The 61,501-nt window shown below is 34.2% G+C and overlaps 4 protein-coding genes across 4 annotated transcripts; 3 read left to right on the forward strand and 1 right to left on the reverse strand.

Moving 5' to 3' along the window:
• Positions 1-18,199: 18,199 nt before the first annotated feature.
• LOC145730321 (polygalacturonase-like) lies at positions 18,200-19,619 on the forward strand. Its single transcript, XM_081981484.1, has 4 exons — positions 18,200-18,534; positions 18,588-18,778; positions 18,838-19,165; positions 19,223-19,619. Exons 1-4 carry the CDS (start codon positions 18,222-18,224, stop codon positions 19,480-19,482), a joined length of 1,092 nt encoding a protein of 363 aa, XP_081837610.1. The 5' UTR covers positions 18,200-18,221; the 3' UTR covers positions 19,483-19,619.
• A 1,856-nt stretch (positions 19,620-21,475) lies between these two features.
• LOC145730456 (uncharacterized) lies at positions 21,476-34,299 on the forward strand. The gene is made up of 9 exons (XM_081981672.1): positions 21,476-21,816; positions 21,977-22,167; positions 22,846-23,173; positions 23,227-23,484; positions 27,281-27,551; positions 32,351-32,700; positions 33,290-33,480; positions 33,533-33,860; positions 33,921-34,299. The coding sequence occupies exons 1-9, from the start codon at positions 21,507-21,509 to the stop codon at positions 34,175-34,177; spliced, it is 2,484 nt and encodes an 827-aa protein (XP_081837798.1). The 5' UTR covers positions 21,476-21,506; the 3' UTR covers positions 34,178-34,299.
• LOC145730136 (polygalacturonase-like) lies at positions 28,618-30,135 on the forward strand. Its single transcript, XM_081981154.1, has 4 exons — positions 28,618-28,949; positions 29,007-29,197; positions 29,250-29,577; positions 29,634-30,135. The coding sequence occupies exons 1-4, from the start codon at positions 28,643-28,645 to the stop codon at positions 29,888-29,890; spliced, it is 1,083 nt and encodes a 360-aa protein (XP_081837280.1). The 5' UTR covers positions 28,618-28,642; the 3' UTR covers positions 29,891-30,135.
• A 4,803-nt stretch (positions 34,300-39,102) lies between the features above and the next one.
• LOC145731207 (odorant receptor 30a-like) lies at positions 39,103-40,822 on the reverse strand. Its single transcript, XM_081982874.1, has 6 exons — positions 40,334-40,822; positions 39,937-40,282; positions 39,785-39,884; positions 39,639-39,734; positions 39,430-39,585; positions 39,103-39,348 (listed from the first exon to the last, which is right to left on the reverse strand). The coding sequence occupies exons 1-6, from the start codon at positions 40,785-40,787 to the stop codon at positions 39,304-39,306; spliced, it is 1,197 nt and encodes a 398-aa protein (XP_081839000.1). The 5' UTR covers positions 40,788-40,822; the 3' UTR covers positions 39,103-39,303.
• Between the last annotated feature and the right edge of the window lie 20,679 nt (positions 40,823-61,501).

Raw genomic sequence — 61,501 nt, forward strand, 5'->3', positions numbered from 1 at the left:
AAGGTCCTCTACATAATTCGCTAAAGGATTGAGATATTTGCATTGCAACGATATGTACTATATAACGTCTTTGTTTGGAGTTTAGATTTTCCAGCCCCAGTCTTGGGTTATGTTGGTTTAACATTCCCTGGCGGTTGTAATTGGAATTAGGGCTGTTATGAGAGATATTCAGGTAATAACAGTTTCCTTAAGGATGTTTATACACGGAAGGAAGGAATAATAGAGCCCCAATCTTAGGAGATTATTTCAAAACAGTTCGGTGTTGTTCTTCCTAGCTTGTGCTACGCATTTATAACACTGATTATTTTCCGCTCTACGATTAGCATTACGTACTATCTTACACCTTACCGAAAACTTTAATTAAAACGATTATTTGAAAGTTATATAAATGACAGAAGACTCCTTATTTATTTATGTACCCTACGGACGTAAATCTCCTTAAATTATTCTGAAAGAAACTTTTCATATCTCCCATAAGCGGTTGATTCTCTGAAAGTTGGAAATTTCTAGACGGTTATCCCATTCGGTGCATAATTCATGTAGTTTCGGTTATCTGCCACAGATAAGCAGTTGCCGCTACAACTTTAAGTCTTTCCGCTATACTCAAGAGAATGATTGTGGAAAACGTGATTTGGACCCAACTAACTTTGGCGGGCTATTATTTAAGAAAGTTTTAAACCCGGCGTTTTATCCATGGATTTTTGAACCATTAGATCGGGGCTATTTTTTTGTTATTCCTCCTAAATGTTCCACGCGTTTCTACTAATGGAGTAAATTTTGAAAAACTGATCGAAAATCATTTATTGTCGCTTATGTTACGGTTTGAAAATATTGGTTTATGTATCAGCGTGAAGAATAATTTATTCTTAACAATAATTTTGTTAAGTTTTATTGGCTGTTGAAAATTTTATTTTATCTTTTGGCAAAGCTTGTATACGTGTAGGTATCCGTACGTAGAAAATTACAGGTAACAGGTAAAATCTGCAGGTAAGGTATATAATGTCACTTCATTGTGATCAAAAATGAAATATTGAGTAGCTCTGGCATTTTTTCAACTCTTATAAAACGTTTTAAAGATCCACAGCCTTTCTTCCAAAAAATATTTTGTTTTTGATGACAACGGAAAATTGCAATGCAAACTATATGGGGCTGTAAAGGATTTGCACATCACGGCGATTGTCAGAGCGTTTTTTCAAAACTGCCTTTTTTTGGTCATAGTAGATAATAGTAATTCCTTTACTGCGGCTGCAGAGGAACGGGCTTTCGCAGGGCAGAGTACTGGCGACGGTACTGTACATACACCAACGATCGACCCATTCGCTGATGCTGATGACATAGCACCAGCAGCCCAGAAAAAAAATAGCTTCCATGAAATACAGATAAAACTACTACGAGTACAATTTCCTCCGACTCAATCCAGTAAAAACTTAAGTATGTGCCTTCCACCTTTGCAATGATGAGGCAAAGAGACAGATGAATGGGGCCAGCAGTTAGAACACTGCCCAAGTCCAAAGTAACTTGGGGTAACACTAGTTTTCAGCTCTCACATATAAACGCCACTGCCTTAACACCAGTAAAAAGGTATCAGCAAGAAACAACCTTTTCCAGAAACTGACTGGTAGGTCATGGGAAGCACAGCCAGCAACATTGAGAACCTCAGCCCTTGCATTAAGCTTCACTGCAGTCAAACCACTATGGTATGCATTCACTCACGCAAAACAAGTCGATGCTCCTCTGAATCAAGCAGTTTGCCTAATAACATACCAATTCGCCTAATCAGGTATACTCTCTCCCTGGGCCTCACACCAGGAGATAGATAGCTGCTGAGCAGGAAAGAGGGCCGCAAGAGACCGACCCAATAAAGCTCTATTGCATAGTAGTACAAGAGAAGGTGGAAGGTAAACGACCGAGAGGCAGATCTAGATTAGACGAAATATTAAATATCTGAAAGACGAGTATCTAAACCATCTGCGAAACAATGTTTTTAGTTACAGAGTGTGTTTGATTTGAATATCAAAACCCTAACTTAATAACAATTAAAGAGACAACAAGAAGAAAATAAAAGGCCACAAGCTGATAACTTTTGTACTGTGTACTTTTTAACAGAGCATCCCATATTATTCGTAAAGATTACTGTTCCAGACATTAATACAGATATACCCTACAGGCGGACACAGTTGAAAAGTTGCTGCTGCCCGACAGTGATATATGCCTGAGTCATGATAACATCTTCATCTGCCTCGAGGTTTATTTTTTCCAGCTTAGATATGCCACGTATTAAATCAAATAGAGAAGGAAAATTCCATTTGTACAGTTTATCCAACGGACGTTAATAAATTCAGGCTATTCTGCGGCAGTTGATAAAAACCAAAATTAATGGTCTTTTTCTTTTCCATCATTCGTCGGAGCACCTTTCGATTACCAACCACCGCAACAATACAAAAAGCGCAGCTCTAAAGCTCTTATTGCATAAATTTTGATCCCCGACATTAAAAGTTAAGCGTCGCGATTAAAATTCGAATCAGACCATAAACGGGTTTTCGTTTATATAACCGTGAAGAAGGCATAAAAGAAATTAAAGCCAACCCTTTGGCAAATAAATCGTAAAATGCATTGGGAAGCGCAAAGGGATTTATGTAATAATTAAAATTTAAATTGAGATTTGGCGGTGATAAATGACAGGAGGAAAGGGGTTAACACTGCGAATACTTTAATATGTTGAATTAAACCTAATGAATATTGCGACCTCGGGCTTAATTTTGATTAAATACGAGGTATGCCCTAGAAATTTATCAAAAGATATCCCTTTAAGCATAACAATTTATATTATGTTTTATTTGGAATACTTTACTAAATAAATGAGTGGATAAAGGATAAAAGGGGTGTTTTAATTAGCCTACGTAGGGTTAAAACCACGTGGATCAATATGCAGTTCAGCTTCTAAATAGTTTAAAACGTGGTATATGAAGACAACATCGCTATTTGGCGACAATCCATTCCACCCTTACCCATTCTGATACGGTTATTGTTAAAGATTGGAAATCGTTTAGTGGAAAAGTTGGATATCTGGCAAATGGTGTTTTCCAAAAAGCGCATAAAATTCTCATTGTTGTGGCTGAACTCAAAGGAATCGTCGGAAACTACGGTGATAAAACTAACAGAGATGGAAATTGCAAAACCGCTGATATAGGGGAAAGCTATAATAGATAAAAGTCCAGAACGTATATCTGAATTTATTTCAATAGAACATACAAAAGAAATACAATTCTGTTTTTTTAGGAACTTATCAATATAACAGATTTGTAGTTTAGTTGATTTATTGTAATCTGATCAAATACTTCATCACTATCACTAGTATAGTTACTAAACTACATGAAAAATGGTTTAATAGTATTTTGGAATGATTCTGGTAAGTATAAGATTTTTCAAAAAGTATTTTTTTATCATGGAAATTGATTCTTTGGAGTTATTACAGTGATCAGACTTACGAACAGACACTGATTGTATTGGTTTTAACAATTTTTTTATTTTTATAGCTTCATGGTTGTAGGTTGGCAGTTTTCCAGTTTATGACAGATTGTGACTATAGTCACTAGTACTTAAGTATTTTGAAGTTCTTCAAACTGCAGTAGTTCAAAAACAGTTATTCATATGACCGTAGGAAAAAAATCGGAGATATAGTAGTTGTATTCCTAAAATGCAGTGAAAATTGCAAGTTTATCAAACCTAATTTTACTTATATCGATTAAAATTGAGAAGTGGTCTTGAACAAAATTGAGTAATTTCTGCTTTTATAGGTAGTACTAATGTAATAATTCTTTAAGTTGATTTTATAAAATTATTTATACATAATGTGGAGTGTATTTTTTTTTGGATACGAATTTCCGCTCACGAGGCATCATTAAGTCCAGCCTCTGTAAAACATTTGCTAAATGGCTCGCTTTAATCGAAAGAAGATCGAATTTACCGGACAGATTAATCTGACTCCCTCTCTCTTCGGTATTAACTAGGGAGTGTAAGTGAATTATGGCCACTTGTCTGATTTTAAGTGACCACATCCGTAGTTTCCTAAATCTAACAGTGTTCATGATTACCGGAGATAAATGTTTCAATTTCTTTTTTACAGTTCTTGAAGAACTTCGACAACAAGTACGGTAATGTCGTATATCTTGTATGGAAACTGCTGCATAAATATAATAATTCATGGACAATCTGAATATACAGCAAAACATTGAAATCGCCTCGGAATAGCCATTTGTCACTGGTAAAATCATGGCCTTTTAAACAGGCTAGCGACACGTGTAAAATATGCACGAGCACACGTATCACGCTTATGTGAGTAATGTGTTTAATATTTACTGAAATATCTCTCCTGTCGTTGGCTAAACATTGCGAGCTATTAAAATATTACTCGTCAAAATCCACAGCCCGGACACGGTCCTGAATCACTAAAGATAACGTGCAAAATGAATAGGTGTGCCCTGAGCGCTAATAATGTCAGGTTTGAACATAAATTTATTAAAGGTTTTGCTTCCGACGTTAATAGCAAATTATTCATAACTTGCAAGGATGGATTGAGGTTTAAATTTTCATTAGGTGGTTGAAAATGTCTTGACAGTGAGACTAAAATTGGCACGACTAGAGTTTCAACCCTTTATATTTAGAATACAAACATCTTTTTCATCTAACACTCTTTCATTATTGAAATTTAATACTTAAATCAGTGATAAATCAAAAAGAGTTCGGTTATAATGATGATTAATTTGTCAGAATTAAGATCCTTCATATTAGGATGGTTTCTCCCAGATTATCCTCTTTTAACGTTTATTTGTGTTTAAACTCATGTTGAAAAATCTAACTGACTTTAATTTTTTTTCTTCTTTGTTTTCCAATATATTGAATGTGAATTCTTAAAGATTTTGCAAATATACCTACTGAAAATTTTGGTAGTGTAAACATAAATGAGCAATTTTCTCCAGTTTTTTCTTATTGAAGTTTCTACCTATTAATGTTTTTGAGTTGTATGCTACTACTACTAACTTTTAGTAACAAATATATAATTTTTTTAAAAATATTATATTTCTAGCAATACCTACTGCTGCATTACTCAAATGCAAACTTTTTAACAAAAGCAGGCAAGTTTGTGTTATGTGAAAATCTAGACCAATAAATATCCCAAACCAAACTCATTACACTAGAATGGGACCTTAACAAACCTCGTTTATTTTTTTCCCCTCAATCCCGTTCGGTAAAAACTCGAAACAATACATCAAATAGCCGCAAATTTCGGATAACGACACCTTTGAAAATAAGATATTTGTTCCGAACAGACGAAATTTATAACTTAGCCGCTCTAACTGCTCCCTCGACGATACCTGCGGCTCTGTCCACGTGTCCCAAATGACTCTCTGATCTTGATACATGCCGGGATGTGCCTTTAATGGAATGCTTACGCCACGGTCAGCGATTGTCCGACAAAAACTCGCCAGATAAATCTAAAAAGACTGGCGACGGTGATTTATCGAATGCGAAAAAATTTGACGTTTACGATCGGTCAGAGTTTCCGGGACTTGTCTTTCTAATATTATAAATGATTGGAAAATACTGCAATGTGACTTGCCTTTTGTTACAGCAATTATTATAGTACTTTTCCTAACAAGTGCGAAAAGCAATACTTTTCCGCACACAATTGCTGATTGCTCTGCTACGCGTCGGCCAAGCAGTTGAGCGTGGAAAAGATGCTTTTCGCAAGTGTGTGCTAATAACAATATTTTTTTCTCTCTCTAAATTCTTAAAAAAAAACAATTAATATATATCATTGAGTACAACGATAAATTGTACCAATTAAAAAAAAAATTACATTTTATAGCTTCATGGTTAAGATTTTTACTCTCGACTATCTAATTTCTACTCATGGACCTATAAACAAGAATTTAAAATGATTTACAACACTGTATTAAATAAAACAGTGTTTCACAACCGCCAAAAAACAACTCAGAAAATTATAATTATAAATATTAATATGATTTACACTGATTGCTTTTTTAAGCAAATTTTGTAGTTTTATAGCTTTATGGAGTGGTATGTGACAGTTTACAAACTTATGACAGATTTAACTATGATTAAATAAACAAATATTTTTGTTGCTTTAATGAGTAAGTTGAATTAGCATTTATCCATGTTTAGAAAAAAATAAAGTTTTTCCCAGATATCCAAGAGGGTAGGGAATTTTTCTCAGACCTGGCAACATTGGTTCAGCGGTTCAGCGTCTCTTTGAATAATAAACTAAAAAATTTCTTGTCATTTTGTTATACCGGGTAGATCCGAAAAGATCGTGAACAGCCTATACTTCTTTGTTTTTAGTTTTAACTTGGACAACAACTTTGCTTGGGTTTTTCTCTATCGAGTGAAAAAAGGGGAAAATTTATGGCGGGGAGATATAAGTAGCTGGAAGTCTATCTTGATTACTTTATTATAGTAGCCACCACAAAACTAAGCCTTCAAGCTATCATTTTCATCACCCTTAACCCTGTCATATAAGTTTCCGTTATCTCCGAATGCCTCCCACTTTAGCCCTGTTCCCTTCGTCCCCTTCTAAATCTCAGCTCTAACCGTGAACCTAACTTCGGAGTCACAATAATACCACTCGAAGGGCTGCCTTTGTTTGACTAAATGCTACAATTTAGAAGTTGCCAACTTGTTTGCTTGTCGAGGTTTCCATTATTGTCCCTATTAAGTTCAAAGTTGCCATTTGCGCCCTCATTGTCTGCGAAATCTTATAAACTATTGAATAATGGCTTATTTCATTGTGGAAAATTTGTTCGATCGCTGCTAAAACGTGCGGCTTCTAAACAAAGAAATTGTATTAACGTTGAATAACAGTCAAGTTTTGTTTGAATTTGATTAAATTGTTTTGAACGGAAACGTGAATAAAGGACGCTAATGAGCATGAAGGGGTCCTTTTCCACGTTTAACCGAAATTTGGCAAAGATTTTCCAGTTTTCCACACTTTTGGGTTTTGTTTTCAAGTGGAATATTTAAAGTGTTTTATTTTAAACTAATTCTGTAGGCTTTTAAGCTGTTTCACAGGAACTTCGTTTTCCTCTTACACATCTGACTAATTAATTCGAGGCCGTAAGACCCTGAAAGCTGTTAGACGGGCACACATATATTATGTAGGAAGGAGGCAGTGAAAGGATTAGTGTGGCCGTCCTGAAGTGGATATGCTTGTTTGACTAATGCAGACATAGAAGTTCGATAAGTTGGGAACCTGTAAGACTTTGCAATTAGCCTTTAGGAAGACTTATTGATTTAAGCGCCGAGACTTTCCACGAAATTATCTATTAAGCTAGGTAAATCGGTGAACGGCACTTTCAATCATGTATAGACGTTTCTGATTATTATGTGATAGGCGAATTAAGGAAATAATGACTTATGGAGTAGATATCCTGGCAGATTTTAGCCATTCAGCTATTGTCATTCTATTAATGGGTTTGAGGTAACAAAACCGTACATAATTGAGATGTTACATTGTGGTTTGAATTTGAGACGTGCAGTTTTTACAGTACATTCCAAAATGTTATTACTTTATTATCATTAAATGAAAAGCGATTATTTTAAGATAAATTAGGGCTGGCACTGGAAGCCACATATTATATATGCCCAAACTACTGGTACTACTATACAGATCGTCAAATAAAGTGACTTCAAATTGCGGGCTACATCCGTTGGAACTTCGAGGCAAGAGGCTAGTGATTTTCGTACTCCACGATTTTCTGCTGTCGTGAAACATGGATCAAAAATGTGCATCAAATTTTGTGTGAAAAATGGAATCAAGTGTTTCAAAACACTTTAGTTTAGAAGTGATACAAACTCTTCCAAGAAAGCCTAGAAGACACCACTGTCAACCCTCTCTCTGCAGGTCAACAAATGATGAGAACGTTGAACAAGTGAAGAATATAGTGTTTGACAAATCGTCGAATTACCATCAGAGAAGTAGCTGATAATATCGGCTCTCATTTGGTGCGTTTCAAGCAATTTTAACGGATGTCTTGGGCAATTTTGATCAAAAGACTCGTCGCCTAAGCTTCGTTCTAGAGCTATTGAATAACGACCCAGATTTACTCAAAAGAGGCATAACAGGGGACGAAACATAAACAACTAAAGCTGAATCGTCCCAGTGGAAGCATTCGGGATCACCCAGACCAAAAAAATCAAGTTGTTGCCACATGGAAAAACTGTATTTTTCTTCTTCAGCCTCTCTTGGTCCACTGCTGAACGAAGGCCTTTCCCAGAACCCTCTATGAATTTCTGTCCTGTGCTGCCTGAAACCATTGTCTTCCTGCGCATTTTTTTACATCGTCTAACCATTTTTCTGCAGTCTTCCTCTTCCTACACTCTGTCTATATTCTGCCTTGCCAACGTGTCCAACACATTGCAATTTTATTATCTGATTATTTATGTTTATAGTCGACATTATCAATAAGTTACGCTCTGGATACTCTCCACAACGTGTTATCAATTGTCATTTGACAGAAAAATTAATTTTAAAGTTAAGCAATATTTTAGGTGGTGAGTGAATTTCTTGGAGCAATGCATTTTGTAATCAGTCAGATGTTCGAAAATCTATAGTAAATACAATTTATCTTATTCTAGGTTATTCGTTGTGATGTCGTAAAACGTTATTATCTGATAAGAACAAACTATCTGACAGCACAGAAATCGTGAACCGGAAAAAAATATTATCTAAACACTCCATCAGTATTTGTATTGTTATGTTGTTGGTTACTGTATTATGATAAGGTTTTTGAAGTTTTTTGTACTAAAATCAGAATTAAACACAATGCTATTCTGGACCAGATGAGAAATGTGTTGAATGCGGGAGTAATGTCAATTAACTTGGCTAAATCGGCCGGGTGATTTTTCTTCTTTGGGAGAAAAAGGCAGGGCAGGGCGCCCGCAGACCCTGCTGCAAGTCCGGCACGGTCGTCAATATTCCGAGAAAGTAATGGCTCCCGAACTTAATCCGCAAATCCCTTAGGAATCCCCAGGATGACCGGCGGCCTCTCACAATAGCGGTCCGTTTGAGCCCGCTACATTATTTAACTAACGCTAACTACTAAATCGTACGTGCCCAAGAGACTTGGACCGGAACCAGACCATTTAAGATGGATTTAGTTGATTTTAGAGTACCTGCATTAAATGAGGATTCACGATAAGTAAAAAATAGCTGGCTACCTGAATGTGGTGGGGCTATAAAGGTACTTATGGGAACGGATACTAAATCAAGGATCTACAAAACCGTCTTGAAGCGTGTGGTGAGATTATGTACTTCAGAAACCAGAACATCCAAAACCTAAAGACTCTTAGAGACAGCTAAGATGAAGATACACAAGCAACAATATCAGAACAGCCTGTAACGTCAAGAACATCAATGACTGGGTAGCAAACAGGAAGGGGAGTGGAATGAACACTTAAGCAGGATGGACAACCGGAAACTTGTGAGAAAAGAGTAATACGCAGAGACGTTGGGCGTGCCAGGATACGATGGAGCGACATCAGCCTCACGTAGGTGGATGATAGTTGAACAGGCGACAGTCGCCTGAGATCAAGAATGAAGAAGAAGAAGACATAAGTGACATTTTTCATATTATCTACCTTATCCACGTGTGTAAGTAGCATAGTATAGTAATGCAGTATTGAACCCGGATTGGAAGCTTTTAGTATGTTAGGGTATAACTCATTGTGGTATTTAATTACTATTGATTGTGAAAATTATGCTCGATCAAGCTCAAAATATGTCACTGATAATGAACATTTTGCTGTTGTAAGGATTCCAACTTTAGTAAATGCTATAAGTCGTTGGGGCTTTTTGAATGTTCACACGTGTAAACTGGGAGCTAGTTGACTGAATCAAAGTCTTGTCTTTTTTGTCCATAATCTCAATGCTCAAATGAACTTTTACGTGTAGCAGTAGAACAGAAGTTATTCGATATTCTTTATACAAGTTTCTTTTATTGGCAAAATGAAAACATATGGTCAAAAAGCCGATGTAGCCGTCTTCCATATTTTTTCGTAACCATAAAAAGGATTTTACGAAACACAGACAGATCGTTCGTTATATTTATGTTTATCGTGTGCTGCCGCAATTTGTAACTCCTACCAGCAAATTGGCCATAAAATTTATACATCCTTTTTAATAACGTTTACTTGATAAAGTTTCCTTATTTATTGCCGATATAAATTATATTTATAAAATAGCAATGTACGACTTCCTTATTTTAGTTTTAATTTCGAGCAATCACCGTTAGCCCAAAATAATACCTACGCGTTGATAATAATTAATATGACGATATTTGAGTGAAACTTATTAATAACTGCCCGTACCGTGTAGCCAACATGTAGGGGACGAAGCATCTGTTCAAAGGGCCGCAGAGGATTCAGAATTTAACCAATTGTTTATGACATAATTCTAATTGCTGTTGTCCGTGGTGTGTAAAATCAAATCTGATTTAATTACACTGTCTGTCATTTTAACGTTGCTAATTGAATTTCAACCTCGACGGTTCTTTTGCATCTGGGAACGTGATATGCATAATATAGATTTACACACACGTTTAACTTTCAATTGGCATTAATAATGCTTACCTCTAATTAAACTAATTTTATGTCAATTATTTTTATTCACAAGCTTGGTTAATCTAGTCAAAGTCAATATCTTTCTATCTCTAAGACTAATCCTAGTAAGTTACATACATACACAACCATTTAACTGAATACAAATTCTGGATTTCAATAACATTTTTGTTTTCCATTTTAAACAATTAATTATTATACGAATGATAACTTATCATTCTCAAATAACATAAATATATATTACATGTGGTGAAAAATGTAATTCCCACAAGCAGCATCACAATGCATAGTTATGTGAAAACTTTCGGTGAGGTTTAAATATTTAATGACGTTTTTATTCACAAAAAGGGCGTTTATTTTGGCCGGGTCGCTTTTTCATATTGGCGAATATATGAAATGCAGAAAGCAAAGCTGGGGCGGAATAATGGTATTCAACGTGCGCTTCCGATGTAACTTTTTATGATTTATGCCCGCAGTTCCGCAGGAAGTTTCTCTTATCAAAACCAGCTAGTTTCAACTACAATGACCATTTGATGCTTTTTCTTTTCAATTCGTCTTTTTGTCCCTGGATAAAATGCTTTCGTATATTTCTGCATCCAGAATGATAGCGCCTGATTTATGGGAAAGAATTATTTCGGACAAAAGGTCCGCTTTTTTCCCGAAAGATAAGCGGTTTGTGTTTGGGAGAACTTTGAGCTGATAGAGTGTCTGGATATGAAATTATATTACGCGTTTTTAGCTTTAAGTAAATTGTCAATTTTTTAACCCACTGATATCAACAGGAGCAAGAAAAAATATACTGGTAACTTTATGAGAAAAAATTTAATAATAATTTTTCTATAGTATTACCAAAGAGCAGCAATAACAAGAAGAGACAGTTGAAAAGAGAAAGCGAATTAGAGAGAGATGGACTCTTCCTACCAAAGTTAATTATACAATCGATTGACATCGGATTTGGTCGTTGAATATCAGGAGTTTCATTGGTTGGCCATTCAGGTTGTTCTGCCATATCTCAGACCATATCAAATATTTGTTTTAAAACATCAGTTTAAAATTAATAATAATTAATAAGGATTGATATCTTCCAATGATTAAAAGGCAAACTTAAAAAAGTTTGACTCAAAAGGAGTAAACAATGATTATAAGAAATTAGTTTATATTTGACTCTCTGACTTTGAAGAGACAACTGGCAACATGTTTCCTACCAAAGGCAAACCGAGGTCAGTCAAAAACATCACCCCAACATCAAAGGAATTATGCCGGCTGTCTATTCTTTGGTATTACTGTTATTTATAAAGTGAATTAATGTCAATATTACGTTGGAATTCACATACATTGTAATAATAATACAGATTCTTTGTCATTTATTAATTATTATACTTGGAACATTAAATTTAGAAGACATTTAATGATAGAGAACTAACACAACACAGTCTATAACACACTGAATATAATTTGCAATCTCAAGGTAAAGTCAAATTTTAATAATTCCTGCACAGAGTAAAGAAAAATGAATTAGAAAAGTTCAGTTACTCAGAAATTGTTAATTGCAAATCAGAAACTTTCGATTCAGTTTAATTTTTAACCTAAATTGTGTTATTATCCGCAGATAATGTATTTTATCTACAACAGTTACATAATATCGTAATTTCGCACTATTTTCAGTGTCATAATGACGTTTATTACCGCACTAGTGCTTTTTTGAATCTATTACCGCACTAGTGCGTTAATAATCGGTGAACAATTTGTTTGTACATCTGGAGTTCTGTTGCCTCCACTATCTTGCTTCTTGTTAATATTAATATTAAAAGTAACTTTTAGTTAGATATTTTTTAATTAAAAAACATGACATACAATTACATGAAAACTCAATTATTATTAGGATAAATATTAATGGTAAACTCTTTACAATTGGATAAATTAATGCCATATGTTGACATGCCTAACAAGTTGCTGAAAATATTTTTATTTATTTTTTTAATTTTTATTTTTTTTATTTTTTTTTTCAATTAATTATTAAAATAATAATCGTTGTAGATAAAATGTTGTACGTAACACGTAGGATATGTTATTAACGCACTGTGTGATTACACAGTACTGTGTGATTACACGACTTGGCCTGCGGCCTCGTCGTGCAAATTTTCACATGCGTGCGTTAATAACATTCATATCCTACTTGTTACGTAAATAACTATTATGGAATTGCCTTTCAATGTTCTGAATTTTATTTGATGGTTTATGAATTACAGTTGCCTATTCTGAATTACACTTCATGGTTTCTGAATTGCAGTTCCTTATTCTGAATTACGCTTGACCTTTTCTGAATCTCACTTGGCTTTTTCTGAACCACATTTGGAAATGGTGTAGAACGTTTTCAATGACACACTGTAATTAACGGACTGGGAATGCATACGTGTTTTGTCAGCTTAGATGCAATTGAGTCAGTTTAGGCATTTCACTGCAGTCGACGATCCAGGATATCCTCATAAAACTTCACCCACTTAAGGCAGTTGAAAATACTTAAATTTTTTGTCTGTAGCGGTAAAACCATTATTCTATGGTCTCTCAAAGCACCCAGAAACCCATAAGCCCCATCCCCAGCTTTCAAAGCAGTAACAGTTGTGTTATTGATGGTAAAGGGCGTATATTTAGACTCTATTAGCCTCAACTGGAGGCAAGCAGCAAGGCGGCCTAGATTTGAGGAGTAAGTGACTTCTCCCAATAAAATTAACATTAGTTTTATCATCTTGTAGGGGATATTGCAGGCAGTATACACAATTTCTGTTAGATCCTAAATTCTAAACCGTGTACACTCATATTTTCCAAACTAAGAATTCCTAAAATATTTCGAACCCTGGGGTCCAATCTAATGGTTACTGCTTCCTTTGCCAATGTCACCATCAAGTACTTTACAGTCAGTTTCCTGTCTTTCAAATCTTATTTTAAGAGACTGTGGTTCTTCCTTCCTAATAAATAATTGATTTAAAAATTATTAATAATTTGTAATGCACTTTGCAATGATTTACAAAACAATTGGGAGAAGTGATATAAGATGATAATTGTTGGTCAAATCCGAGTTGCTCTACTTGATATCTTGAATATGAGTATCACAAGGGCATATTCTGGAACCGCCTATTAGTTCCTTGAAAAATTGAATTCCTGACAGATTTTATTATTATAGTCAAAAACGCATCTCTTCTGTATACTTCTTCTGCTTGTAATCCCGTATGCTTGAGGTTACATATTTCGTCTGGGAGAGACTGGGGTTTAAGCGTCTAGGATCGCCTCTGGCTGTTTCGGTGTTATAGGGTATTAAGAAAAGAGCTAGTCGCCTCCATTGCAAGAAACGTTTAATAAAGTTATATATTTTCTATATTATAATAATAATAATACGAATTTATTATACGTCTACTGTCTACTAATACTTTGTCCACGAGGTACGTACGGATAATCCAAAAGCCTTTTTCCTGTCAATAATATAGATTTTTAATTAGTAATTATTCTCATCACATTATACCACCAAGTACCAAGTACACTGTTAGCCAATTAAGTATCCTTGTAATAAACCTTATGTAAAGTGTGGTTTATTATTTGGCCTCTCTTATAAATCACTGATGTGAAATATTGTGGTAATACTCTATTTAGGTGCAAACAGTTCATGGCGTCATTATTGAGTGATACTGGAGGAAATAACATAACAACTCAACATATAACGACACATTTCAAAGTGGCAGAACAATCTAATCACTAAAACAACATCAAATGACGTTTCAAGTAGAATCTAAAAATAACCCAATAACAACAAATTTTGTTTCAATTAGTACAGTCAGGATTTTTTTCAAATCACCCACGCTTTTCGGAGATAATTTTCGGTAATGTGAACACGTCTATTACAGAAAAAAAGTGTAAAAAACGTGTTGGAGAGCGAGGACGAGTTAATTTTAGAGCAACGGAAGCGGATGATGTGTCACGTTATTAATGTAGTGGAAACCATATAAGCCCTTTGGGCTGAACTAAGTCAACCACTGTGCTTTAATCGAATAAAGAACCGCATTAAATTTGAACAAAACTGAGGGCCAGCGGATTTTTAAGGACTAAATAGGATTCACCCATAATAGATGGCACTAATTAAAATTTGTATGTAAAGTGTATTTTATATTGGCAATCATAAAATTCGAAATTTTCGCGGTTGTTATAGAGTTTTTTGTCTTGAAAACCACCACAATTAACCAATAAAATGCAGTTGATTATTTCTGTCCAAAAACAAGTCTCCCAAGTATGTACTTGATAAGTTTGTTTGCTTAGATTGCATTGAACACTCAAGAGCATTCTATTTAAAAGTGTTTGACAAAGACTTAAAAAATGTTTAATGTGCAATACAAATTCGAAAATAGAAACAAACGTAAGTATTATGATCTTCAGATTACTCATTCTATCAGGTGATATTTCAGGAAAATGACTTCTTTGCATGGGATTATCTGAAAGCTGTTTTGAAGAATTTTTAAAAGGCAATTGAAGTACTGTCTTAAAATTAATATTTTACTAAAAAATCTCACAAGATTGTTTATTTTCGCATAACAGTTTAACTGGTTTAAAATAATAGATGTGCTGTTTAGTTGGTTAGAGCAACATTTTTTTGAGGTAATGCATGCAATTTCACATCATGATCTATCGAATATTTGCCTAATCTAACCTTTTTCCCTTCCCATAAATATTAACGCCAAGATAAGCTGGTTTTCCGCAATATAGCGATCCAAAGCGTATTATAAACTTCCCGCGTAACCGAACGGTGAAATATCAGACCACATAAATGCTGATAGTCATTATGAAAACGTTCAAGCATCATTTATAAAGATAAGCGCTGAATGTCGACCCGACAGCCACTATTGGTGATCGATTAGGAATCAATCCAACACACAGAGCAGTCAATGGGCGTGTGACGTCATTTCCTTTGTGCCCTTATCGCACTTCTGGTTCATAACGCCTGAATAATGGCCAAAATGGAGCGGAGCAAATACACATATACATCTACTGTGTGGATATAAGGGACGAGGGATGATGTTGTAAAATCGTTTGCTGGTTTCGGCATTATCGTCACATTAGCTTGAGGCTGTTTAAGTTGATGCATCCATGTAAACTGATAGATGCATGAAAATTAATGTTGTAATTTAATGTGTCACTATATTACGTATAAAGCATGGTCCATGATATGATCCATATCATTTTTTAAGCTTTTTCCAACTACGACGTGACACTTTAAAAGTGATTTTGTATATTGTAGCTTTGCTGAATAGCTTAACCACTTGTTGAATCAAGAACTAATAACTAGAGTGTAGCAGTGAAATCAGCTACAATCTGCAATCTATTTGTTGAATAGTCTGGACACCTTTTGGTTGCTAGTAAAATTGAGAAATTGACTGAAAATAGTGTTTAAATGAAAACAAAACTAGATTAGTGTTTTTTCGGTTATGGATAGTCTCTTAAGGGTCGGGATAGAACATAGTTTCTGTCTTAGGAAAGCCATATTAACTTTGTGGAGAGGAAACTGACCAAATCAGTTTTCCTATTTAGATACTATTAGAGAAATGAGTTGCCAAAAAACGCTATGCCCTCTGGCTATAGGCCCTCTTATTTATAAATAAGATAAGCAGCTTCTGAGTTATATAATAAATCAAAAGTGAGTATTCTATTGTAAATAAATAAAGCTGGTAATAAGCTTTATGTAGGGCATTAAAATTATTTGTTTCTGGAGGTCGATTGGAATAATCATTTTGAAAGGCCACAACCAGGTATGTCAAGCTGAAGAAGAATTATTGAAGATAAAAGACAACGTATTTAGGTCCCAAGGCAGAACGCTGGGGCATTCTGTTTATTAGATAAACCACTTCTCAAACACAAACTTGACATGATTTGAGAGAAAAGACCGAACTTACTGAGAAGCCACACTGCAAACGTCTTGAGCTCAACTGTATATAAATCGTGCTGCAGAAAACTACCAAATTCAGAAGCTGAATGTTGTTCCACTATAAACCAGTTTTTAGAACAATATAAATAACATCTTCATTTGGATTGATCAAACCACTTTAATGATGGGCACAGTATTAAACAAATATTATTCTATTACAAAACAATCAAAAATTTATTATATCAACTTAATTAAATAACCAGATAACTGCAGTTACGACAAATCTAAAGTGCTTACGTAGCTACACCAACAAAGCGAGAATATTCTAATCTCTGTTCAATAGCATGTTATTCATAGACTTTTGTTTCCATTGTGAAGTAAGGAATTTCAGTAAGAGGATGTTAATAACCAAAAATCAATTTGATAAACGCCATCCAGCCAAAGCTACTTTCGTCTACTTAAAAAAACTGCGCAAAATGAGGAATATTTTGGTAGGTCTACAAATATTTCTCTGATAGGTACGGAATTGATTGAAGTATTGTCATTCAGATTACCTTGGACATTGGTGCTATTTACAGTGGAAAACGCGTAAATCGTATTTAAAGCAGTTATCTTGTGCCAACAATTTTAAGCTATGACGACTACAGATTTGGTATAAATAATCAAAATATTAAAAATTAATCAGTTACTTAATCATGTAGCCAATTCACATGAGTGGACGTTTAAATATTTTGAATTTATTGTAAATCCTTTTTCTGTAATCTTCAATATATTTATTCTTGTCATTCCAGAACTTTAACTGTTAATAAAACCTTGTAATTTCAGTGAAAAACTGTTACAAGTTCACAAATACCATATCAAGCTGATATGGATATAAAAATCTGATTTGTTGGTAATACTGGATAGAGGACGAATAGCAGCTAGTAAGACTAATTAGTGATCAGTTGATTTTAGACTGTTTAAGTTCCTAAACAACTCTCTGAAAAATGCACTTTCCACGAGCAAACAGAAATTGAGCACATTGTCCATCTTTATTACTATTCTACTACGATTCATCCCATAAAAAAAATTTAAATGGCTTTTTTGATCTCATTATGTTAAACAACTTAGTAAAAAAAATAGGATGAGAATTCAAAGGACAACGTTACAACTAAGTTTTGCAGAAAATGCTTGCCGGATGACCAATACTTTCTGAATCCTATATTACAAAGGAACTGATGACGTGAAATGATAGAGCTTTTGAAAGTAGGATAAAATTGCAGTGGAAAAGAGTGTGGAGAATATGAGAGAGAACTCTTAGAGTCACGTTTGCACATTGCTATTATTCAATAGGAGTTTCTTTAGGCGCTTTTTTTGCTTGTAACACCACTTTAGATTATACCTATATTATTACCAACATTAGTTCCTAGTGGTGATATTGTTTGACAATGAAGTTTGAACAGGACATACTTACTGATCTAATAAACAAGTTCGAAGTTCTTGACGTAAACCTAATTAAAGTGAAAAACAAAATATTATCTTTCATGGCAACGTCAACGATATAGGTTTTCTCACGTCTATATTAGTTTCGACAAAAATCTTTAAAGTACTTAAACACTCTAAAATAATCTACATTTTAAGTGATCATTTTAGATAGATATATAAACCCAAATTAAATGCTAAATAAAAAGTATTCGTCACCATGAACGGATTCGTGACAGTTGTTGCCCTTATTGCGGTTGTGGCTGGTGCATCTGCCACACCACTGAACGCTACTTGTTCAGTTTCAAGCTATGATGACATTGCCACCGCAGTAAAATCCTGCACTACCTTGACTCTTACTGACATAACGGTTCCTGCTTCAACCACATTGGAACTTAGTCTGCAAACTGGTACTACCTTGACCATTGCCGGAACCTGGAAATGGGAATACGCTGAGTGGGCTGGTCCTCTTCTGGAAATCAAAGGAAGCAAAGTCACTGTTAAGGGAAGCAGTGCTGTACTTGACGGAAGGGGTAAGACAAAGGTAAATTTGCTATGATTTGTGTTTCTAACAGTATTGGTTTAGGTGCTAAATGGTGGGATGGACTTGGAGACAAAGGAGTCAAAAAACCTAAATTCCTCAGGATTAAAACAACTGGTGGATCCGTTTTTGAAGACATCAAGATTTTGAACTGTCCTCATCAATGTGTTTCTATCAACTCTGCCAGTGACACCACCATCAAAAACTTTGACATTGAAGTAACTGCTGGAGATACTGTAAGTTCCCAACATCAATTCAATTATTTTTGCTTATTGATACAGTGGTGATGTTACAGGAAGGAGGGCACAACACTGATGGATTTGACATCTCCAGTTCTACTGGCATTACTGTCAAGAACAGCGTTGTCAAAAACCAAGATGACTGCGTCGCTATCAACCAAGGATCAAACATGCTTTTCGAGAACTTGACCTGCAGTGGTGGTCACGGATTGAGTTTGTCCGTTGGTCAAAGTAGCGAAAACGGATCTCCTAACACCGTTTCTAACGTTACTTTCAAAGACAGCACCGTCACCAAATCTGACAATGGTATCCACATCAAAACTCACGCCGATGCTGGTACTGGCTCTATCAGTGATGTTACCTACGAAAACATCAAACTGTCCAGTAAGTCTTTGCTTGTTTTACTATTTTCAAGATAATGTATATAAACAATATTTGCAGGCATCAAGAAGTACGGAATCAACGTTCAAGAAGACTACGAAAATGGTTCATCCACTGGAACTGCTAAAGGAAACATCCCAATCACCAACTTGAAACTCAGCAGCATCACTGGAAGTATGACCGGAGACTCTAGCAGTATGGCCGTGTATATTCTTTGTGGTACTGGTGGATGCAGCAGTTGGACCTGGTCTAGCATTTCCATCACAAACTCAGTGAAATCTAACTCTTGTAACTACGAACCTTCTGGTTTCACCTGTTAATTTCACGAAGGACCCGCTTATTAGAAATACATTTGCGTCCAATATCAAGTGTATTGTTTTCTTGGTTTTGTAATTCTCTGCTCATATTGTAAAAGCAATATTTTTTGAGTCAGTATTAAAAGTTTTTTCTTGAGTCATTGAGTCATTTTATTTTGATTTATAATGGCAGTACCACTTCTGCAAGATATCTAATTAGTTATAAAGGTTTCAGCGGTGATGACAATGATGGTTAACTTGTCAAGAAAGTGGCAAACTATCTTTAGAAAGTGTGACTTTTACTGGTGGCACTTTCACTCCCTAGGTAGTAAAAGTAATACTTTCATCTCTCAAATTAGGGAAGAAAGTTTTATTTTCTATAGGGGTCGTAGAAAAAGACATTACAGTTTAAGCATTAGAGTTTTGATATTCATCATTTGAAACTAGAAGATAAGTTTTGACTGGAAGATAAGTACCAAGGAAGGTTAAAGATATTCATTAGTTTACGTGCATCTAGGAATCTGAAAATGGGAATCCACAGTATCAAATAGGTGATCAATGTGCAGGAACCGGAACCTTGTTTGAATGTCCGAAATATGTATCCCTTACTACGTTTTTCGTATTAATATCAGTCGATTGTCTCTTAACTTCGGTAGAAAGAGTCCATATCTCTCTGTAATTTGCTTTCTCTTTTTAACTGTTTATTCTTGTTAAATAGCTATTCTTTGATGCAGCTGTGTTGTTCTACAGTTCAATTTCTTTCTTAGTAACCAACCAGATGTTGCCATAATTTAGTAGTATTAGTATTGTTTTGGTTTCATATATTTACGTTAGTTCGTTTATTACTGAAGTTTGAGGTTATGGCTTTCTTCATTTTGAATTTTTATTAGCATTACCTATCTAGATAAACTTTCCTAAAGCTGTTCCAATTCTAATATAAACAAGTAAGGCAGACTACAAAAAGTATGGTTTAACAGTTTAATTATTATTAAGTATACTTGATGATGAGAATTGCACTTATTTCATGAATTTAGCATTATAATGTCATTTTAGAATTTCATTCATTTTCTTTCTGAGTTTTCATCAATGTTTAAAATCAAAATAAATGTAAATTTAATAAAACCATTGACATGGACGTTTCTTTGTCAAGATGTTGACTTTGTATGATCGAAATGAACTATAATGGTTAACAATTATGTATAAAGTGACTTGGCAAATGACCCAATATTCTGACGTGTTTTGCCATATTAATGACTCATCAGCTATGTAGTAGATGCTTCAAAGATGGACGAAAATAGCCAAGTACTTATATCAATCCAGTAAACAGGCTTGAAAATATGACGCACACATTGTATGAATAACAAATAGTAATCTTTTATATTTTCTTCAAAAAAACTGTAAAAATTAATTTAATATATCAAGCTACTAAATGTCAAGTGCATCTTGACTTAAAACACCATTTTTTCCACAGTTTGATATGCTGTACTTGTCAAATGCTTTGACCACAATATTAGTTGTAAAATGTAAAGAAATACAGTTTTCTTATCGAAATACATTTAATGGTTAAAAAACTTCACATAGTCAGAAAATTTTAAAAGTATAGTGAATTGGAAAAGTACTGTTATAGTACACTAAAAAAAATCTTGCAGGTAGTAAATTACTAAAAATTAAAAAATCAATTTAAAAAAAATTAACATTCATTTCAATAGAATTTTTTCTAGATTTTAAATTAGTAGTAAGCTATTGCTACCACTCGTACACGTTGTGTTCTTTTTACATAGAAGCGACTTTTTGTATAATCAAGTTTAAAACAACATGAAAATAACATTGTTGACCGCATTTACGTCAAACCGTATTCAAGTATGCTGAAAAAAAAAAAAAAAAATGCGATTCAAATACTTAGTAACATAATCCATCAAAAAAACTCTAGAGAAGTAGGTACTCCCAACTTTTGATTTATCTGTGCACTTATACTTATATTATCTCAACTACCATACCCAAGAGTCTATATAAACACCTTATTGAGTAACCAACACAAATCAGTCATAATGAAAACGTTTACAATTTTTGCCTTTGCAGTAGCTGTCGCTCTTAACACTGCTATTGCAGAAGCAGCTGAATGCACCGTGAGCTCTTACGATAAAATCGAAGAAGCTGTAAACAGTTGTACTACTCTAACCCTTAAGGACATTAATGTTCCTGCTGAAACTACTTTGGAACTCAAACTTCAAGCAGGAACTAAGCTGACTCTTGCAGGTACCTGGACGTGGGAGTATGCTGAGTGGAAGGGACCACTTTTCCAGATAAGTGGTAGTGGAGTAACTGTTCAAGGAGATAATGTGGTTCTGGATGGACAAGGTAGGATATTGTAGATAATGCTAATATCATTTATATTCTTTCTTTATATTTCCGCATTAGATAAGTCTAGTGATAAGGGTAATGTTTGTAGTAGTGGCAACAAAAAGCAACCCGAAATTTTATTTTTGAGTTGAGTAATTATTTCTATACTGATTTGCAGGAGCTTTATGGTGGGACAGCAAAGGAACCAGTGGCGTCTCCAAGCCAAAATTCTTCAGAATTAAAACTACTGATGGATCTACTGTTAAGGATATCAATATTCTAAATTGTCCTGTTCAGTGTGTTTCCATTAATACCGCTAGTGACACAGTCATTGACAACTTCTACATTGACGTCTCTGACGGAGATTCTGTAAGTTATTTTGAATTTTTTTGTAGCACAAACTAAGTCCTGTGTGTTAGATCATTCCAAAACTTCCTTAATAATATGACTGTAAATAAAATTGATATTTTTAAACCAACAGCTTTGCTGTTCCACTTAAATAAAAAATATAATTTGAGGAAAAACATTTATTAAAAATATGCTTTTTTCACTGCTTGTTGTTGAGCAAAATACAGTAATCGGTATCGTCAGCATGGTTACTGATTAATTATTTTATGAGAAAGCCGACAAGTATAAAAGTAGAATCAAAGCTAGACTAGCTCATTTAGTGTCGTTTAACTACTCTTAATCATTTTCTATACATGACAATATCTTCAGGGGTTAATGTCTGGATTTTATTGTATCATCTTTGCCTTGTTCTCTAATATACATAACGTTATCATAAACGTTTGCCTAGAATGAAAAATAAATGATTCCATCTAAGGTTTCTCTTATTTTCTTAATTGGATCAAGTTGCATGGCAACAAGCTTTTACTGGAAATTTATGAATCCATTAACTTGAAAGTTGCACTTTGTTGTAGTTACTTTTTAATTCCACTCTATTATTCCACCCCTCATAACTTTACGACATCAAAGCATATTAGCTTGTTTGAAATAACTGAATTACCTTCTACTTTCCACATACTAATAAACATATTACTATTACAGCATGGAGGCCACAACACTGATGGATTTGATGTATCCAGCTGTACTGGCATTACAGTTCAAAATAGCGTTGTCAAGAACCAAGATGATTGCGTAGCTGTAAACCAAGGTTCTGACATGACATTTAAGAATTTGACTTGCATTGGTGGTCACGGTTTGAGTTTGTCCGTTGGTCAAAGCACAGAGGATGGTTCTCCTAACGAGGTTTCCAACATTCATTTCCTTGATAGTAGTGTAATTGATTCCGCTAATGGTATTCACATCAAAACCCACACCGACGCTGGTACTGGTTCAGTCAATGATGTATCTTATAAAAACATTATTCTGACTAGTAAGTAGTACTTCAACTGGTAACATAGTAATTAAACTACATACATTTTACAGACATAACAAAATATGGAATCAACGTTCAGGAAGATTACAAAAAAGGAAAATCTTCTGGCTCTCCCAAGAACAATATTCCTATCACCAATCTGAATCTGATTGACGTAGTTGGAACCATGAGTGGACATTCTAAGACTACGCCTGTTTATATTTTGTGCGCAGACGATGGATGTTTTGATTGGACTTGGTCTGGTATATCAATTACTGATGGCAAGAAGGATAACTCCTGCAACTATGAACCATCAGGTTTTACTTGTTAATTTAATCGAGAACTATTATTAAAATGTGACCAATTTGTAAATCGTTTGATTGTCTACTACTGTGTAGTGTTTTTGATCATTTGAGTTTGAAATAACTTCTGCATATCTTAACTTTGGTATTGCCTTTCTGTTTCGTGGTTTTTTTGATTGATTCGTTTTCGAGGTATTTAGGAAAACAATTTTACTCTTTCATTACCTTTTGATTAAAACACAAATACCAATATTTTACAATCAAATTCACTTAATAACTGCTCAAAATGTTCTCCATTGGTATAACTGTTGTTGACCTATTTGAATTTCTTGGCACTTTTTAATATATAATTCTTTAACGAAGTACTACTCAATTTTTAGGTGGTTCTAACCGGAAGAACGTAATGGGAAGGAGTTTCTTTTTGTTGAAAATTTAAATCATTATTTCATTTCCATTTTAAGTAGGGTATTTGCTTTTCTGTTTAGTCGCAACTATTTTGGTAATTAGGGAATTAATTGTATTTTCTGGCATATATTCAAGTTTACTTAGCCAATTAAATTTTTACTGATAAACAATGTAGGTACAAATAACTAGATATTTTGTAAAATAACACCCCATACTTTTTTTTCGAATCTTGGGTATGCTTTTTGACAAATACATAAGAATTTCTATTGTTTCAATATCTACAGTTGTCTATCGAAAAATCCGTTTATTTAAATTTGAAAAGAAGCATTTATCATCGAACCAAATATTTTTCAAAAGTGCCTTATTATTGTTAATATTCGTAGTCATTTGTTCATAAAACTCAACTCTTCTTAGAGCAAGTTCTATCAATCTACGTCTCTTTCATTATCTTCTTTAAATACAGGGTGTCAAAAAAGTCAATATTGCAAATATCTCAAAAAGTACTGATTTTTTTTCTCAAAGTTTGTACTGTACAAAGCATTTGTTATTTTGAGATCATCAAGTATAAGGTTTGTCATTTTTTAAATTCTAATTATTGCGAATATTCAAACTGTCAAATATTCAGTATAGTTTTCATCGTAGTTGGATACTGCAGCTAGTGCTATATGCTTAGGTGGTACAAACATCAGGTAGTAAAACGTGGTAAAAAAGGAAGGAATAGGCCAAAGAACCGCAGAAAAACCACCAACATAAAGTTTTTGAGAAATTGCTCAGGTTTCTTTAAGAAAATGATGTTACGGTGCAATTTCTTCATTAGTAACTCACCTGATTTTGGCTTAATTAGTTACATAGTTTTTATTTTGATTTTACTTTAACTTGTTTACATTCATAAGTTAGATTTTATACCTCTTTTCTTGGTGAGTTTTTCTTTTCTTCCATAGGAGTTTTCTCTTTTCTTCGTTAGTGAAACGACTGTCACCCTCAGTTCAGCTGGTCAGTTTGGGTTTGTTTTGATTTAAATTTTTAATATTATATTTCCTGTTTTTTTGCTCTTTTCTGAATTAGAAAAGGCTCTCTCCCACAGGTTTTCGGTGGTTTTCTGACTATTTAAACTCGGGGAAGCCATTTTGACCTCTTGGCCAGCGAATATAGTTTTAGTTGGAAGCCATCACTTAAATCACTCTTTTTTTAACTTATAATGTGCAGATTTATTGAGTGTTTTAACATAGTCGCTTTTGGCGTATTTTTAGAGCTTCCTTTTGCAACTTGAGTTATAGCCTCCTGCTAAGAGATTGATAACTGGGAGAGACTGCCCTTTTCGAATACCCAACTAAAGACTCATAGGAGAGGACTGAAACTACTGTACTCCTGCGAAGGGCACTGATTTACTTGTGGATTCTGTGCACCTACGAGCAACTGTATCTCCATTAGGTATTGTACCTGCTCCTATGAAGAGACCGATTCACCTCTAGACTTAAGACAAGATAAGATTGATTCACCTTTTACTAACACCAGACACTTAGTGTCAATCTCAATCATTCTGAATTTCGTAGCCATTCAAATTAATGGAAATTTTAGAGCTGAATGATTTAATTGAATTTAATTTTACCTTAACTCCGAGCTTAACTCACCTTTAACTTTTCAACCTGCTTTTAATTGGGAGCTTCAGGTTTAGCTTATTGTGATAGTATTTAATTTGTTATTGATTGTGATTTTGGTGGGCAATCAAGCCAAATACATTTTTTTTTTATTTGAACATTTTGCTGTTATAATGTCCAGGTCACAAGTTCTCAAAACTCAATAATAGCCATAAAATTAGCACATTTTACATTCCTTGCTGTATGGTTTGACTGTAAGTATCACTTTTTTTGTGAGTGACCTTTGTTAATTATATTTTGGATCAGAAAACTATCAGAACATCAGAACTTTTCCGACTTGGAAGACGGTGGCGCAAACTTCTGAGCTACTAAACTTGGAGCTAATTGACTTAACCAATTGTACTGTTGCTTAGTAATTTGATTTTTTTATTTACTTTACTTTTTGTCTATAATCTCATGCTCAAAACAACTTAAGTGTAGCAATAACACAGAACAATGTTTCAAATACACCCGAATGGCTCCTGCAATTTTAATAACTTCTTGTAGGTATTGTTAAACCTTTCCTGTTGAACTATAAAACCAAAACTCCTCTATGTCCTAAATAGTCTCTTATTTTTACCCTGCAGAAATGGGAATCTAGACCACAAGAACTGGCTTAGAACCATTTTTTTGGAAGAAGCACAGCCCACGGGAACATGAGCTTACAGGAACAAACCTGCCAAAAGTGTTCTACTAGAGATGTCTAGACATACTTCTTAGTAGTCCAAGTAACAAGACGATCGTTTCCTGCAAGTTGTAGACGCAAACTTTTCAGCTGTATTACACAAAAAACACACAATCTGTTATCAGTGCCATCTGTCATCAAAGAAGCAAACTATTTTTAACATAAATTAGTAAAATAAGGATTGTTGTTTGTAAAAAAATAGTTTCGCCATTCAATAAAAGAGTAAGTAACTTGTAAGCTTTTTGACTTGCCGCTATACAAGTTATACAAGTTTCTTTGACCGCTTAAGTCTAATTGAGTTTAGACTATGTTTTCAAATAATAGAAACCACCAAACTGAAAGTCCAGGTCCAAACTTGTCTTAAACTTCAACATTCAAAATGGCTTGCAGTGTATAACTATAATTGCACGATTGAATCATTCATCAGTTTTATCATCTCAATTGTAACTTGAACGTAAGCCACACAGCAATTTCTGAATCTGGTTTATCCTAAAAATAACTTTCTTAGCATTCTTGCTGGTCTACACCAAGGATAACCAGTTCCTTAATGATGTTATCTCTCCATATGAGCCTGGGTCTTTCCAGAGGTCTTTTTCCTATTGGTGCCTTCTCCCATACTCGTTTTATTAGGTGATCGTTTTGGCTTCTTTGCAGGTGTCCTGCCCATCTTAGTCTGCCGGATTTTATCTCCTGAATGATGTCGGGGCTTTGGTATATTTGGGCAAGCTAAGCATTGATAATATATACGAAAATGCCACTTTTCATGTCAAAATAAATGAAGATTTAAAAACAGATAAAGTCAAAGTGAATAGGGGAGTACGTCAGGGTGACACCATATCTCCGAAATTATTTACCCTGTCGCTAGAGAACATCTTCAAATCATTACAGTGGGAAACAAAAGGCATTAACATCGACGGGTCCTACCTAAATCATCTCCGATTTGCCGACGACATCGTCCTGATAAGTAATAACATACATGAATTGAGTGACATGGTAAAACAACTGAATGATGCTTCAAAAAAGGTGGGCTTAAAAATGAACATCTCAAAAACCAAAATAATAAGTAACAACGAAGACACACAACACATACTTATAGATGGGATAGAATTGGAAAACGTGGAAGAGTATATATATTTGGGACACACAATAAAAATAGGCAAAGAAAACCAGTCGGCGGAGATAAGACGAAGAATAAGACTAACTTGGGCAGCGTTCGGAAAAATGAAGCATATACTTAGAAATAGTACCATCCCTATTAACCTTAAAAGAAAAGTTTTCGACACCTGTATAAGAGACGATGGCAATGACCAAAAAAACCGCAAATCGGCTCAGAATAATGCAAAGAGCGATGGAGCGGGCGATGCTGGGTATTAGTCTCAGGGACAGAAAGAGAAACGAAGAAATCCGAGAAAGAACTAAGGTCGTAGATATAATAGAACGTATTGCAGAACTGAAATGGCAATGGGTAGGACATGTGGCCCGACAAGACCAAATTAAATGGTCAAATAGATTAACACACTGGCGACCAAGGGAAACAAAGCGCAGCACAGGAAGACCACAGACAAGATGGCTTGATGACATCAAAAAGCAAGCGGGAAATAGGTGGTTCCAGATGGCACAGGACAGGACGGCATGGAAAAACATGAAAGAGGCCTACGTCCAGGAGTGGACAGGAAGTGGCTGAAGAAGAAGAAGCATTGATTCTCATCTTATAATGGCCTGTTTCAGGGTCTCGAACGGGATCATATATCATGCGCAGGATCTTTCTCTCAAACCTTCTTAAGAGCTCTGTGTCGCAAACTGTCAGTGTCCATGTTTCACTGGCGTATGTTGTTACTGGTCGTATCATTGTTTGATAGATACCGGTTTTGGCTTTTCTTGTGATACATTTTGATTTTAGCAGGGTTTGTACTGCAAATGTACATTTGTTTGCCTGTGTGATTCAGTGTTTAATCTCTTCCAGCATATTATTGTCCAAACCATAAAATATTATAATACTGTAAACATAATCTGGCATTAATTAAATAAAGTCATCATTATTGCAATTTAAATTTATGTAGACAGAGATAATGAATCTTAAAATAAATTTAAAAAAAATGAATGAACTAAAAAATGATAAACTGAATGAATTCTATTTATATCTTCTTATTGATTTAACCCTAAATTGATAAAAAGGCTTTAAGTACCAATTGTATTATAAAAGGAAATCTACATTTCCATATAATAAGAGTTTTATTTTTCTGGTTATTACATCACACCACCTTTAAGAGTACTTGAAATCTAATAAAAAGTGTTTAGATTAGTGGAAAATTTAGGAAAAAAACTGGATATTACAGTATTTTGTCTGAAGTAACAATAGTTTATCTATGCAACATGGCCACTTGTACCAAGGTTATCTTGGGGACCAGTGTGTATAAAAAGAACTGAATCCGTATACAGTTTACCAGTAAAAATAGAAATGTATCTAAAGGCGTTTTTGACGTTTACTTTGGCTGTGGCTGTTACTGCCACTCCTTTAGAATCATCGTGCAGTGTGAGCTCTTACGATGATATTTCGGATGCTGTAAGCAGCTGTACTACCTTGACCATTTCGGACATCACTGTTCCAGCTGAAACCACATTGAAGCTAAGTCTTAAATCAGGCACTGTATTGACGCTTGCAGGTACTTGGCAATGGAAATACGCTGAATGGAAAGGTCCTCTTCTACAAATTTCTGGAAGCGGAGTAACTGTAAAAGGAGATGATGTGGTTCTTGATGGACAAGGTTTGCTACTGTCTTTAACAAATTAAGTTTTCTTCATAAGATTTAATTTACACACAGGCGCTTTATGGTGGGACGGTAAAGGTGACAGTGGAGTTAGCAAACCAAAATTCCTTAAAATTCAAACTACAGACGGATCTGTTTTGGAAGATATCACACTGCTTAACTGTCCGGTGCAGTGCGTTTCTATTAGTTCTGCTAGTGACACAACTATAAACAATTTCCTCATTGATGTTTCTGACGGAGATGATGTAAGTTAAAACAGATTTTTTGAGATCAATGTTTTTATTCAAATATCTGCAGAATGGGGGACATAACACAGATGGTTTTGATCTTTCTGGATCTACCGGCATTACCGTTAAAAACAGTGTGATTAAGAACCAAGATGACTGCGTAGCTGTAAACCAAGGATCCGATTTGTATTTCAAGAACTTGACTTGCAGTGGTGGACACGGTCTTAGCTTGTCTGTTGGTCAAAGCTCAGAAGATGGTTCTCCTAACGAGTTGTCCAACGTCACTTTTATTGATAGCTCTGTATCAAGTTCTGCCAATGGCATTCATGTCAAGACCCATTCAGATGCCGGAACTGGTTACATTAAAGATGTGACTTATGAAAACATTGAGCTTTCCAGTAAGTCTAATCATACTCAACATAACTAATAAACTTCAATACTATGTTTATAATAGAAATTACCAAATATGGAATTAACGTCCAAGAAGATTATGAAGATGGTTCACCTACTGGCGACCCATTGGGCAACATCCCCATCACTAACTTGGCACTGAAAAGTGTAAGTGGAACCATGACTGGTTCTAACGGTGTGCCCGTTTACATTTTGTGCGGAGATGATGGATGTAGCGACTGGACTTGGTCTGACGTATCAATTACCGGTGGTGAAAAGGATAGTTCTTGCAGCTATACCCCCTCCGGTTATAGTTGTTAAGTCACTTTTGCATAAATCACAATCCTGTTTAGTTATCAGAAAAGTATGATTAATTTTTAAATGCTCCAAAGTTCACATTAATTATCTAACCATAGAAAAAAATCGATTACATGATTAGTGATATATTTAGGAAAACCACCACTTGATCTGTCTGAATTCCTATTGTCTGATTTGGGTAGAGAGCAAAGTAAACTATAGCACGTAACAATCCTTGAAAAATAAAAATAAATTGTTATCAGAACTTTTTTAAGTGTATTCTTGTTTGTACTAGAATAAATCGACTACAGACATTGTGTGATATAAAGAGTTTTTACTAAATCTTAAATACAACTGCGTCACAACAAACTTTTATGGCAATAATGTCCATGATTTTAAGCAATTTTTTTATAAAGTAGTAATTTTTCTAGATTACCCCAAATTGATCAATTCCGTTATTTCCTAGAAATTATTCTAAGAATTAATTTATCCGGAGGTGAAAGTACCGGTTGGGATTAGAATTTGTATAGTATATTCTTCTCGGACTATAAGAACACGAAAGGCCAATCCCATTTTTAACAATTTTATCGATTCTGATATTCATAAGAACTAATTTTGAAGCATTTTGTAGCAAAATGTATTAGTGCTCATGAATTTTCGAAAAGACTTCTATTGCTAAAATAGTTTAAAAAAACAACGACATTTTGGACAGAATTATGAAAAAAAAAACATTTCACAATAATTTTTGCCAACAAAAGCGATTTGGATGAAGAATGCACTAGCTCTGCAAGATAAGTGGAACAAACTATAATAAAAGTAAAACAACTAAGATCGGTTGAATAGACTACATACTATTAAGAACAAAAAAAATATTTTTTTCCAATTACATGAACTTCAAGCTGCAAGAGACGTAAATAAAGTAAAATACTGAAACTAACAAATTTTCTCAAAAATGTGGTGTTTTATGCCAGCTTTATCCACAAAATTGAAGCTAAGTATAAAACCACTGACCTAAATACTGCTCAAGCCTGGTGGAATCCGAAAAGTGTACGGGAATCATGTCCCAGTAGTGTTTTTCCTTATTTTTATCAGAAGATGTGATAGTGTCGCGTTGTTGCGTTTCTTGGGAAATCTTCTTCTTCTTCTTCTTTTATCATCTTTTCGTGGACCACTCCTGGACATAGGTCTCCCCTTCCGTGTTCCAAGCTTCTTTGTTTTGTGCCATCTGATTCCAGTCTGTACCAGCTCCTTCATTCTGATATCATCCAGCCAACGTTTTTACGTAGACGCGGTCTCCAATGTACTGGACTCGTCTCGATGTGCGACATGCCCATCTCAGCTCTACTTTATCTCAGCTATTCTTACTATAACATCCTCGACTAGTGTTCTTCTCCTGATTTCTGCGTTTTCAACATAGTCTTTAAGACATTTCTAACATTATTCGTTCAATGGTTCTTTGCGATATTCTGAGTTTTTGATTTTCCTTACCCAATTTAATAACGTGTCCCAAAAAAACATACTCTTCACACTTTCAATTTCAAATTTAGTCATAATTTTAATCTTGCGCTGTTTCAGAGTTAATCCAGTTTTCTCTGATTTCATCTTGATATCTTCTATCATGTCTTGCAATTCTCCAACATCTTGACTTATAAGAACTAAGAACCACATCGTCTGCAATGCGAAAATGGTTTAGATATTTGCCATAAACTTTTAAGCTTTTTCTGTTCCATTTTAGTGTCTTGATAACATGTTCCAATGCAAGACTGAATAGCTTTGAGGGATATCGAAGGTAATTCTAATAGTATTGGGTTTCTCTGGATTGCCCTTAACTCAAGATTGCTCTAGGATGGACACGTGATAAGAAACAATGGGAAACAGAAGAGAAATTGCAAATGCAAACTTCTAGAACATTTTCCGGGACCATTTTAAGTCTCTTGTGTAATGACCTACTTAAAGACCAGATTCAGATCCTATTAAATGTGACGTTCTTGAAACAGCAGAAATTTCAGCAAGTCGGTTAAACATTATAAGATACAGTTTTACTTGATTTTACCAATGTGCTTCCAAATTAGATCCATTAAACTTAACTCAATAAAGATACATTTGATAGACGATGTAAAATGTATATAACTTTTTGTAGGTATACTGATTTACTGATTATAATATTTTAATTATGAATAATAATCAAATCAATCACGCATTATTCACTTAACTCAAGAATGTACCTATTGAATTAGGGTAAGAAGCAGACAATGACGTAAAGCGCTTTAATATTTTTATTTGCTATTTTATATCTTTTATTTGCGTAATAGATTCTTTAAGAGCACTTGAACACTAAAGATTAATACAACTAAAAAGTAGTTGAATGGCCGAAAAATACACAAAAATTCCTTTTTCAAAAACTTTTATTTATCTAATAATCCGATCCACTTATATAAAAATTGTTGAGAGGATTTCCGTTTCTTATAAAAAGAACTGAATCCGTTACTCCTTTACCAGTCTCCCACTAACCATGAAGACGTTTACTAAAGTATTTGCTGCGTTTGTTTTGGCTGTGGCTGCTCGTGCCACTCCATTAGAATCACCATTACAATCATGCACTGTCACCTCTTACGATGACATTGCTGCCGCAGTTAGCAGCTGTACTACCTTAACGATTTCGGACATCACTGTTCCTGCCAAAACCACATTGACACTGAGCCTTAAAACGGGAGCTAAGGTGACTCTAGCAGGAACATGGAAGTGGAAGTACGCTGCATGGGCAGGTCCTCTTCTCCAGATTTCTGGTAGTGGAGTAACAGTTGAAGGAAGTGACCTCGTACTTAATGGACAAGGTATGATTTTGTGATTATCTATGAAAAATCCAACACATCAATTGCTAGTTTTAATGAGATTTCCCACTCATTTCAAAAGTGTTACAGTCGATTGTAGAGAGTTTTTTCTTCTACTGATTTGTAGTTATAGTTTCTTCTTCATTATCAGCTTATATCGTTGAAGCATCTTGCGGGAATGCTATACTCTCTGAATAGTTCCGGATTAATACGCAGACCTAAGTAATATTTATTTCCAAATGCATTTTTTTTCAAAATACAACAATTGTTCCTATTTAGCAGAAGATTATAATATTTACAGTTTCAATAACATATTCGATTTATTGTATCGATGATGAGAAAAAGTGCTTCTTTATAAGTGATTTTTCCAGAATTTACTGAAATTCGTTCTTTCATTTATTTGCGTTAAAGATATCAACTGGTGATAACCGTTTTAAGCAAAGCACATTAAATCCTAATTTCATTCCCCAAGGAAAAATTAATTCAACCATTTTTGTTTGATTGCTCCTCAATTGCTCTCCTGATTACCTGTAAATTGTTTGCGAGATCATAGCATTACAGTTTGCAAAAACTATATACTATATAATTTCAGGTGCTTTATGGTGGGACGGCAAAGGAGACAGTGGAGTCACCAAACCAAAGTTCCTCAGAATTAAAACTACCGGTGGATCAACTTTCAAGGACATCACCCTTCTTAATTGCCCTAAGCAGTGTGTTTCCATCAGTTCTGCTAGTAACACAGTTCTTGAAAACTTCCTTATTGATGTTTCTGACGGAGATGATGTAAGTAAAGGCAATAGTCTTGAAACCAATATTTTTACTGAAATGTTTACAGAATGGAGGACACAACACCGACGGTTTTGATCTTTCTGGATCTACTGGCATTACAGTTCTAAACAGTGTGGTCAAAAATCAAGATGATTGCGTAGCTGTCAACCAAGGTTCTGATTACTATTTCAAGAACTTGACTTGCAGTGGTGGTCACGGTCTCAGTTTGTCAGTTGGTCAAAGCACATCAGACGGTTCTGCCAACCAAGTCTATAACGTTACTTTCATTGACTCTTCTGTGTCCAATTCAGCCAATGGAATTCACGTTAAAACTCATTCGGACGCTGGAACTGGTTACATCAAAGATGTGACCTACGACAACATCGAGCTTTCTAGTAAGTTCATTCCAACACAAGGTGACAAATAACAAGCTACTAAAACTATATTAATTATAGAAATCACCAAATATGGAATCAACGTCCAAGAAGATTATGAAGATGGTTCATCTAGTGGCACTGCAAAGGGCAACATTCCCATCACTAACTTGGTTCTGAAAAATGTAAAAGGAACCATGACTGGTTCTAACAGTATGCCCGTTTACATTTTGTGCGGAGATGATGGATGTAGCGACTGGACTTGGTCTAGTGTATCGATTACCGGTGGAAAGAAAAGTAGTTCTTGCAACTATTCACCCTCTGGTTATTCCTGTTAGATAAATATACTTTTGTAACAATATTAACAAGCAATACCAACATGTAATGTTATTTTTTCATCACGTGGTGTAAAAATTTGCCTATTGCAAATATTGTTATATTAAAACTAGAAATTACTAATTCTGCGAGTTTTTCTATTTCACTTGGATATATTAAGGCAGTTTAGATAATCTTCATCTATGAACTAAATTACCGACTTGACGGTAAGAGATATGAGACAAATAAGCTGAAAAGAGAATCTTGATTTGACAAAAGCGTATGACATTCTGAATCATGACATATTAATTCAAAAACTAAGAAGAACGTCTTGGCATAATTGACAACTTGTTAAGTTGGCTGAAATCATACTTATGAAATAGAAGTGTTGCGGGAAAAGGTCTTAAGAAAGCTACATCAAGGCCTTTCATTATCAATCAAGTAGTTCTTCAAGGTAGCATATTAGGCCCACTTTTATTTATAATATATATTTATGACATTGAAGACCTGCTTTTGCCTATTCTGCCGTGTTGTTCCATTGCTAGCCATGCTGGTGATACCTGTTTTCTCCTGCCACGAAACAATGAAACTCTTCTTTTAAATGATGCTGTAGACGTAATAGATGTCACAAAAAACAGGTTTCTGGAAAATGGACGCATAATTAATAGTCAAAAAACAAGTGCTATGTTGTTTCGAAACAGCAAGTCCAGCGTTAGAAATGCATTACATGACAATATAACAAATCTTACATTAGATATCAAAAATCTACATTACTTCTTTGGTATTAAACTCAATGACAGTCTTTGCTGGCAAGAACAAGTTGATTGTGTGGTAGCAAAACTAAACAAAACATGCTACAGCTTCCGCATACTTAGAAACTATGGGTATACTTACAAAAATGGGCTATTAGAATAATATTAAGGCAAAACATTAGAAGAAGTTGTAGAGGTCATTTTAAAAAGCTTAATTTGTTGACATCCCATGCCGTATATATTCAAGAGTGATGATTCTTCTTTAAGAACTATGCAGCAAGTTTGGTCCAGCGCGCCAACAGGTGGTTTGCTAAGAACAAGCTGGCAGTTAATACCAAAAAACCAATGCACTGATCTTTGGTAAAATTCAAATCTGGTGTGCAAAGCGGATAAAAACCTAGAAGTAAGAAATGCTGTTAAGTTCTTGGGCGTTCCGTTGCATAGTAATCTGAGTTGGCTACCTCATATTGAAAATGTCTCAGCAAAGCTTAAACAAAATATGTCATAATTTTAGAAATCTCAGCAAATATGTCAGCATGCATACCAAAAAAATGATATACCATTCTAACTGTGAGTAATTCTTTTCGGACATAGTGCTAGTTATGCTAAAATCTCCGTTCAAAAAAGCTGCGATTTACGTACAGGAGTGTTTGTTGTATTTTTTCAAACATATAGATCGGCGGTTAGTGATTATGCACCTTCTACTGTCTGGTACAAGAACATTAGACTATAGTACGTCAAAACACAGACTTTCGCTCTATGAACAAGGTCCTCTTTATACATTCATAAAATTGCACAATTGTCCAACCTTAACCAGGTAAAGAAATCTATTTACAAGCTACTTGTGGAGATAGAGCCTGATGATTTAGAGGAATACTATATTAGCCTTAAGTAATATCTTAGACATTTGCCCGCCTTTGGGCTACATTGATGTTATTTCATTATATGTCTATCACTATATCACTATTGCTGTACAACATTTTCTGTTATGACATTCTAAATACATATAAACTGAGGACATTCAACTCCCTGCATATATGCAATATGCAGATGATATACTAATATGCCACCAGAAAGTACTGATCTAAGTTAAATAGCGACAATTAGTGGCATTCCTAACATTAAAAAATAAGAACTTCTTCCCAAACTACATATAGTTAAAATAAAAGTAGTAATTGAATACAGTAATGCACATTTTATAGGTAACTAAATTGTTGAGTCAAAATTACTCAAAAGCTACTATAGGTAATTCAACACAAAAACAATCCCATGCAAATTATCCAAGCTAAATGGGCAGAATTCCGTAATTAGTTTATTGCTTTTAAAGCCGGGCAAAAATACAAACCGTATCACGTGCTTTGATAAAAATCAGTAATTAGCAACAGTAATTATAGCAACTAACGAGCTTTTTTGGGGCCCTCCGCAGATTTTAAGCCCCCAGGATGAGGGAAACGGGCCGAAAGCGGTTCGCCTCATTTGTTCCGGCTGATTTGTGTTTTTTTCCGCACAAATCCGTTTATAAATTGGTCCTGAGTTGGTTTTTATTTTAATGCGGCGCGCTATCATATCAGAAAAGCTGAGATTTTAATGCGTTGGATGTGAAATACAAAGCTTCTGACTGCGAGGTTTTAATCCGAGGGCCAGTTGACGTGAATTTATTGTCCGGTTTTATTCGTGTCCGGGAATTATAATTTGGAATGCCTCCTTTAGGATTTTGTTAAATTGCTTTTTTAACACGATCCTCGGATAAACAATAATTATATGCAAATTCCATTGCATTTCAACCATATAAAAATACGGTTTTTATTCTCCGTATTAACAAATCTATCTAGATTTAATTGCTCCTAAATTAATGGTTTGTTAAGGGGCAGCTGTCTGACCTGTCAATGTCCTTCTTTAGGTAATGAAATATCAACGAGAGCAAACTAAATTGCACAACACATTAATCAATTGTTAATAAGACGGAATGAGAATACCGCTTAAATGTTTAACTTTAGCTTGGGTGCATAAGCCCCGCTATAAATTCGATAAAATATGTAGACGGACCTAAGTGGTTTGCAAGATATGACCGAGTAGTAAGTTTCACCAAGTTGGATACATGAATTACCAATAAGTTTAGTTTCGGCAAGTGGACTCAGAAACGATGTCAGAAACACAAATATTCATTTCGGCTTTGTAATTATACAGACTTTAATTAATTCGCAGTAAAAATAAAAAGATAACAAAAGTGACGGTTGATTCCGTTCTCATTTCCACCAGACTGAATTATAAATGCAGCTCGAAAGAAAAACAACGCAAAAAAATTGATAAAAGTACTTAAGAGCCTAAAAACTCTGTCACAAAGAGGAAATGAGAAGTCACTATTGCCACTGTCTATAGCATAACACCTCCTAAATTATTAACTCTGCCGACTTCTTTTACTTGGCGTCAATCAGACGCTCATTTCCTGTTTTTTATTTAAGATGGAGATTAAGAAAATAATTTTGAGTGAAAAGTAATTTGGTTTTTTGATGGAATGGAGGGGTTGAAGTGATCCAATAAAAAGCCAGAAAAAAAAAAGTAACTACAAGACAGATACAATATGCGTTACTTTTAGCATTAAAAACAGGCAGATGATATTACTAATTATTGTTTTTATCCAACACCTCATCATTATAACAGCATAACTATAGCAATTTTAATTGAATTAGATAGCTCATTACTCACTAGTGACTTATAATTTATAACTCACCAGTGGGTTATAGGTACAAGTCACTAACAAGAGATTTTCCAAGAAAACCAGTTTCTGATATTTTATTTTAGTTGTAACAGTAAAATTTATCTAAAGGTATACATCGGGTTAAAACGTTCTTCGACGTCTTTCGATCTCCAGTCGCCATTGGTCCCTGTTCATCCACAGGTCTTCTTCCAATTCTCTTTCTCGAACTTGTGTAATGATGCCCTCTCTCCAGCTTTTTCTGGGTCGCCCTCTTTTTCTTCTCCCCTGTGATGTCTAGTTAACGATTTGCTTGGGTAGTCTTTCTGCTCCCATCCTCTGGACGTGTCCATAACATTTGAGTTGCGCCACGTGTATGTCCTCTACCTCTACTATTGTATGTCTGACATTCATAATTTCTTGAATCCGTCCATTTCGGATCCTCCAAAAGTCCTACTCGGTTACCTTTAACGAGTTCTCTGAGCGTTGTTTTAATTGCCACACCTCACTGCCGTATGCTTTTGATGATGCTATTGTCTATTCGGTGTTTATTGGCTTTCGATATGCTTTTGCCCCATAGTATACTTTTTAGAAGGTTGATGGCTCTACGTCCCTGGATGTTTCGGTCTCGTTGCTTCATCCGTGGTACCGTCGTTCGTAATGTACATTCCCAGGTATTTATATTTGTTGCAGGGTTTTATTCTCTGTTGTAGATAAGGTCTTGTTGTAGTCCTCCTATGCACATATATTCGGTTTTATTTACGTTCACTTCAAGGCCCCATTTGGTGTTTCTTCAACTAATTTCCGGGTCATATACTCCAGGTCTTCGTAGTCCTGGGCCAAAATTTCTTGATCGTCTGCAAAGCTCAAAGTACATCAAGTTGTGTTATTTAGTGGGATACCCATATCTTCACACTTTCGTTTCCATGCTTTCAAAGCTTGTTCCAAATATATTGTAAACAACGTCGGTGAGAGGCAGCATCCTTGCTTCAGGCTCTTATCCACTCTAAAACCTTTTGATATCCTTTTTGCTATTTTTATTCTAGTTGTATTGTCCTTATAAAGATTCTTTATGGCTTTAATTGAGTTGACGTTGATGTTAGTCCTCTCTTTGCTTTGTGGGATGTTATCGTATGCGTTTTTTAGGCCCACATGTAGGTGTATTTCCTGCTGAAATGCTGTTTTTTTTTCTATCGCCTGGGTGAGACAGGTGGTCCATCTCAAAGAATAGCGCTAAAGGGACTGTTCCCATGTTCAAATTGGAAGAATTAGCAAAATGTTAACTAAGAAGTTCGCTGCTTTGGATTATTAATCAAAGCAACTTCTTTATCAAATAAACACAGAATAATAGTTTTTTAAACAAATGAAATAAGAAGTTTGAGTCATATTATTAAGGGGTTCTTAAGTATGACAGTTAATACAGTTAGTTTATTTAAATATGTGATGTGTTGGCTAGTAGATAAATGAAGGATAGGATTTGGACTAATAATTCATTTGCTTAAATTAATTTTTATTCAGATTTACTTATAAGTACTACTTTTGTGTAAATACGTTAAATGTATTTAAAATTTCAGGGCTTGAATAATGGTTATGTTAGAAATCAACTATTAAAGTTGCACCAAAGCAAGTAGTGCGTATAGCATTTAACTAAGAATACAAATTCAATTATGTTAATTTTTTTTTGTAAAACCTAGAAGCATTTTCATCCCTTCATTAGTGTCATGTACGAATATGCTGCTTTAAAGACCTGAAACACCATAAACGATATAAAAATACCCCAAAGAAAATTGAGTTTGTAATTAAAACTAGATTTTGTGGTTCAATTTACCGTAAGTGCTGATCCAGTTGTCATAGTGCCGAAAGGTCCAATTGTGATTGACAAAGGTATTTGAGAGCGAGCGATTACAAACCCCACTAAAAACTTAGCTTCTTTATTAAGTAAATACCATTGGCTTTCGTATAAAGCATCTCCAATTGCCACACTCTAAAGTTACAAATAATATCTTAATATTAGAGAGCGTATAACATTTCACGCACCTGAACTCTAATTTCATTGCAAGTCCAGGATATAAGAGAAATCTGGAGTACAAGTAGTGACAGGAAAACCACCAGCCATAACCTTTCCGATTTTGACTGGAAATAAACTAATTACCACCAAATTTACTAAAAAACTGTTAACATACCTTGAGTAGATTGACAGTGACGAGAGCAATGTCGAATGAGGTCAAGAGGTATTCCAGCAATATGGGATACTTAGTAGCACGATTAATATACATAACAAACCTACAAGCTTTAAATTACTACTGCATCAAAAATATACAAAATAATTACTCACTCTATAATATGTATATGATCCTGAATTAACTCTTTCAAAATCACAATCTTCTCGTTTATCTCTTCAGGTTCAAGTATTTCAGTTTGAACGTTTCCTACAAAATTTCTCATACGAATTTGTAGCATTTCTAACTGAGATGCAGAATAAATAAGTAAAGTCACAAACACCCCTTGAGTCATTATGTTGAAAGTAACACCGGACCAAGACCAAAATGCTTGGGAAGCGAAAAAAAGTGGTACATGATCTAACTTATTTAGAGGAAGCAAAGTCTGATACATGAAATGCGATTCTAGTGTGTCATTATGAAGCTGGTTGTACTCAATGAGCTTTAATGTGGCAACTGCCCCTAAAATACGAATTAATTTGCTTGTTAAGTGTCACTGGTTGGTGTAATTACCTGATATCTCTAGTAAAGCAACAGACATGAAAGTACTGCCTGCTAGAGCTAAAAGGTACATTGCGCAAATTCGTATCTTTCCCTTGTACATGCTAATAACTTCCTGGTTTTCAGACTGCCAAACCTCCTTCTCTTTTTCGATAATCTCCTGGAAAAGTTGGAATATATCGAAACTACTGTAAATCAGGATTTTTATGGCTATTTTAGTTGCATTAAACACTACGCCAATAGATGCAATAATAACGGCCAGTTCATAATCACAGAAGATCAAACGTAAACTTTCACCGACTAGAGAAGCAAAGAAAACTGCATAACCGCACTTCATCATAACTGCATAAATCTCATAAACTTTTTGCAAAAAGTTGTTTTCGTAAAGAGGAAATTTCCAAACCCCAGCTAAAATCATGGACAACCGAGTCCATTTGATTAGTTGATAATTTGTTGGATTAAACATCTCTTCTGAAAACTGACTACTGCCAGGCGAGTGTGATGAAAACTAAAAGAAACCGCCCGAGGAGTTTGTTTAGTGATTCACTGATTAATAATTCAAAAGTGTATGATGGGAAAAAGTTTGTTTTTTATTTCGAGGATGTGTAAATAAATATTTGATAATGGAATGATTCGGCCGAGTAAAGAAACTTTCAATTATTCAGCTGAAAATTGCCAATTTTGTAATTATTTTTGCAGCTTTGAGCCCAACCTTTAATTTTGCAATTTTTAATGTTTCAAATTGCTGTTGCAAAAAAAAGTACAATAATTTGCATTTAGCGGCCTGTAATTTAGTGATTTCATATTATTTAAAAAGAGAAGCAATCAGTGGTCTCAAAATTTGCTAGTAGAGTTCTAAATTCTTTGAAGTTTCCAAAGAGAAAAATGTATACTTATACAAAATAATATATCTAGAGTTTTGTAAACAGTAAATTGCTGATTAGAATAAATATAATAACAGAAAAGGAACGTCTTTTAGTACATTTTTATAAGTATATTAGTATTTTTCAAAGAAAGTATTCGTAATTGAAAACTTTTGATTCAACTTAAAGCATTTTATAGTGTTTATATATAAACCTATTTTTTACTAAGACCATTTAAAATATAAAAAAACATCCAAATTACTTTTAGAGTGTAAATGTATACAGAGATTCTTTTAAAAGTAGGTACCTACTAACATACATTTCAGGTGTATTAAACGTTAATTAAAATGTCTTTTTCTATTTACAGCTTTAAAAGGAGTATGTGCATCATTTTATCCATCAATACCTTAGAAATAAGCTGTAAATGTGAAGCATATTAAAAACGCTTTCAATGAAGCATTGGAAGTACTAAAACAGGTCCAAAGTCATCCAAAAAAAATATAAAATTTAATTTTTTAAATTTTTAAAAAGCCAAAATATGCAAATGAGCTTTTAAATGGCAATCTTGCAAATATTAACCATAGATCTATTCTTAAAGTAGTTTAGATTGTACATACAGGGTTAGCCACGGAAACCGTTCATTAAAGGTTTATCAGGATCAAATGTTGCGGAACTCTGAATCGGCCTTTTAAGAGTTGTTTATGGAAAATATACAGTTCCATAGATTTTACTGCTTACATCGTAAATTTCAGGGCCGTAACCCGCAAATTTTAAAAATACTGACTAAAAATGTGTTTTGCTGCATTTTAACTAAATTTTCTGTATTTTTAATGACTTTTGTCGCTTTTAGAACAATCTGACTGAAGTAAGAGCTGTTCGTGCAAAATATGAGGTACATAGATGGATTTTAAGGCCAGTTTACTGGTTACACAGCAAATTTCAGATCTTTACTAACAACCTCATTAAAAAATAACCTGCCTGTATAATTTAACCATATTTAGTTTTAAGTACATGTGTATTTGCGATTGTAATAGATTATTAAACTAATTTTACAACGCGAAAACTCAAGAGAGTGTAGTTCAATTTGAAAAACTAGACCATAAACCATCAACATCCAAATGAAACGATGGTATTCGCTGTAATACTACTGAAATTACATCACTCCACAATGTTAATTAATTCATTGTTAATATCTTGTTTCCGGTTGCATTACAAATAGACATCTAATGCGGCTACACGGCATTCGCATCCGTACTCAAATACATAATTTAATCGACATGAGATCGGTAAAATCTAAACCCCTTCAGTCAGTTTCTCCAATTTGCTACATTATCGAGATCCTATCAAAGACTAAAATAATTACATTTCAGGAGTGGCTCTAAATCAAGAGACCTTCGGGAATTACGGCCGAATTCCCAGCATTTTCTCAGCTAATTTGCATGCCACGCACTAATATAACCTATTACTTTTGGGATAAGCGAGCGACGTCATCGGCTCTAACCAGATAGAGCATTCGTGAGCTGACTAATCCTTGGTTTATATCGATGGTCCTGTATCAGTGCGTCCTCTCATCATAATCGATTACCGAGATTATTTGATCTCCATATTGGGTTTAATTTACATGTTAATAACGATGTTTGCTATTAAAAATTTCTTGAAAATTGAAATTGTACTTTTAAATGTATTTTGGTCGGCGGGTAATGCCAAGCGTGCACGGTAAAGAACACAGGGTGGTTCAGTGAAAAACGTATGCTATGCGACAGAATACACAACCCAGAGACATCTACCATTCAATGGTAGATTACCAATCAATGGTATATAAATTAATGCGAACTATCCCATGCAGAAAGATGGCTGATATTTTCAATGCCATGCTATATACTAGATCTTTTCAAGTCATTATGGGTGACAAGGCCAGTACAAAAATGAAACTGAATTATGGCTTTTCACAAGGATCGGTGCTTGTTCCCCTGCTCTTTAGTCTTTACATAGCAGGCATGCCCAGAAGTACATCAAAGAAATTCGGCTACGCACCCGACTGGGCGCTCGTTACAAGCCACAGGGAGTTGGAGATAACAATATGCAAATTCTAGCAAATGACTTGGCTACCAAATCAACTTTGAAGGCAGACTCCTCAGTCACAATATGCACCCGCAATATTTGCAAGGCATTGGCTACCCACACTGAGTCACATAGCTCCTCCACAAATTCGCTGAGATCATGCTCTGGTCAGGGAATATGGAAAAATTAACGCCTGTGCTCTGCCCTCACGTTGGAATAACCGGCATACACAGGCTACGGTGAAGAAAACCCCCTCTAAGAAAGGCAGAAACTCTCATCGAAGAAAACTTCAACGTTGTTCGATTTTTGTAGTGTGATAAACGTATAACGGAGAAATGTTCAGTACAATAAATGTTATTGAAGAGTCTTACAATAGTCTTCACATTTTGTTCTTTGATCAACTGAAATGGTTCCGAATACTTTGTTTGTGCTAATTTTTAATGAAAGTTATTGTACAATCCAGATATCTCTTTGAATTTTTAATGTAGGTGAAAACTATCTTCGTCGTCTTCGTTTCTCCATCAGTGCTAGTATATCTTTAGTTATCCACTCGTTCTTAGCTGTTTTGCTGTTTTTTTTTTAGAGAAAGTACTTGTTCGTGGTTTCAAAAGCCTGTTTATTTCTATTATCATTATAATATTGAGAAGACACTACTTCATACAATAACTCGTATTTATATTGAGAAAACTCAGTTTGTTCTGGCTAAGTTTGAATTGATAATTTATTAGTTATAGTATCGAACTATTCAAGTAATAATTCAGTACGTACTATGTCGCTGCTGAAATCTTCGTAGAACTTTGCTTTTGAATTTATAACTTAGGTCATACCACGAGTCTTTTATTATTTAGATTCGTGACTTTAATGAGTCATTAAATATTAACAAAAACCCAAACTTTCAGCTTTTAATATATAAAACCCTAATAAAAAGGGGAAGCCAAGTAAATTCCTCGGGCATTTACGTATTTTGCTACGTCATTCCGCCAAACCTACGCAACATCCATTCTCGAGCAGCTCCAAGCTCGCTCTATTTTGCCTCCTGAAAACAGAAAACGAAATCCAAAAGTGTTAAACTGTCCCTTTGCCCAGCCCCAGGTCATGGAGCGTCGTCGCAGCTGAACCACGTGGAGGATCACGTGGCTTTCAGGCGCCGCGACGTCTTCCTCAAAGTGTTTGCCATTGGTGGAGGCGTATTCGAGGCGGTCGTTTGGGCACCAGGAGGAGGACGAACCTTGAGTCTGGCGCCCACTGACAGCGGCAGGTGGAGGCTAGTACTCGGCAAAAAGAAGACAAAAATGTTTTAGATACTTTAGGTGATAAACTTTTATACGGGATTAAGATGGGGACGTGGTATTGATTCTCTGGAACTTAATCTCCAATTTGCATAACTGGATTGTAGTTGGAAAACTGATATTTATGGGATTTTTATTCTAGCCGGTAGTTTCCAACTTTAACTGGAATTGCTTCGGAGGCCAGTTCTGCATTTTAAATAGACAAAACCAGTTTAAACAAATGCCTCATAACTATGTATTACCAAACTTTCATTAATGGGCTAGAGTTCTATTTTTCTTTTTTCATATTATTTTTGCTGTAGCTTATCAACTCATACACAGTTCCTAGATTTCTTAAATCAATCTTTTAATCAATATCTAGAGTAATACGGTTCTTTTTTTGATTTTTCGTCACAAAACGTCTCAGGAATTTAGATAAAATAATATATTTGGCGGTACGTATATACTTTGTTAATAATGTTATCTGTTTAACGAAAAAAACAAACATATAATTTATTAAAAGCCTTGTTTGTTGAATAATTTTAAATAAGTGGTATTTATAAATAAAGTTAAGAGCTCCACTTGATCTGTGTTCAAAAATTAAAAGTATAATGTCTCGAAAGTAATCATTGACGCAATTTGACCTAAACAATAGAATATTGTACAACAAACGTGACAAAGCACTCAATGCCAAGGATGGCACAGAAAATCCGTTACAGTTTTATTTTTGTAACAGATTAATTTAGTTCAGGCCTAAAATAAACTTTATAAGTAACAATTCTTACATTTTTTTCATTTGACAGAAATTGGAACTTTGTAATATGACGATGAAACATATAGATTAGAAAAACTGAATAGAACATTCTCTGAATCAAAATTTTAATGGATGTAGATATGGATTTTTTGGTTTATTAAACATATCAACGAAGTATCTGTCATGCAAATTTGTAATAAACTTGATGGTAGTTATTTTCAACGTTTGATAATAGTTATTTACAATACTAGTGTGGTATGAGTATTCACACTAGTTTATTAATTTGCCATACCGCACGGGTATTCTACAATATTTTATCTAAGATTAACACAGAAATTTAACATTTTTCAACTCTGAATTACGTAATGAAATATTTTACCTCACTAGTGCGATAATAATTGTTTTATGGTACCCTTAGAGTCAGAGCCGGCTAAGCTACTCAAATAAAATACTGTGCTACTCTAATAGTAGCTAGTTTATGCATACAAGCTATACATTGATACTCTATTATTCAAGCTACAATTTGGATAGCTACTTTCTGAAAAAAAAAAAGTTAAGCTACAAAGTATCTGAAGCTACTAGTTGGTTTAATCTAGTTACTTTTTAAGTTACTTGGTACATACATGATTGGTACAAATTATAATATAATACATGGTGACCCGGGGTTGCGGAATTGATCCATAACTATTTTGCTAGTCATTCTATCGACATAACAATTTCAGGTCAAGAGTATCAAAAGTCTTAGGAGTATAGTAATATAAGATAGGTATTTAGGCCCTTATCTGAAGCAGTAAACATATCGTCCATTATTTTTAAAAGGGCAGTATTGCTGCTCTGGCGTTGTTTAAATCGTGTCTGGATATAAAGTCCTTCAACTCTTATTATTCATCTTGATTTATTTCGAATGCAGGAAAAGATATTATGAGCCTTAATAGTTATTTATACAGCAAGGGACTTAAACCATTTTTTGAAGAACTATTTACTTCTGGCTTCCGTGGTTTTTTCATCGTTATTCCTCAACATCTCTGTCAAGGCGACAAAATACTGTTCAGATTTGTTCAGCATTTCATTGATGTTTGTCTGCTAGATTGTCGTATCGCAGATCCGTAATCCAATTAATCTTTGTGCAGAGAAATGCTGACATACAAAGATGGTATGCCTGAGGTGGTCAGATTCATTGCAGAATTAACAGTTGTCGGGTTCTGTGTTATCGATTTCTGTAGTAGGTACTCAAGCTCACCAAAACCTTTTTCTGTCCAGGCCTTGACATTTTTAATAAAGACTACAGCCTTTCCCAGAACTACATCAGTTCTCTTCGTAAAAATTAAATCGTTGTCAGTAAGTTTTAAGAAACTGGATGGAACCAGAAATAACCTGCAGAGCCTCGTAGTTAGCTGTTTTGTATGTCGCCACAACCCGAATTGCTAGTCTCGAAATTAGACTTTCCAGGATTTTGGTATTTTAAGCCCTCAGTCCATACTGGAGCTCCGAAGAATACCACCGAAGTTACGTTACATGCAAGAATTATTCTTTTGCTGTCCCTGCGTCCTCCTATGCATGAGTTCAAAAAGTTTGATCAAAGTATTCTTTTTTGGAAGCACAAAGCACATGCTCTTTCATGTGAATGTCCCTTTCTATGTAGATAATATTCTTTTAGTTTCTTAAATAATATTAGTTTCAGCCCTAATACTCAAATTCTTCATTTTTTCTTCGTCCCAACAACATAAGACATTCTTCTGCACAGTAACGTTTAGTCCCATCTGGTGCAGAACTGTGATGGTTCTTTCGACCGCAAAACTAGTTTTTTCCTCCAGCTCCAAAGTAGATCAAGTAGGTCAAGTTTCATTCATTGACTGCTGATAGCAAGGTTTGGAAGTCACAATTTGGAGAAAAGTTATCACAGAACAGTTTAGAAGACATCTTCTTATTTGGTTCTTGTCCAAAACCCACGTTGTGATTATGTCAGATTATGAGCAGCTCTACATCTAGTGAAGTTCAATTGAATCTAGTTATTCTCCCTGTCGATATTGTTGTGCGGAGTGTCTCTTTTTCCCTTTTTACTTCTACCCAAACTTAGTCCACAAGGTCATTTTTGCAGTTTTTGGCGACGTAACCCTCTCCCAAACAGCTTAGACATTTGCCAACTACTTTTCTTCCAACGTTCTTTTTTTTACTGTCCGAAATCATTTGACCAAAATGATTACATCGGAAACCTTTAAGGGGTTTGCAAAACTCTTCTATAATGTAACTCGTCTGGTATCCAACTTTTATTCTTCTGGTTTCTTCAGAGTTGAAGTAACCAGACGATTCAGATGAAATGACCATTTTCAACTGGCATCGCCACCAATGCATGTTTGTACTTGTACATTTGTTTATTGTTGATATTTTAATTCATATTTTTTCCGAGTCCAAGTTCGTAATTTTTAGAGATAGCTTTACCAACCTCTGTCTTCATTACATGTTCCTCTGGTTGAAAATGGTGAGATTTTGTTTTTTGATTATCAATCCCAATCCTCTGGCCAGTTTCGCCGTATTACGGCTCATCAGAGAGGCTGTAGGGCTTGATAACCAAAGAACAAAACCTTCGTTCCAGTATAGTCAACTGGATTCCAGAAATGATAGTTGTTGTGCAACATCTGGTGATATCTGTACTCAACTCTATGAGTTAGAAAGTACAGATGGCGTTCCCAAATCTAGGAACAGCCCCATTGAAACCAATCAGATCGGTGTTTACCGAATGATGCGGCATCAAGAGTTGAGTACAGATGTCACCAGATGTTGCACAACAACTATCATTTCTGGCATCCAGTTGACTATACTGGAACGAATGTTTCGTTCTTTGGTTATCAATTTGTTTAGACTTTTTAGTTTTACGTCTATATCTTCTATGTCTGTGTTGGTTTTTAGTTTCTTAATTAATATTTATTTAGTCGTTTTCCAAAAGTCGTGTTCGTTGTCTGACACTGACACTAAAATTATAATCTAATCAGCATAGTCTGCTATTTTATTGAATAAAAAATCTGTATGGATTTTTAAACAATAATATGATAATTAAATCACTAAAAGAAACTGATAAAAAAAAAACATCGTATGGAAACCTTGCAAAAAGCAATGAGCCTCTGACCCACATTTATTTTGATACCGGCAATGAAAAGAACTTAACCGGTCGCAAATTTCAAAACATTTAGCAAACTAAACTGTTGCTGTAAAATCTCTTTTATTTGTCCTTCCTTTGATGTCGGAACAGCATAGTTGACTGTTTTGCGACCCTTGGCGTGTGCTCGCTTTGAGCCAGTCTGGCTCCTTGTCGTAAAATATGTGCTTAATTAAAACATTGCACGGCAAAAACTTAACCGAGCATGCGACGCTCTTCAAACGGACGAAACAGTGTGGAAATACGACCCTTCTCTCCTACGTGAAGCCAGTTTACCTGAAAATTAAACCGAAAATTTAAATTTCCAACTCTTTGCTCTTTTTCATAGTCGGCGATTTGCTTCTCTACCTGAGTTTTACGCTCATTTACCACCTTACCAGGTTGTCGAAGCCAATTAGCGACAACCGGAACACACATGCATTGTTTTTCTAGTATGCATTTCAGTTATTCCATGTTTGTGGAATTAAATAATTAAAACTCAACCATGTAAAATAATGAAGAAAAGTCCAATTAAACCTGAACACACAATAGAATGGAATACAGCTCAATTTCGTTATTTCGAAACATGATGGCAATATAGCCGTCAATTAGTACGCAGCCATGAACTTGTTTAGTTCCAATTATACGCAACAGTTGCTGCTTTGGCTGCACGTAACTGATAAGTTTTGTCTTGAACTGAGTCATCTGGATTGAATTGTATAAATTTGAATATCATTTAATTATTTTCGCACAAGGGACCGAAATTATATTATTAGCTTTTGCTAAAAACCCTAGTTAAAACTTTTTTACCTGGTGTAAAAGGATGGAAATAAAACCACGATGATGAGGTGGCACAATAAATCAGATTAGTCTGAGACGAGGCTTTGCAAGCACCACCTGAGCTTAATTCGGGTAAACAAAAAGATCTAAAAATTTAAAACGACATAGGTGGAAATCCCAGAATTGATAGTCCAAGGGGATTAAAAGTGATATTCCGATGACATTGAAGAACGCCTACTACTTTAACTTTTTACTGGATTTTACAGGAATTTTGATTGCCCTACTAGTAATTGCAATTTAGTTTTAACGACAAACTAAAACTGTGTTACAGAAAGCAGACAAAATATGAGTAGCAAACCTGAAAAAAACCCTCTACTGGTCGACAATATAGTAGGCCCTCTGCAGGATTGTTTAGCCGCCGTAAGTTTGATCAGGGCTATAAATAACCAGACTAGCTTAATCCCGTTATGATCCAAAACTGCAGCTAACTGCTACCTGTGTTTAACAAGCCGACATTTACGCTAGCAGGGTTATTTATGACGCAGCCACTCGGATCATTCGATATACAGACCGGAGGGATGGCCTTAGAATGACACATTTCGCAGTCGTTAATCTCCCTTATTAGCAAACGCTCTAATGACCCCATTATTCGCTCGAAGAACGCTATCTGATATTCAGGCAATGCCACGCTAATTTTATGGTGCTCCCTTCAAGGGAAATGTCGCAGCGCTTGACAAACTTTGAAGGTTTCAAATAAAAAAGCGTTAAAGTAAACGGTTTTATTTTAAATGCGCTCTATCAGCATATTATTGTACATACAAATTTGTATTAGATGTTCCTATCGCACGAAGTCGAAAATAATTTTTTTCTATGACTAATTAGAATTATTTTCCAAATCCCAGAGAGTAATATTTCATAAACTACCGTTTGACCTATTTTTACTAAAGTCATAAAAACAGGATATCTTTGTAATTTATAATTTTTTTTAATAGAATACAGAAGGCTGAGGAAGGTATAACGGAAGTACATCTTAAAACAGATAGGACCAACAAGAGAAAATCATAGATGACTAGCGAAATAATGGAGGAGAGAAGAAATTCCAAAAATGACCCACAGAAACATAGAAAGATATAGATCAGAAACAAAATCAGAGAAGCTAAAAATGTGAGCAAATCGAAGCACTACAAAAGTAATATGACAGCTACAACCTGCATCAAAAAGTTAAAGAGCTCACCGACAACTTCAAAAACCAACAACTAGGAAACCTCACAGATTAAGAAGGTCGAACTATAGTATTTAAGCAAACCAAAATCAACCCATGGAAATAATAGAAAAACCTTTTTGAGGATCATAGAAAAGAACATTTTGACATAGAGGAGACTCTAAGCTGGCTAAAAATTTTGCAAGAAGAAGTACAAACAGTCACTGCACAATTAAAAGATGGTAAATCATTGGGTCCAGATAATATCCAAACAGTACTCCTCAAACTAATTGATGATTTGATGAAAGAACATTTACGACTGGAAAAATTCGAGTTGAATGGCTGAAATCTGAATTTTGATGCTATTTCAAAGAAAATAAGACAAATAACTGTGAGAAGTATCGCACAATAAGTCTTATGAGCCACTTCTTTATAGTATTCCTCAGCGTACACCTGATTACATTCATTATGGATGAGGTTATGCCTATCTTCATTTTGATTTAGAATTTCTTCTTCTAACTTTATAGGCCTGGGGAGCTCTTTTTTTCTTCCGTAGCAGTTTTTTTTTCCTCAATCTAAAATTCGCTCTGGAAGTTTCGATTAGATTCGATATCACTCGCCGCGTTTCTGGTTGTCCTTTGAATATTCAACTCGAGGAAGCGATTTTGACTTAAATCACTTTTTTTAACTCATAGTATGAGGATTTATTGAGTGTTTAAGCATACTTCTGTATGCTATGTTTTAAGCACATTTTAAGAATCCTTTTTAAATTTCCTATCTAATGACATAAAAAATCACCACAAAATCTGGTAAAGTCAGGAAAAAAGCGATGTGAAAGTTTGAACTGCCAAAAGCTCAGTTTGAAAGACAGTCAGGGACAAAATTGGTTTTACCCACTTGGAGTAAGAAAATGACTGTTTCAAGCACATTTTTAGAACCTCAGACATATTATGAAGAACGAAAGCTAATATAAGCTTTTAAGCGTTCTCTAACGAATGTTTTTGGAAGAAGACCACCAGGAAGAAAGAGAATACTGGCTTAAAAAGTTAAGAACATGATTCTCAAAAACTAATACCGAACTAAATATTTAAAGCAGCTTTAAAAGTCATCATATACAGAATGATAGCAAAAAATTCGGAATGGATAGACACTTAAAGAAGAAAGGTAGTTAGTCAGTTATTGCTTCTAACTCAACAACTTGGATGTTTCTGCCCCATATGTTCCTCGGATGAGTCCAAGAAATTCCTAATTGGAAGGCATATCAAAACTCATAATAAAAGTAAGTAGAACAGAGGTTTCTGGATTATCACTAACGTCAATAGAGTGCGTTTTACAACGCTATATAAAGTGAAGTATTGCCCATTTATTCATCATAGGTATAGGACATGTTCCATGAAAAATGCTTAAAACTTCAAGGACAATCCTAAAAATAACCAATAGTACAATCGGCTATTAAGCACTTATTTATCAAGAACGTTAATAATTAATTTATTATCATAAAAACATAACATAATTTAACAGATATCAATAAGTATACACTTAAACACATGGCTGGTTTATGAAGTACATTTTCTGAGTATGGCCAAATCCGGTTACGGTTACATTGAATTCACACGTCATTGCATAAAAAATACTTATTTCCATCTTATCTGCAATTTTCCGGGTAGTAACAAATAATAAGAACAATTTTCTACTCCTACAAGGATAGTGGATAATTCCTTAACAGTTTAGAGAACGGATAAGTAGGCAATTGCCACAGGTTGAACTTTCCGCAACTGTGCGATAAAAAAAAGACCAATCACAGGCAATTTTCAGCGTGCGATATGAAATAGACCAATTACAGCTAATCTTGAACGTAAACAAAATAATTTTTTTGATTGTTATCTTTGCTGACAATTGGCATCAAAACAATGAATTCTGGGTTATGTTTTGAGGTAATGAATAAGCCGTTCATGTTTCAGTTAGTGTTCAACTAAATAAAAACATCATCTTATTATATGAGAAAGCAAATGATACAAACTTACAATTTACAATGGCCACATTCATAAGAACAAATCGATTAGCAATCGAAAACTCGGATTTTAAATTCGATTAGCAAAAGGACGTTTAAGTAATGCTTTTTTGATCAGTAATTGATTTATTTCAGTGCATTCATAAGAAAATTAGCTAGAGGTTGCTAATTGATGTGTTCTTATGAATGCGGCCAATGAATCAAATTCATTCAACACCTCAATCTAAAAGTCACTGGTCAAAGTTTGGCTGTGTCAAAAGTGATAATGTAAACACGGAAACGTTTCAAACATTGAGTGTTTATTTGTGTGAAATTTGGTAAGTAGTTCCAATTAGTCGTGGAAAAAATAAAACTCGGACGAATTTTCCATATCCCTCTTCCGATTAAGCATTCCGCCTTTGGCGCCGTGCTCAAATTTTCAGCCTTGTGCGATATGGACATCTTATTCATCCTTGTTGTACAATATACTAATTTAATCAGGTAATTTTAAAATGTACGTCGCTCTGCTGAGATGTTAAAACAATAATTTATTATTACAATATTTATTTGCTTTATTTTTCGACTTTCTCATGATTGAATCAGATAAGACCAATTTATAACTTTGCTCCACACAGCTCCTCACAGTTTTTCGTATCTCTTTGAATCCACTTCTACAATGATTTTTCTCTGTGTCTTACCGTAATATTGTTGCTGTTCAAACTCCAGATTTGCTTTTCGTATAATTTATTGTAATTTGTTTCAAACAGAAAATAAGCAAAATAAAAGACACAAAAAGGTATTTGAAGAAAATCAGCAACTACTACACAATATAAAACATCAAATAATATAAAATGTTATTATGCGTAAAACCGAAGAGAGTTAATTAATGGGTAGTACATAAAAATACCAGTCTCACTTTCAATAATTTATTTACGGATATAATAAATTTTCCCGTTCCAACGCCAATAATTCTAAAGGATCGAAATTCGTTAAATTAACACCAGGTCATAATAAATTATGAGCTGTTAGGGACAAGCGTGTATTTTATATTGAGCCCCAACCTCAAAACGTAAATTAACAGATTTTACTGTTATTCTATCTATGTTTCTAATTGCATTTGGCTGCCAATAGCGTACCATTTATTGCCATAATTAAGGCCGCCGACAATAATGCAGCAAAATTTGCCATACTAAATTAGGGATTGAAAGCAAACGGAGCGTCACTATCCCGCATTATTTCAATATGCAGATTGTTAATTAAATCTGCTCAAAGGCATATTTACATGACAGCAATCTGTCTAAAACATAGCTGAGCTGGCCGCCGCCGTTTTAATTATGTTGTGTAACCGTGCGTATTTTCATTAATATAAAATACAAATACTCTCTCCCTTAAATGTGCAGTTATTTGTCGACGATATGAGATTGTTGCAGCGGGATATGAGTGGTTTTGGCAGGACACGATATTTAATTACCTCTCCTCGTCCCCCACTCTAAAGGTTGTATCGCAGAGGTTTAGTTTAATTAACTTAAAACTTACTTTAATATGACGTTTTAATTAATTGTCCGTGATTCAGGTTTAAGCTTGTATAGTCTACTTAACATCTCTTTAACATCAAGTCTCCAAAAAAAACAAATTTTACAGACAGCAGCCCATTCCAAATAAACATAATCTACTGAACCTAAATTTTAAATGTGAGGAAGATTTTGTAATAATCAAATCAGATAAGTTGCATCGATTGAAATTATTTTTAAGTTTGCTCGTCGACCGTTAGAGGACGTTCTATATATCACGAGAGTTACAAACTATACAGACGTTTTCCTCATCCACTGTTGCCAGGTCTTTTTTTGTATATAATTTACCGTTTTTAATAACATTGTCATTATATGGATTTAGAAACATTTTTTATACTGCCAATTACCAAACCACATGTTTTATTTTGTAGTACTGTTTTAGGTTATTGGATAGGAAATTTGATGAAGGTTCTAAAAATGTGCCTAAAACAGTAATTTTATTTTTTCAAACTGTGTTTCTAGCTTTTCAAACTGTGACACTGCTTTTCTCCCTGATTGTATTATTTTTTTAGTTCTTTTTCACGTTATTGAATAGTATAATTAAATGAGGATTCTAAAAATGTGCTTAAAACATTAATTTTCTTACTCCAAGTGGGTTACGAGACTGCCCACCTAAATTATCCTCTAAAACTACGTAATATCTGTTACTAATGTCAAAACTGTTAAAATTTACCTTGAATCTGCAAGAATTAAAGTTTAACACAGTTTATTTACAGTCTTCGAAACATGGCGTGTTTCTGAGATTTATCACAGATGTTTTGACAGTTGTCACCTGACCGTCTTAGCGAAATAGTATTCTAGACCCATGTAACAAACTGTCACTAACGTCAAAACTGTACAAAAATGTTATTTCATTATTTTTTTTTCAGTTTTTCATATAAAACCTGATTTTGAGATTTATCACAGATATTTTGGCAGTTGTCACGTGAATTCCTAGCTAAATTATCTTCTAAAACCACATGATATCTATCACTAATGTCAAAACTGTCAAAACTTAACTAGAATTTGCAAGAATTAGTTTATCACAGTTTTCGAAACACGACGTGTTTCTGAGATTTATGACAGATATTTTATAATTGTCACGTGATCGTCTTGGCTAAGTAGCGTTCTAGAACTACGTGACAACTGTTACAAACGTCAAAACTGTCAAACTGTGCCCAGAATTTGCAAAATTCTGGGTTTAGAAAAGTTTTCTTGCAGTATGCGCTATAAAACGTGTTTCTGAGATTTATGACAGTTATTTTGACAGTAGTCACGTGACTGCCAAGCTAAATTATCCTCTAAAACTACGTGATATCTATCACTAATGTCAAAACTTGACTAGAATTTGCAAGAATTAGTTTATCATAGTTTTCGAAACACGACGTGTTTCTAAGATTTATGACAGATATTTTTTAAAATTGTCACGTGACCGTCTTAGCTAAGTAGGGTTCTAGAACTACGTGGCAACTGTTACAAACGTCAAAACTGTCAAACTGTGCTTAAAATTTGCAAAATTTAGGGTTTAGGAGTTTTCTTGAAGTATGCGCTATAAACCGTGTTTCTGAGGTTTATGGCAGTTTGACTGCCTAGTTAAATTATCCTCTAAAACCACGTTATATCTGTCACATGTCATGTCAAAACAATTGATGAAAAAAATTATAATCTGTTTTTTTGAAGTATGGTTTATACATATAGCAAACTGGTATTATTTTTTGATGTAGAATCGATAATAATCATTTTTGATCTACCGTTTTTGGCGGTTTAAATATTTTTCTCCTTTTAATAAAAATATTTTTCTAATTATGGCATATAAAGTGACACTTTTCAAAACTGATTAGAGTGACAAAACGTTTTACTTTATGTAACTAGTTACATAAAGTGATCACTTTATGTAACTGGTTAAGAAAAGTTCATTTCATCACTCCCTGTTTTTATGCATTTCCGTAGAAACATATGGGCGACATCCATCACAACATGTCGTTGTCACTGTTTATACAAGGTGCTATGAAAGTGAATATTTGTGTTAAATCACTTTAAAAGATGGTTTTTACCGCTTTTTGGTCAAAATTAGAAAAAATTATGTATGCAACACGTTTCGAAAATGTCTTATTGTGTAACTCATTCAAATTGTAGGACCTCGCTGCGCTCGCCCTACAAACATTCATTCGTTACACAAAATCGAACTTTTCTTAACTGGTTACATAAATAGCTATTATTCCACTTTTTTTGGCATTGTTATTATACCTACAGGGTGTTCCATTTGCTAGTGAATTTTATAAGACGCTAATGTCAAATTCTGTTTAGTTTTGGACATAAAAAATATTGACGATGTTGAATTGTGGTTACATACATGGTAACAAAGATAACACCCAAGTATGTTTTAACAATATAAAAATATTCAAAGTGACCAACTCATTCAACTTCTTCACTTCATCAACCCATAAATAAACATTGAGGTGATATGTTATTTGATATTAAATAAAGAACATGTAGATTTTCTCTCTAAATTCAATCGAGTGTTTACAACCCCTTACCCTTAAACCCGGTCTCGGAAACTCTGTAACTGCAAACAAAGCAAGCATCGCATTAACTACTAACTGTGCGAATCAGATGGCATGCCATGCGGCGTAATTAAATTGGATTCTGCACTCAGTTTTAGTTGATAAATTAGCGCTGGACGTCGGGCTTTATGAAATCAATCACGGTGGCACCATATTGACCAGCGGCTGCCAACGAGTACTTAATTGCCTTAATTTCCACAAGCGATGCTGCTACGCGAATGTTTATTTTTAAATTTTCCACCTGTCCGCCTGCATGAAACTAATTACTAATCGATACTCTCAGTTTAAGCAATGCGATACAAAAGTTTTTCTTCAGCATGCCAACTGAAAATCAAGCAAATTAAGTTTACATTAACCAACTGAATTTTTGTATTTCCATCAGAAACACATTTTGCAACCCTTTTTACAGTTCAGTCGTAATCGTCCGAATAATTTCATTTATGCTCGTTGAATGTCCCACTAAATCAGAATCCAACGCTGTAACAACAATGACCCGACTTTAATACATTTAGCAAATTTAAACACCATCTAACCCATGTTGGGCTAACAATGGAATTACGCAGCTAATTTCATACTATGTATTCATTAACTCCATTGTCCGAAAGTTCTCCAAATATGAACACAATTCTGTTGAAAATCCAGCTTAAACCATTCGATTGTTTCATTGTTTGGGCATTTGTCATTATTCTCTTCAAAATTATTACGCCAAAATTTACTTAATGATAGACCATTCAAATGATTATTCTATTAAGGGTTTAATAGTTTATTACCCGGTAAACTGCATGACAGTTTCTGTGGTTTTCAACCAATTTACTCAGTTAGGTTTCGTTAATATTAAGGAAGGCAGTGCATCGCATAAACTTATCATATTTAAATAGGTGTTTTTTTTACCACTTTTGCACCCCGAAACTCTGGAAAAATATAAAGCAGAAAATAATTACTTTGTCAAACCTACTAAAGTGACGACATCCTGGCTGGTATCCGCTCAAGGTTCACATAATAACTTATTTAAGTACCTAATTATTGTAATTTAATTCTAATCACTATTCTTCTGAAAAATATATGAGGATAAAATAGTAAACAAACCTCTGTTCTAAGTGAGTTTCAATATTCTTTCTATCTTGAAATTAAATCAACTTGTATCTTCGAATAGTATTGTAATGATTTCTTACATAACTTTTGTTTAGTTTTCGTTCAAAAGTCTTCTAACTTTTACGGTTTAAAAGAAAACAATTAGACCACCGTGTAAAATCTTTATATCGCCTTGAAATAAATATAAAAAACTAATTATAAATAATTTTGTTTAATGTAAACAATTTCAAAACCTTGTTACTAATCAGACGATACTTGACAGCCAATATTTATTAAGTATCGTAACTTGCATAAGTATGTAAACATACCTGCACATCTAGTGTTTATACTACTAATTTACAGTGCAGAAATTTCAATGCAGAAATTGGATATTATGCAATGTATATTTTAGGTGTAGTAGGTAAGTATATACCATAGTGAAGAAATTAAAAAATGAAATAAAAAAGTGGTTTAACTGATAATAAACTAAGTGTTTTTTGTACAATTTGTCTTCTGTTACGAAAAGGATGTTAAGATCTTCTAGTTCAAATGGTTGCTGAGATAATGTCAACAAACAGAAAAGATAATCCATTTTCGACGCACTGTATCTCAAAACCGAAAAAGCGGAAAAGTTGTTGTAAATAAACATTTTTTTTTGCTTCACCTATTTATCAATATCCTGTTCAGAATTTGGCAAGAGAAAGTAATTCAAATTCAGTGAGAAACCATCATGTGTCAAATTCTGCTGTAGGGCTTATTTCATAAATAAATACAATATTTGTGAATGCAGCAAACATCCAAATTCCATTCTGGAAAGGATTTACTTACAATTCAGTTGAACAGGAAGTGAAATGCAAGGTTAATGATGATAATTATTAGGGATTTACTAAGTCGTACAAAAAATAAGTATCACAAACAGTAACAGCTTTACTAATATCAGACAAATGAGGTTCAGACATGAAGAACATGACGCCAAGTTTTTAAGGTTTCAAGATTAACCCATAATTGCTAGCAAGAATTTGGTAGCTACCTACTAATTTCAGGAGAGTATTAAGATAATGAATGATAGCATAAGCTGACAAGGTTAATGGCAAATATCCGTAAGGACGTCAATATTATAAACCTATCTGATTCAGCAAAATTATACGTTTAAGTTATAACTACCAGTTTCAAACGCAAATTAAGGTAAACTACATCTAATGTATGTTGATTTGACATTCATTGAACCTTGCAGTCTCTGCTGAAAGATGATAATTATTTGACTGCATGTAGGTTTAAGTCCTGTCTAAAAAAAATGATACTTACAATGTTTGATAAATCAGCAAATTATGTAACCAGATAGGAAAAATCCAGTTACGTAACAAATAAATGTAATAATAATAAGAGTGAGTTACAACATTACAGATTTTCGTGGTCACTAAAAATACTACTATAATAATTATAGTAAAATAGGATTGAAATGAAAATTGATCTTTTATGTACACCACGATTTGCTTAAAATGAACTATGTTCACTTAATTTAAATATTTCCCTCATGTGTTAAATGTCCTATATGAGCAGTGCATTTTCACCAAAATGACAGCGATAATTGCATTCTAAAGTGATAATTGCATTTCGATAATTGCACTGTACGTATCTATAACGACTGCATTGTTGTAGAGCCTATTGCTAGTACACTAATTGTGGTCCTTGCGCAGTTTTTTGACTTTTTATAACCAAACAATGTCAAACCCGATGTCAATAAAAATTAATGAACGGTTTGGAACTTGCTCATTGAGCTCCATTGAGCAATCTATAGTTGCAGCAAAACCAAAACATTTTTTTTATTCGGGAAATATTCCCCAAAATTACATTCGTGCCTTAAAAATGACCTGATAATTCTGCGTTCAAACCTGTTATCTTTGCAAACTGCATTCGGTCATTTTCATATTTTTTTCTAAAAAAGCCCTCCACCTTTGGTGTCGGGCTCTTTCGCCAAAAAAATATGAAAATAAACTCATGCAGTTAAGAGATAACAAGTTTTCACGCAAAATTATCGGTAATTTTTATGCACTTGTGCAATTACCCCCGATAACACGTGCAATTAATGATAATGTTAATAAAAACGTGTAGTAAATAATTTAAATGGAAGTGTTTGTTATCTTTTTGTAAGATGCATGTGTGGTTGTGGCTCGTGTTCTAATAATTATTATAAACAAATCTGCAATATCATTATGTTGTGATTCGTAACTGCATGCATGCATGTGCCTGATATTTAACGTCGAAATTATTTTCAATACACGCACTTACAGTCATAAAAATTTAATTGTAAATAATATGAAACTTAACCTCATCACTGCGTTTTACATGTTGGAATTTTATAATTTCTGTTTTCGAAATTTTCCTTGATCTATACTGATTAACTTTGGAAAAAAATTCAATTGATGCAATAAAGTTCAAAGGCCAAAGTCGTCGTCACATCAACAAGAAATTAAATGCAAGGTGACGCATTTCATTTCTGAGAGAGATTATCATTAACTTTGCATTTGGTTTATATTCAGTAACACATAAAAATAGTACAAACACCATGAAGAGTAACAGTTCTAAAAATATCCGTCAGTAAACTGTCCTTGGTACTGATCTACAATCTTTTCCAACCTTAAATGAAATATTGACAATACTGACTTTGAATAATTTAAAAAGTGACAATTTACTGGCCTGTAAGTGATAATTGTATTACTAATAGGCAACACAAACTATGAATGTTTAGCTAGGAAGTAATAATTAGTAACAAAATAATCTAATGCATAATTTGGCAGAAATAGATGAGAAAAGAATTACTTTCAAGAACAAAGCTATGAAATGATAAACTTTATTTTTAATTCAACTATTAGAAACATCATCGAAACAACTTCTAAATTTATTTTTAATCTTAAAGACACTTCTATGAGGTCTACTCTATCTGCCAATGCTAGGTAAATGTTCTAGCATTAGGTATATAGTAGATTGGAGCTAAAGGGAATAAAGTCTAATAAAATAATTAATCTAATCATGCAAAACCAGTTAGATAATCATCAAACCTATTTTTTGTTTTTTACAGCTATATTGCGATTTCAGAGAATTTTTATCTTTTACTTATTTTATTGACTTTCTAGTTTTAATTTTGTTTTGTCTAGTATTTTTTTGAACTTTTGGAATAGTACTTCGTATATTGCCTTTATTATGGACATATTAAGAATGGTACTCACAAGTAGTGATATTCTTTAGGTTAGTGATCTAACTCCCCGTAACACTTTTCCACAATAAGTTGTAATGTAAGCAAATAATATTTTACCGACTTAAATTGTCATAATCAACAATGTTCCTATTGGACCATTTTACATTGAAGAAAATATGAATTATCGAAACATTTTTGAAACATTGAGATGATACTGAGCAGGAGGAAGGTCCTAACCTAACCTAATTTTTTTCAAGAAAAAAATTAATTTAGTTATTTTTTAAACCGTTTTTCAAGAAACCTAGCTATTTTGTTTTTCTTTAAAATAATTAGCCAATAATAATTTATCTTATAAAATGACATGGAAATTCCTATGCCCGTCCTATTATACTATACTAACCTGATATCTGATAGTATCTTCAGAGATAAAAAATTGTTACTCTGTATATTTCTTATTATAATTCCTACTCTAATCCGTTCAGTCTAAGAAAACTTTATTAATTTAAATACAGAAAACATATTGAAACTCTGGATTATGATAAGATATTGGCATTAAATTCAAAAAGTAAATGTTATGAAATCTTATAAATTATTGAAAATCATATTCTGGCTAGAAAAATTAAAGAGGAAGAAACTGTTTCTTTTTTTGGGAGGAATCTACATTTTACCGTAACACCCTATAAGATTGTATTAATCTTAATATGAATAAGCTGCTCTATCACATGTCCTGCTAGTTAGTATAAACTTCT

Source organism: Ips typographus, linkage group LG6 (assembly GCF_016097725.1).
Source record: "Ips typographus isolate SLU linkage group LG6, UJ_Ityp_2.0, whole genome shotgun sequence".
In the NCBI taxonomy this organism is placed as follows: domain Eukaryota; kingdom Metazoa; phylum Arthropoda; class Insecta; order Coleoptera; family Curculionidae; genus Ips; species Ips typographus.

Bases quoted from the DNA above. Each gene is read 5' to 3' on its own strand.
- LOC145730321 (XM_081981484.1), top strand. From the start codon at position 18,222: ATGAACGGATTCGTGACAGTTGTTGCCCTTATTGCGGTTGTGGCTGGT. The intron at 18,535-18,587 runs GTAAGACAAAGG...GTATTGGTTTAG, and splicing joins TGCTGTACTTGACGGAAGGG to GTGCTAAATGGTGGGATGGA. The intron at 18,779-18,837 runs GTAAGTTCCCAA...GTGATGTTACAG, and splicing joins AAGTAACTGCTGGAGATACT to GAAGGAGGGCACAACACTGA.
- LOC145731207 (XM_081982874.1), bottom strand. From the start codon at position 40,787: ATGTTTAATCCAACAAATTATCAACTAATCAAATGGACTCGGTTGTCC. The intron at 39,735-39,784 runs GTATGTTAACAG...GTTTATTTCCAG, and splicing joins TCACTGTCAATCTACTCAAG to TCAAAATCGGAAAGGTTATG. The intron at 39,586-39,638 runs GTGCGTGAAATG...TTGTAACTTTAG, and splicing joins GCAATGAAATTAGAGTTCAG to AGTGTGGCAATTGGAGATGC.
- LOC145730456 (XM_081981672.1), top strand. From the start codon at position 21,507: ATGAAAACGTTTACAATTTTTGCCTTTGCAGTAGCTGTCGCTCTTAAC. The intron at 32,701-33,289 runs GTATGATTTTGT...ATATAATTTCAG, and splicing joins CCTCGTACTTAATGGACAAG to GTGCTTTATGGTGGGACGGC. The intron at 33,861-33,920 runs GTAAGTTCATTC...TATTAATTATAG, and splicing joins CGACAACATCGAGCTTTCTA to AAATCACCAAATATGGAATC.
- LOC145730136 (XM_081981154.1), top strand. From the start codon at position 28,643: ATGTATCTAAAGGCGTTTTTGACGTTTACTTTGGCTGTGGCTGTTACT. The intron at 29,198-29,249 runs GTAAGTTAAAAC...AAATATCTGCAG, and splicing joins ATGTTTCTGACGGAGATGAT to AATGGGGGACATAACACAGA. The intron at 29,578-29,633 runs GTAAGTCTAATC...TGTTTATAATAG, and splicing joins TGAAAACATTGAGCTTTCCA to AAATTACCAAATATGGAATT.